This window comes from Hoplias malabaricus, chromosome 11, assembly GCF_029633855.1.
Source record: "Hoplias malabaricus isolate fHopMal1 chromosome 11, fHopMal1.hap1, whole genome shotgun sequence".
NCBI lineage: Eukaryota > Metazoa > Chordata > Actinopteri > Characiformes > Erythrinidae > Hoplias > Hoplias malabaricus.
In genome coordinates this window covers 9,305,161-9,374,367 of record NC_089810.1, presented here as the reverse complement: position 1 = coordinate 9,374,367, position 69,207 = coordinate 9,305,161, and the positions used below count along the sequence as shown (strand labels likewise).

General features: G+C 43.3%; 3 protein-coding genes across 10 annotated transcripts in view; all 3 read right to left on the bottom strand.

The window, feature by feature from the left end:
• Positions 1-927: 927 nt before the first annotated feature.
• On the bottom strand, positions 928-10,014 carry morf4l1 (mortality factor 4 like 1). The gene is made up of 12 exons (XM_066684866.1): positions 9,852-10,014; positions 8,684-8,730; positions 7,527-7,594; positions 7,327-7,413; positions 7,128-7,208; positions 6,983-7,008; positions 6,608-6,696; positions 6,391-6,492; positions 6,123-6,211; positions 5,210-5,382; positions 3,646-3,730; positions 928-1,555 (listed from the first exon to the last, which is right to left on the bottom strand). The coding sequence occupies exons 1-12, from the start codon at positions 9,889-9,891 to the stop codon at positions 1,471-1,473; spliced, it is 972 nt and encodes a 323-aa protein (XP_066540963.1). The 5' UTR covers positions 9,892-10,014; the 3' UTR covers positions 928-1,470.
• Positions 10,015-16,967: 6,953 nt separating this feature from the next.
• On the bottom strand, positions 16,968-50,459 carry pias1b (protein inhibitor of activated STAT, 1b). Of its 3 annotated transcripts, none has more exons than XM_066685002.1 (14): positions 50,127-50,459; positions 36,464-36,911; positions 34,498-34,582; positions 34,065-34,112; positions 33,663-33,753; positions 31,860-31,994; positions 31,632-31,737; positions 30,717-30,790; positions 30,112-30,272; positions 29,667-29,797; positions 29,100-29,283; positions 28,821-28,960; positions 28,608-28,648; positions 16,968-21,027 (listed from the first exon to the last, which is right to left on the bottom strand). In XM_066685002.1, the coding sequence occupies exons 1-14, from the start codon at positions 50,148-50,150 to the stop codon at positions 20,704-20,706; spliced, it is 1,992 nt and encodes a 663-aa protein (XP_066541099.1). In that variant the 5' UTR covers positions 50,151-50,459; the 3' UTR covers positions 16,968-20,703. The 3 variants fall into 3 exon arrangements, with proteins under 3 accessions (XP_066541099.1, XP_066541098.1, XP_066541100.1); XM_066685001.1 differs by lacking the exon at positions 50,127-50,459 and adding an exon at positions 40,755-40,809; XM_066685003.1 differs by lacking the exon at positions 50,127-50,459 and adding an exon at positions 39,495-39,566.
• Positions 50,460-57,870: 7,411 nt separating this feature from the next.
• skor1b (SKI family transcriptional corepressor 1b) overlaps positions 57,871-69,207 on the bottom strand; it is a 12,763-nt gene continuing 1,426 nt past the window's right edge. The window contains exons 1-8 of one of the 6 annotated variants that reach the window (XM_066685063.1): positions 67,212-67,318; positions 62,917-64,665; positions 61,406-61,499; positions 60,946-61,050; positions 60,745-60,816; positions 60,217-60,290; positions 59,919-60,006; positions 57,871-58,579 (exon numbers count right to left, since the gene is read on the bottom strand). In XM_066685063.1, coding sequence (XP_066541160.1) covers positions 58,482-58,579; positions 59,919-60,006; positions 60,217-60,290; positions 60,745-60,816; positions 60,946-61,050; positions 61,406-61,499; positions 62,917-64,650 — 2,265 coding nt within the window. In that variant the 5' untranslated portion in view covers positions 64,651-64,665; positions 67,212-67,318 and the 3' untranslated portion in view covers positions 57,871-58,481. Of the gene's footprint in view, positions 58,580-59,918; positions 60,007-60,215; positions 60,291-60,744; positions 60,817-60,945; positions 61,051-61,405; positions 61,500-62,916; positions 64,666-66,935; positions 67,050-67,211; positions 67,319-69,207 lie in introns of those variants that run through there. The other 5 variants (XM_066685064.1, XM_066685066.1, XM_066685062.1 and 2 more) reach the window with 5 other exon arrangements.

The following is a 69,207-nucleotide window of genomic DNA, read 5'->3' as shown; positions in this document are numbered from 1 at the left end:
GCAGCTATGCCGAAACGTAAATGTATGTTCTCGGATTAATTCCCATGTTTTGTGTAGCAAATAAAGGTGTAAAGGACCTAAAAGCCACACATATGTTCAGCTAAACATACAACGGTTCTGGTCACCCTATTATAACCAGTGTAAGAGTAAATGTAGTACAGCTTCAAAACAATTCGGTGGCAGAACTGAAAATGGAATAGATTTTGGAGAATAATCTGGAAAACCTCAGAAAGAAAGAAAAAAAACAAGAACTTTGTTCCTTGATTAGATTCCTGAAGGATAAAGCCTGGTGTTGTGTTACGTGTGATGGTTTCTGAAGCACTTTGCTGTATGCCTATTTTTATTAAACTGAGTAGGTGCACAAATACCAGGATAATGTTTCCATGGCTACACTGCCTTCTCTTCTTTCACTGAATTCATTCACGTCTCCCTGTGTATTACATTAACTCGAGTTGTAAAACACACCATGGCCTTTACCGTGCTTATCTGTTTAAAATCTCCAGGAACAATAGTCTTCAGCGCTGGTAAACGACTTCAATTTAACTGTATAAGAATTTCATAAAACACACAGAAACATGGTTAAAAGTGGTTCACAATTTATAATAAACAAATAAAATAATGAACGAATAAATACATACACCAGCCTTCCTACCTAAAGTCACAGTGTGGTTTCTAAGCCTGGAGTGGCAACAACAGAGGCTTCTTTCACCCCATTAAATCTCAGTGAAGCATCACAATGATTTTTAAGCTGTGATTTTAAGGTAAAAATACTACCTAGTGTTCCTTTAAACAGAGCAAAAAAAGTTCAAAAATGAGTGTTGAGTAAAAAAGTTTCTGCTCCTCACTACGGTGCACTCAGGATGGGGTGAACAGTGGCTCGCTATCAGTTAAGGCATCTGGCTGCTTTGAACACTGCTGTACTGTTTGATCCTTGTGGTATTTTGACTAAAGCATCTCCACGATGTTTAATTAATACCCTGACCTTGGTGTTCTTGTGGAAAAGAGGGTATAATGTCTCTCCTTTAATAAGGATAGGAATAAAACCTCACCGTGGTAATTAAATGTTTAGAGATATCATACACTTCATTAAAAAAGACACTGATCTCTTTGAAAAGGACAATTTATTAACAAACATATAAAACAAAAGAAATGAAAAGTTGGCAGTATTTTACTTTGATAATTTGCATTTATCAAAGTTGCTGTTTATCGGTTTTATTTGAACCAAAACGTATTCCATCAACATGGGGACAGTTATGTGCACATTTCCAATGACACACAGTACCCGGTTAGTACAATGGAACGTTACCAAGTCTTCATTCATATTTTAGTCAGCCAGATCTACTCAGGGGCATCCTCGTGTTCCTCAAAGGATTTTTAAAAGAAGCTAAATTAAAAAAAAAAAAAAAAAAAAAATCAAATCTGAAATGAAACACCAGAAACCCTGTTCCTCGCTGGCCTTGCCCTCGGAGCTCACACAGCCTTGCGGTGGTACTCTGGGGGGGCAACTTCATAGTCGCTGGCGTTAAAAAGAGACGATGAATTCTTCACCAAATACCTGCATCAGACACATCACAGTCAAACTGCATTCTGTACATTTCCATGAACAGTTATTAGTCACAGATTTACCAAGCTTCCTGCATAATTAACCCTTCAGATGTAAACAAGCCGTTCACAGTGGATTGGTGTGAATCAGTGCTTCTTAGAGAAACCTGTCAAGTTACAAACCCAAAGGGTCCTCAGCTGTGAGAGCAGAACAGGACAGAACCATACATCTGAAGCATTTAAAGGAACCGTGAAAAGTAAACCACCCTATGGGTAAGGGTCTCTGAGCTAGCCGAGGGTCAGGTGGTGGCGGGATGAGCAAGTGCCACATATTGTTGTGTAATATATTCTCCACCAGCAGGACACCTTTTAAATTCTGTGATGAAGCATGGTTTACAGGTTGATTTTACTGTGCATTCCATACAAAGCACTTTCACTGTATTATAAAAGGATTATTTTATATTCTCAAATGACCGTTTATTAAAAACTTAACAGGAAATGTAAACATTAAATGATTCCAAAAGTCAGTGATTATCCATTGGCCAGGAGTGTGAATATTTCATTCATAGAGTTTAATAGTTCTGTGATCCATATTTGGGCAGCTCCCTACCGACAGGAACAACATACAACTGATATACAGTGGAACCTCTACTTACGAACTTGATCCGTTCCGTGACCCGGTTCGTAAGTGAAAAAGTTTGTTTCTCAAGTCAATTTTCCCCATTTAAAATAATGGAAAAGCAATTAATGCGTTCCAGCCCCCACCCCGAAAGTCACCCTTTTTGCACTGATATATGTTTACAACACTCTCAAATTAGTACAAAAATACATGTAGCGTTACTAAAAATAAAAAAGAAATACAGTGGTAACAGTAATAAAAAAAAAGAAGTGGCTACACATCGCTACCTTGAAGACGTGACGACTGGCGGGAGGAGTAATACAGGCACTGGCTGTATGACGGGAGGTGGAGGGTGGGTGGAATAACAGTGAGTAGGCGGTGAATGTGGGGAGACGAAGCGTAGATACGGCTTAACTTAGCACGAATTTCGATGTCTGTTATTTAATCTAATGCTAAATTGCTAAAGCTACAATTTGCTAATCTTAAAAGCTCACTCAAGTCTGGGGGTGCTGGGAGACTCGCCGATTGGGGTCAGTGGTCATTTCCAGCCGCCGGCTCGGAGGAGGCTCGGTTCGTTTCTAGAGTCGTGGTTCGTTGGTGGAGGCAAAAAAAATTCAAATGCCCGGTTCGTATCTTGGAAAGTTTGTTAGTAGAGGCGTTCGTTAGTAGAGGTTCCCCTGTATATGTATTGAGAAAAGAGATTGTCTTATTTTTTTAATTTAAAAAATGCTCAATATTAATTTCCACCAATTGTATAGTCTCATAAATGAGTGACAGAACTGGCTTTAAAAATGTAACTTTTTTGTTATTACCCAGTGTTTTTAAGAAACAAATCTATTTCCCATGCCATAAACATCTCAAACTAAAACAAAAATGCTTTGGATGAACAAACACAAACTATTCTTTACTGTTGTCATTCATTATTCCCTCCCAGCGGTTTAAAATAATGAGGAATGCCCAGAGAGGTTGATGTAAAAGTGGCATGAATCTGGCTGCCGCAAATGGGACATGGATCAGATTTCAGGACCGTGAAAAGGACCCAAATCCAAACTGGAAACGTCAGATTCCACAGCTGTGTCTCATATGAAGAACCATACAACCATATTATACCGAACCAAGCTATTCACTTTAATCAGTGCACTATATAACTTTTTATACTGTTGAATCATTTATTTGACTGAATAAAACTGTAACTGTTCTAAATACTCAGTAAAAACTGAAGTATCATTTTTGTAGCTTTGAGCCTCTCCTTTTAAAAATCCAGTAGTTAGTGATGGTACAAAAACAGCAGTGGGGATCTTTGGGGATCCAGCTGTGCTCTGTGCTCTTGATCCAATATCAACCTTCATTCTCACTCGTCTCAAACAGCAGTCTAACCCAAGAATGCGTTCAAAGCCAAACCTCTGGTTAATCTCATTGTGAAATAAGGCCAAACTGCAGTTTCCTAATGCCTCGGTTAAATGTAAATATCAAGACGTACTTACTTTAAGAAATCTTGCAGGTAGCTAAGCAGCAGAGCCAGACTCTTCTCATCCAGCGGTGTGTATGCCAGCATGGCTCCAATTCTCACTGCGATGAATAGCATACAACATGAAGCAGATGAGTTACAAATGCCAACACAGGAAAGTGCACAGAAAGACCACAGCGTGATCCATTTCCTCTGGATACCGTTCACAGCAGCAGTGACAGGAACCAGACGTCCAAAGCAATTAGTGCTTTTAAAAGCTACAATCACAGAAATATTCAATAGTAAACGGTTTTGTACATGTTGTGTTTGGCAGGGACAGCTTTGAAGGTTTAGTCTGAACACTGCACTGTTTTAGGGGTTGTTTTTTTTGACACAGGGAAGGTGAATTCTGAGAAGGTTGGGGAGGAATTCTTTGCTTCGGTGTTGGACGTAGAAACCACACCCCCCCATGAATCAACAGCTATGAAAGAGAGGGCGGTACTAGGGATGCAGAGGTGAAATTTAGGGCATGTTCCTTGGCCCACGCTTAACTCTTAAAATGACAAAGTTCCATGCAGTGTGTTCTAAGATTAAACAAGTCCATAACAATGTTTCTTCCAGAACTTCCACTATTTTACTCTTACCAAGAGTCCATATAAAAGCCAGAATACACACGTATGTCCTCTGGCTGCTTTACATGATAAACAAAACTGCTATTATTTATCAGTGTAAATATTTCAACCCCTGGTTCCAACTACCGTCTATGTTTCTCTTTAATGAACCATTTCACAAACTAATGATTGATGCAGAATTCTGGAATTTAAAATGTGGAAAGCGCCCCCTCCAGGGTGTGTTCCCGCCTTGTGCCCAATGATTCCAGGTAGGCTCTGGACCCACCGTGACCCTGAATTGGATAAGCGCTTACAGATAATGGATGGATTGATGGAAAATGTGGAAAGCATGTCTTTAGAGACTCTTGAAACCCAACCCACAGTCTTCCACTTTGTCGCTATAAGAAACCCCTAAATATAATCATCTGTGATTTAACACATGCCAAAGAAATTATAGGTTGATGATGCAGTTCATAAGAGAATTAGTATCCAAATGGACTGGGAGTGAATCATGCTTTTTAAAAGTGAACAGTCTCAAGAGCCTGTAGCTGAGATATTTTCACAGATTCAGTAGTTGGACGTGTGGTTAAGATTCGTTTCTGTTCTAATGTGAAACGACCACCTGTCTACCAATGGCCTTTCCTGATCTGTAAAAGCCGATTTGCAGGGTCTTAACTCTGTGTGTGGCTTCCACTGCTTATCATGAGGACAGAACCTCAGCAGAGTCAGCGTTTTTACTGTTATGTAGACATGGCAACAACCCTGCATCCTCACTCAGGGTTTTATTTAAGGGAAGCACGTGCACACCTCCGGTCTCCATGGCCAAGGCATTAAGATTCCATTAACGTTTATTGAGTTCCATGTATGACAAGGTTGAGTTGATGTTGATGTATTCACCCTGACCACAGTGACCATAAACCAAGCTTGAAAGCACAGATTTGAACATGTACTTTTCCACAGCATTGTAAGAGCATGACTGTCGTTTCATACCAAAAAGCCTCAGCAGGTGTGGCGCCCCATAGATCTGAGACATCGAGACGTCCTGATGGTTGTTCAGGATCTCTGCATACTGTGGCCTCTCAAACTTGTAGAGGAGCTGCGTGCCGAGCATAACATTGAAGTACTCACGGATTCCAGCGACCACTTCGTTCACAGCGTACTCCCTTTTGGACAAAACGAAACACAAGATTGAGCCCTTCATCCCAAAGGAGATTAGTCCAAGGAAAAAGCTCAAAACATTCACAAGTGCTACGTGCAATAAAGGAATATCGGAAGAAGTAATTGTAAAAACGAGTCGTGTTTCCATCCACTACACTTTTGTGAATAAACTGCAGATGACGTCGGCATCGAAACGAGGGAGAGATCTGTGGGTTTTTGCTTTGATCTGCAATAAAACCACCTCGATCTAATGTTTATTTGTGGGGCGTGTGTGTCTGTATTTCTGTAGTAGAGCTTGTTCCTAAAGTGGGAGTTTTGCCCAGTACTACTCTGTGCACATGCACTTAGAGAAGCAGCTCAGGTGGGCACTGGTGTGAAAACGGTGTGAGCCTAAAGCACAAAGAGGACAGACGAGGAAGGAGAGCAGGGGGAGGGGAGTCTGTTAAAAGGTCAGTCTGGGACTCCGGCGGTGTCTGAACCCGCTGAAACATCATCATTCATTCGAAAAACCCTTTTCCTTCGTTCTTTTGCGCATTTGTGCTCCACCCTGTCCGAGCGTAAATCTCTTTTCGCTGTATTTTTTGCCAATTTTGGACCTTTTCCATTCAGTTTTTTGGGCATTTTCTTAATTCACCAAAACATCCAGTGGATAGAAAAACCCCTCTACTCACTCTGATACTTTATTTCCAGTGGATTTCTTTTGTTTTCTAACCTTGGTATTCTTTCAGATTATAAACGTACGTACTTGTTATCAGAGGTGCCTCTTGATTTCTTGTAATTTGCATATTCCTCCATGATAACGTCAACACTCTTTTTTGCAGGTAGGTGGAAAAGCTGCAACGTTAAACAACACATTAACACAGTCACAAATTCAATCTAGCTATTCCTCTTCCATGTCACATCAGTTACTAGGCAATAAAAACGTGAACGGTAAAAGCAAAGCAATTCTGGGCTAAATTTAATTCTGTTTCTATTTACAGTTAGTTTTAAGAGCAGCTTTTTCGAGGGCTCACCTGCTTCTGTCTGGTAATTAGGTCCCAGTCATCTACAAGCCATGGTTTTAACTCCTCAGGAATCTTCACCTTTACTTCCACCCGATTAATAAATGTCTCCTCCTGCAAGATTTAAAGACAGAACACAATTTCTGTTTTTTTTATTCCAGAGGAAATGGAATAACCAACAACCACAAGTGTTTATGCACTTCTTCAGTCACAGTAGTAATAAACATACACTCTCCACAGTTGGGTCGACGCGGGCCCTCTTCTTGCGTGGGGGATGAGGCATTTCTCCTGTGCTGGTCCCCTCCCCAGCCCCTGGTGCTAGAGAAGAACCATAAGATTCAAACACAACTTCCTTGCAGTATAAGAGGATGTAAGAATGTCATAACCAATAAATAGGATCATTGGTTCAGTTCATTCACTCAGCAATGCTTTCCAATGGAGATTATGTGCTGCATCAGTAATTAGTGCACCTTAATGTAGCTGGATACCAAGGAGTGTCTGGGTGCTTTGGACATGCAGCAGTGTGTATCATCAATCAACTGATTTCCATGCATTGCGTCGCATGTTTGAATGTAAGTGGCTACATAAAAGTATTTGCACTTACTCTTTTGTTTGTTCTTTTTTGTTTTCCTGGAAATGAGAAAAAAAAAGCTCAGGTCATAATCTTGCAACGAAAAATATAGAAAACAGAGTTCAGTCAGATTTGACATGTGCTGCATTTTGTTAATGTACAATCAAGGTGAACTCACACATCAACGTTTTTTTGCTGCACAGCAGCTATTTTCTTGCTTGGTGCTACTCCCCTCATCCTTCCCTCAACATAATGGTCTCTGTTGAGCGCAAAAAAACAGTCGTATAATTATACACACAAACTGTGCTTTTTATTCACAAACTAAACAGATGATTATATGAAGTAATCTGCACATTATAGTGGATATGAGGACTTACTGATTTGCCTTCTGAAGCTCTTTCTGTTTCTGCAGGTTACTGTCCACATATTTGAGCACACGGCTTTCAGGAACCCATTCGTCCCAGCTACAAACAGGACATGCAGCATTGGTGAAGCATAATAACCCACATAAACAATAAAAGCAGTTCTTAAAGCTCCGAACTGATACTGAAACCGCAGAGTGAACAGGAACACTCACTTCTTATTCCATCCACTGTAATGAATGAAGTATTTCACTTGTTTGTCCTTGATATTGATTTTTACACACTGTAAAGAGAGAGGGTGTAAACAGGTAAATGATCAGTAAACAGCACACCTCAATCGACCAAGAGAAATCTCTTTCCTGAAGAAACAGCTGATGTTTAAAGACTGGTTATTTGGGCATTAGTTACAGAGGGGGTATATCTGTTATATTATTGAACACTGCAAGGCTCTAGGTGTGGGGTCCACCACACCTAGACGGTTAGGGAACTGGGCTTGTAGCCGGAAGATTGCTGGTTTGATCCCCAGAGCCGGCAAGTCATTACAGAAGTGCCCTTGAGCAAGGCACCTAAGCTTCCCAGGCGCCGTGGCTAAGGCTGCCCTCCGCTCCGGGCGTGTGCTCACTGCCCTCTAGTGTTCATTAGTGTGTGTAAATGTGTGTTTCACTGCAGGGGTTGGGTTAAATGCGGAGAACAGATCTCTGTGTGCAAGCACAGTGGCCAAAAAAGTGATTCTAATTCTTATCCACCATCTTTGTGTGTCTTGTCCTTTTTTGTTACAACACTCCTGTGTGGTATAAGAATGTTAAGATTTTAACTTAGCAGAAGAGGTCACAGTGATTTTGCAGTTCGCGTCGCCTCACAAAATGGTTGTGGCTAATGTCGGGGACGGAAATCGGTGATGTAAACTGTCCTCCATTTTGGTTCAGCATATTCACAGAGGAACAGGACTAGCATAGCAGCAAGAGTTCTAAATGCTGGCATATGTCATGTTTGACATCTTGCTAACAAACCAGCTAAGGTGCTATCGCAACTTCTAAAATCACTTGAAGAAAAGATAATTACCATCTAATCCCTCCTCCCGACTGACTGTGTCCCAAAATAGCTCTCGTTTGTGTTGTAATTTTTAATCCAAACCAAATCAGTTGTATAATGTCTCCTGTTTTGAAACGGTAACAGTCAGTGCTTCCTCCATGTTGGCTCGCGTCATAGGAAACACAGCCAGAGCAGCAGCACTATTGGTCACCACACCTGAACTCGACGTGAAATTCACATGCAAATTTTATTCGCCCAGAAGTCGTCTTTGCAAAATTGGCCTACCGCTGCGAATCTCATAGAAATGAATAGAATTTCGCAAGATAAAGATCATAGTTACCTTAGCTTCGTATAACAATGGCCCATGAAAACACAGCACTCGTTCACCTGAAATAAAGCACATTTTTGAAAAAGACATCTCAACATCAGCCAGCTTAGCACTTCTACCCATGTCAACCCTTGTAGGCATGTACTTGTGTGTTGTTGAGGCTAGAAGAGGAACGATGTGTGAAACACGGGGTCAAAGCCATGGCTGAGCATTTCTGCTTTGAAGCTGCAGTTTCAGACAGGGTTTCTGACATCATAAACCTAAAGAACCAGCCCTGTCCATGCAGTGTGGGGCTTTCGAGCTGCAGAAAGGTAGCGCTAGAGGTAGGGGATCATTTGAAATCCATACTGAATTAAGGCAGAAGGGTGGCATTAAACCCAAGTCACTTCCACATCTGTAATTCTGAACAGAGTTGAGTTTAAGGGGTTTAACCAAAGAAAACATTCAGTGTGCACAGATGTTAGTAGTCCATCTCCACACAAACACACACCTGTGCTGTTCACCTGGAGCACCAAAAAACAGCTCTGTAATTTGACCAGACTGGTTCCTAAGATTTACTACGTCAGAAACCCTGGTGGTTTAAACCTGCTTGTTTGAGACTGCACTGGGATAGCTGCATTTTCAAAATGGAAAGGCTCAACCGTGGTGTTGACTGCTTGTACCACACATGATACGTCATCTAGTAAATAAACAACACCACACAGACGTGATGACGACAGCCAGGGCACACACTAGCGTCTCAACAGCGAGGGACTACAGCACAGACCTCCACAAATCAGTCAAGACAGAGAACAGTGAACTGCATACCGCACAAAAATAACGTCAGATATATCTGTGCACTTCTGCGCATTTAAGGTGGAAAGGAAAATTAAAATAAATCCACCTTAAGCCTCAGGTCTCCAGCTCTTTGCGGTGCAGCTGGGGGACTGGCTAACGCTAGCCAGGTCGTATCCGCAGTCAAGCTCAACGTTTTATATGTAATTTACAATGAAATGTCGTTGTATAACATATGTTCAGGTGGCTCTGTGAATATTTAAGCCGAGAGCAGGGGATAACCCTGTTTCTGAGCGGCCGGCTGTGTGTCTTTATCTGCGCCGAGCGCCATTGTGAGTCTCCTCCAATAACACCGCAGCCCAGAGCCGTTCATACTCCGCCTCCCGCCGCTCGCCCCCGCTCTTACCTTCTTGAAATTTAGGTTTAGGGTCCTGTTTAGGCGCCATTCACAGATTAAACAATAAAAACAGCCGGAAAATCAAATCCAGGCATCGCCAGCTCCGAGGTCGTTCACACACAGTGAAGGCGCTGCGCTGCGGCTCGGTGTTGACGCGCTAGTTTAGCGCCATGGTCACGTGACCTCGCGGAAAGGACGAGAGAGCAGCGCGCAGCAGGAAAGACAGAAGCTCCACCGCCGTGGCTCCCTCAGCGTGGCTCTCCTCTCCTGGCCTAACTCACACACTTATAGAAAGATAAATATAATGATCGAATTAAACTTTTAAAGCACTAGACAGAAATAAGAATTTTAAATCATAATGAAAAAAAGGAAAACTTATAAATCAAATAAAAGTTTATTTCTCATGCTGTCAAATAAATAAATAAATAAATAAATAAATCCTAGCCTTTAGGGCAGGACGGTGGTGCAGCAGGTAGGTGTCGCAGTCACACAGCTCCAGGGACCTGGAGGTTGTGGGTTCGATTCCTGCTCCGGGTGACTGTCTGTGAGGAGTGTGGTGTGTTCTCTCTGTGTCTGCGTGGGTTTCCTCCGGGTGACTGTCTGTGAGGAGTTGGTGTGTTCTCCCTGTGTCTGTGTGGGTTTCCTCCGGGTGCTCCGGTTTTCTCCCACAGTCCAAAAACACACGTTGGTAGGTGGATTGGCGACTCAAAGGTGTCTGAATGTGTGAGTGTGTGTGTGTTGCCCTGTGAAGGACTGGCGCCCCCTCCAGGGTGTATTCCCGCCTTACGCCCAATGATTCCAGGTAGGCTCTGGACCCACCGTGACCCTGAACTGGATAAGGGTTACAGATAATGAATGAATGAATGAAACCTAGCTTTTGTCAATTTTTAGTTTAGTACATTTGTTAATTTCAACACAGCAGCTGTATGACATTGGAATATGGACAATTGGAAATGCTCCAAAATTACTTAATTATTATCATTTTTTTACATTCACTTTCATTGAAATTTACATTTTTTTCATTCTCCTGTAAAGTTACTATTTTAGAGATACATTTTTTGCTTTAGACAACTAGCAGTGACATGCCTCTATAGCTGTTAAATTCTATTAAAAATAAGAATCAATATAATCAAATTAATATGAGTAAATTTGTAAGACATTTAAAAAAAACTTTTTTTACATTAACACTATCTCTACACTCTTTAAAAAAGTATGGTTCTACAAAGGGTCTTTAGTAAATAAATGGTTCTATTTACAAACCGGATTCCAAAAAAGTTGGGGCACTAAACAAATTGTGAATAAAAACTGAATACAATGATGTGGAGATGACAAATGTCAATATTTTATTCATAATAGAACATAGATGACAGATCAAAAGTTTAATCTGAGTAAATGTAACATTTTAAAGGAAAAATATGTTGATTCATAATTTCAGTGTCAACAAATCACAAAAAAGTTGGGACAAGTAGCAATAAGTGGCTGGAAAAAGGAAATTGAGCATATAACAAAAGCTGGAAGACCAATTAACACTAATTAGGTCAATTAACAACATGATTGGGTACAAAAAGAGCTTCTCAGAGTGTCAGTGTCCCTCTGAAGCTAAGATGGTTGCGCAGAAAGATAGTGCAGCGATACCAGAATGGTGTTACCCAGCGTAAAATAGCAAAGACTTTTAGTTATCATCATCAACCGTGCACAACATCATCAAAAAATTCAGAGAATCTGGAACAATTGCTGTGCGTAAGGGTCAAGGCCGTAAAACTCTACTGGATGCTCGTGATCTCCAGGCCCTTAAACGTCACTGCACCTCAAACAGGAATGCCACTGTCAAGGAAATAACAGAATGGACTCAGGAACACTTCCAGAAAGCATTGTCAGTGAACACAACCCACCGTGCTGTCCACCGTTGCCAGCTGAAACTCTACAGTGCAAAGAGGAAGCCATTTCTAAGCAAGCTCCACAAGCTCAGACGTTTGCACTGGGCCAGGGGTCTTTTAAAATGGAGTGTGGCAAAATGGAAGACTGATCTGTGGTCAGATGAGTCACGATTTGAAGTTCTTTATGGAACACTGGGACGCCATGTCATCCGGACCAGAGAGGACAAGGATAACCTAAGTTGTTATCAATGCTCCTTTCAGAAGCCTGCATCACTGATGGTATGGGGTTGCATGAGTGCTTGTGGCATGGGCAGCTTGCATGTCTGGAAAGGCACCATTAATGCAGAGAACTATGTTCAGGTTCTAGAACAACATATGCTCCCATCTAGACGTCATCTCTTTCAGGGAAGACCCTGCATTTTTCAACAAGATAATGCCAGACCACATTCTGCAGCAATCACAACATCACGGCTACGTAGGAGAAGGATCCGGGGACTGAAATGGCAGCCTGCAGTCCAGACCTTTCACCTACAGAGAACATTCGGCGCATCATAAAGAGGAAGGTGCGACAAAGAAGGCCCAAGACGATTGAACAGTTAGAGGCCTGTATTAGACATGAATGAGAGAGCATTCCTATTTCTAAACTTGAGAAACTGGTCTCCTCTGTCCCCAGACGTCTGTTGAGTGTTGTAAGAAGAACGGGGGGATGCCACACAGTGGTAAAAAATGGCCTTGTCCCAACTTTTTTGGGATTTGTTGACACCATGAAATTTTGAAACAACATATTTTTCCCCTAAAATGATACATTCTCTCAGTTTAAACTTTTGATCTGTGATTTGTGTTCTATTCTGAATAAAATATTAGATGTTGGCACCTCATTGCATTCAGTCTTTATTCACAATTAGTTTAGTGTCCCAACTTTTTTGGAATCCGGTTTGTAGAACCCTGAACACTTGAGGAGCCTTTTGCATGATTAAAGGGCTCTTTTCATGATGAAGGGGTTCTTTAAAGTACAATTGTGTGGTTTCGCTTCACTGTGTTGTGCTGGTATAAGTGGATCAGAGACAGGAGTGTTGCTGGAGTTTAATTGCATAGTTAATCTCTCTTCACCTTGTTCTACCTTGTTCAGAACATTTAATTCAGCGTTGACGTGGTGCTTGTACGAGTGGGTCAGACACAGCGGTGCTCGACTTTTTAAACCCTTCAGTGTCACTGCTGGACTGAGAATAGTCCACCAACTGAAAATATCCAGCCAACAACATCCTGTGTCCACTGATGAAGGACAAGAGTACAATCAAAACACACTGTGCAGTGACAGATGAGTCTCTGACTTCTGGGATCTACAGTGGACAGTGGGTGGACACAGGGTTTAAAAACTCAAGAAGCACTGCTGTTTCTGATCCACTTGTTCTAGCACAACACACCACAATCTGTCAGTGTCACTGCAGCCAAATCATACCTGCTCTGTGGTGGTCCTGACCATTGAAAACAGGGTGAAAGGGGGCTGACAATGTATGCAGAGCAACAGAAGGACTACAGTATGTAATTGTAGAACTACCAAATACTCATGTATGGTTAGTGGAGCTGAGAGAATGAATAATGAAAGTAGAAACAAGGAGGTGATCATAATGTTTTGGCTGATCAGAGTATATACAGAAACATTTTATGGTTCTATACTTACAAATCATGATACTCCAGTTGATTTGGCTGCTGATTAGACAGTAGTAGTTGTTAGTTATAATGTATTGATTTGTGGTATGGTAACTGATGTTCTGCATGCCCCCCACAGGTAAATAATCACTAGTATTTCCCTCATAGCACATTAACACACATGATCCATTCATTCATTCATTATCTGTAACCCTTATCCAGTTCAGGGTCGCGGTGGGTCCAGAGCCTACCTGGAATCATTGAGCGCAAGGTGGGAATACACCCTGGAGGGGGCGCCAGTTCTTCACAGGGCAACACACACACATACGGACACATTTGAGTCGCCAATCCACCTATCAACGTGTGTTTTTGGACTGTGGGAGAAAACCGGAGCACTCGGAGTAAACCCACGCAGACACAGGGAGAACACACCACACTCCTCACAGACAGTCACCCGGAGGAAACCTATGCAGACACAGGGAGAACACACCACACTCCTCACAGACAGTCACCCGGAGGAAACCTATGCAGACACAGGGAGAACACACCACACTCCTCACAGACAGTCACCAGGAGGAAACCCACACAGACACAGGGAGAACACACCACACTCCTCACAGACAGTCACCCGGAGGAAACCTATGCAGACACAGGGAGAACACACCACACTCCTCACAGACAGTCACCAGGAGGAAACCCACACAGACACAGGGAGAACACACCACACTCCTCACAGACAGTCACCCGGAGCGTGAATCGAACCCTTGTTCGTTACCTGCTGTGCCACTGTGCCACATGATCCATGAGGAAGACAAAAAATCATTCAGCCAGAACAGACAGGTAATCATTGCAGGTCACTGAAGCAAAGGTGTTAAAGGGAATGTCTGTGATTGTGGGGTAACCCAGTCCTCTCTGGTTGTTTACATTCAGAAGCTGTGTCTTTTAAGTTGGAACAGTGTGTTTGAACATAGTTGAAGTTTGAACTTGTCGGTAAGTTAAACTTTTATTCACTGTTTGAATTATCACAGAAACTCATTTGTAATTTGAGTTGTTTAGTTTTGTAGCACTGTCAGTAGTGAAGTCATTCATCTCCAAAGTTTGGAAACATTTCCACCTTAAAGGATCAGAAACAGCTAAAATATGTTAATATTGCCCACCTATGGAGCAGAAATAGAGCGATATTCTCATCTCAGTTTGTGCTCTTCAACATTTGGAGTTCTCACCATTGTCTAAAAAACTCCAAGGGCCTCTGCCATGAGCAAAGTCTAGCACAAATGACTGAGATGGTTTTTTTTTTTTTTTTACTCATTTACAGACACTGGGGCTTTGTAAACACAGACCGGTTTTGAGCATGCAAACAGACTGGAAAGCTGCAAATGGTAAGGAAGCATCTTCTGAGTTTTATAAAACCAGTTTTTAGACGCTTTTAAGGCTTCAACTGTGATTACAGATTACAAAAAGCGAGTGTAGCATCTTCACACATTTCCTCCTCGGTAAAGACTGTATCGACTGGGTCGGGAGCACAGCTGGGTCTAGACCGCTCTACACGCAGAAATTCAGAGTGGGGATAATTGTCACATGGTGTAGAGCTCATTCAAAAGTACGTGCATCTATTTGTTGAGGGTTTTTTACGATAATATTTTATTAATTAGACAATTTAAAAATGATTTGTTAGTGATCTAAATCCTTAATACTAGTCGATTTTTCATACCATTACCATGCAATGAGAAAAAGGGCAGAATAATTTTATTTACAATTATACGTCACACAAAAACGTTTTAAAGGAACACTACGTAATATTTTACCTTAAAATTACAGCCTCAAAATTATTGTCATGCTTCACAGAGTTGAAATAGGGAGAATAGAGCCTGTTGTTACAACTCTGGGCTCAGCACTGCAGAAAATGCACTATGTAACTTTTGGAGGAAGGAAAATTGGAATGAATTGTACACAAATAATTTTTTTTCTGGAAAAGTTACAGCAGTTTTTTAGCAGTTGTTTAACTTAAGGCCTTTGCCCAAATGTATTTTAAATGAAAATGTATTTTGTTCAAATTAAACTATTATTTACATTTTTATTTTAAAAATCATTGAAAGTATTATGGCGGCACAGCAGGTGGTGTCACAGTCACACAGCTCCAGGGGCCTGGAGGTTTGTGGGTTCGATTCCTGCTCCGGGTGACTGTCTGTGAGGAGTGTGGTGTGTTCTCCCTGTGTCTGCGTGGGTTTCCTCCAGTTGACTGTCTGTGAGGAGTGTGGTGTGTTCTCCCTGTGTCTGCGTGGGTTTCCTCCGGGTGACTGTCTATGAGGATTGTGGTGTGTTCTCTCTGTGTCTGCGTGGGTTTCCTCCGGGTGACTGTCTGTGAGGAGTGTGGTGTGTTCTCTCTGTGTCTGCGTGGGTTTCCTCCGGGTGACTGTCTGTGAGGAGTGTGGTATGTTCTCCCTGTGTCTGCGTGGGTTTCCTCCGGGTGACTGTCTGTGAGGAGTGTGGTGTGTTCTCCCTGTGTCCGCATGGGTTTCCTCCGGGTGACTGTCTGAGAAGATTGTGGTGTGTTCTCCCTGTGTCCTCGTGGGTTTCCTCCGGGTGACTGTCTGTGAGGAGTGTGGTGTGTTCTCTCTGTGTCTGCGTGGGTTTCCTCCGGGTGACTGTCTGTGAGGAGTGTGGTATGTTCTCCCTGCGCCTGCGTGGGTTTCCTCCGGGTGACTGTCTGTGAGGAGTGTGGTGTGTTCTCCCTGTGTCTGTGTGGGTTTCCTTCGGGTGACTGTCTGTGAGGAGTGTGGTGTGTTCTCCCTGTGTCTGTGTGGGTTTCCTCCGGGTGCTCAGGTTTCCTCCCACAGTTCAAAAACACACGTTGGTAGGTGGACTAGTGACTCAAAAGTGTCCGTAGGTGTGAGTTAATGTGTGTGTGTGTTGCCCTGTGAAGGACTGGCGCCCCCTCCAGGGTGTATCCCCGCCTTGCACCCAATGATTCTAGGTAGGCTCTGGACCCACAGCAACCCTGAACTGGATAAGGGTTACAGATAATGAATGAATGAATAAAAGTAGTATTAATTAAATTTAAATAGCGTTCTGGTGTTGACCCGCATGATCACACTGCAGATATTGTCAGTGCCTTGAGGTCCTGCGTTGAAGCATCGACTGTAGAGAAGAATGACCCTATATACAGCCCATGGGCTGGAGCCTTGCCCTGGGTCACTGTCTGTGATGAGTTTGATAATATTCTGACCGATATATTGTGCTTGAACTTTATTTGATATAAAATAAATTCCAGTTTTTATTACAGAGAAGACCTAGATCTTTAAGGCTTTAGTTCTGAGTGTGAATGTAGAGGACCAGAGCTGCACTTATTTGTGGTGGTGGTTGTGTACAGAGCATCAATTTGGCCAGAGGTGATTGAGCGAGGGTGATTACGCGTAGGCTCCGGACCCACACTGTGACGCCGAGGATGAATGGGTCACAGAAGATTGATGAATGAATAATGAATGAACTCGAGGTTTTTGTTTGAGGAACACTCAGTCTGCCACTTACGCCCACGGACCTGAGAAAACACGCGCCACCAACACGGAGAGAACAACAACAGGAATGGTTAATAGTTGTATTTGTTTTATTACAGCTAAACCGCTCTCTACATAAACAAGTAACATTCATTAGGTAAACAATGTATTCCAAAGCAAATAATAAATAATTTATTTGATATTTTGTACAAACCAATAGTGGCTTGATATACATAATGATTTCTCTCATAAATGTACCATAAAATAATATGAGAATTTAAGGCAGAGAGAACTCATGCTCGCCAGTCGTACTGGAACGTCTAAAAAAATGGGTCGACTCCCTTGTCTAGTGGTATGACTGTTTCCAATCTGAAAACGGTGAGAGAAATGTTAACTGAGGGGCCAATTACCGTGTGTACTGTAAAAGATAAGAGCTCACAGAAGCTCTGTGTGCTTTGCGATCCTCCCGGGGGCACGAGGGGAATAATTAAATAAGTTGCAGGGCCGTTAGTTGAGGCTGGATACTGAGCTACTCGTCGTCATGGCTTAAATTCAGTGTAATCTCATCTTGCGGATGTTTGAGATCAGTTCCTGGTCCCTCAGTGCATGTGTGTGAGGATTGTAATCAGGCTCAGAACCTATAAACCATCTGTGAATGTGTATGTAACACAGCCAGTGTCTGGACCTCAGTGACAATGAGTATCTGATTTTACAAGGGGTTTATGAAGAATGCCACAATGGAGGCAGAGTAGATCCACACTCAGCTGGCATTCACTCTAAGTGTTTAATTGCAAAAAAAAAAAAAACCTGACATAGCATGACATTCAGGAGATGGAATTAATGCCTCAAGCTTCTGGTACAGCACAAAGATCAATGTGAGACAATGAGACACAGACAAATAAAAAGATATTTGTTACAATGCAAAGCAAGTGACAAGAGCTCCTTAAATAATTAATAAAGATATATAAATGTTCAATGACAGGACAGCAAAGCGTAATTGTCAAACAAATGATAAAAATATAATAATATATAGATAAAATAAATAAACTCAGTTTTATACAAATGGGGTGGGGTCGGCGGGTCAGCAAAAAAAAAAAAAAAAAAAAGACCTGGGTGTGAGCTCATCTGCAAAAACAACTGAAATAGAAAGTAAAAGGATAGTTTCTGAATCGGCAATTCAAGGTTTTCTTTGGGGTTCATGGCTTTTCCTTCGTCTCTGCATCTGCAGGCTGTTGGAAAGCAGAACCCCCAACAGGGGGAGCTACATTTCTCCCTGTACAGATGGCCCCTGTGAAGTTATTATACTATATTTACACTATAGTTTGCGATCGTATATTCATGATAGTGATAGTGAATTAGTTGGCATTTCATTAGTTACGTTCAGACATGCTCATGTAAATAACACACATTCACTAAGACATCATGGGTCTTAGTAATGCAACAACTTCACAATTCTTATTTGGTGCTGCAGCACATAGAGCGTTTTTTGTGATGTTTATTTATTTGAGCTTGGGTGCTTTCATTTTAACATATTTGTTTGTGCTCACTTTTCTCCCCGATTATAGAAACCGACAGCGAGACCTCCCCCCACACAGTGCTATTAGCATCAAGCAGATTTTTTAAAAGCTACTTCAAATAACATGCTGGAGAAGAATGTAAACCTCCCACATCCATCACATAAGCCGACAGACACCTGTGCTATCAGGAGATATGAGGAGGAGAGAGGGCATCCTACCCACCCATGGAGCGAAGTCAACTGTGCTCTATACAGCCATTTTCACATATGCACTAAGTAAAAACTCTGGGGAGTCAGGTCCAGAGATATCCTTTGTCCTTTCACACATGTAGTGCGCAGCTGGAAATTTTCTGCATGCTTTAGTCGAGGGGCGGTGCCTGCGCAGTGTGTGGAGGAGATATAGCAAATTCTCCTGGACGACTGGCACTATTCACACATGCGCTCACTCATATTATCCAGAGGAGTATTACGGCACTAGCAGGTGCTATGTAATAAAATGTAATAAAATCGGGGTAAAGTCTGGTACAAGCTTAACAAATGTTTGCATTCACACATACAGCTCCTCCAGGTGAACGACTGGGTTACCGTGCCTGTGTGAAAGGGGCTTAGGACTCCTCGCCCTGGAAGGCTGCGGTAATATCAGTGACCTCCTGAAGATAGGGCCAATGCTTAGACTGTTGAACCACAGCATGTGTGGTTTGTGTCGTTATTTGGGAACTATTGGATATATAGAAAGAATAGGCTTGGACCAGCCTATCATCAGTGAATAATTACATGATACTTAACTGACAATTGTTCTGAGAAGGATGGGTAGTGAAGTTTTTTTCAGATGTCCCAAATTTACATATATATCTCGCATATGTAAATGTTAAATCAGGATTTGGATTCTCGAGATCTGGGCTACAGTCCAATCAGACTGTATTCAGGGGGAAGAAAACCGAAACAGTCAAAACAAACTATCCCTTTAAATACAGATGATTATCACAGCCCCAAAAATAAACACGAGAAAATGAGAACGTGAGGAGAACAGGGGAAAAAAAATAATAAATAAAAAAACTCTCACCTGTTAAATCAACATTTTGGAAGAGACATCAGGTGATGAATTAAATGCCTGCTGAACCACTTTCTCGTCACCAAGACAGGGTGGATATTTTTTTGCATGTGTTTACATTTCTGACCACAAGGGTGCGTTTCAAGTCGAATATGCCCTGGATACACTGACAGCTGAGACAAAAACATGACCATTGCAGACTGCACTGCAGAACAAAGGGTGACAGTGTAAAGGAAGTGGTCCTGATGATGTTCTGGAGCATTGAAGGCCAATGATAAGCATCGTCAGCAGCTATGAATGTTTAATAAGAGTGCTCAGGCTAAAATCAATCACTCAGTGCTTGGCTTCTAAAACATAGCTCATGAGGTGACGCACTAATTACAGTCTATTCCAGAGTCCTTTAAGGTCATAAGGTGGGTAGGACACCATGGCCTCCATTAGCCACCTGTTATAACCTTAAACACTCTTATTACACTCAATTACACTCATAATTTAAATCCTAAATGCATTTTAACAAAGAACCCTTCGCTTTTAATTTCGCTCAATTATCTTCTGTATCCAGTTAATGACTTGGAGTCCAATTTCATCTCAAAAGACATGATTCCATCACATTTGACGTTCTCTTCCTTCTGAAAAGATTACGGAGAGCTAGATGGACTAAGAAGAAGAAGACTGCTGGTTCTGTTCTGAACGTGCCTCATGGCTAGATCCTGTAATGGCATAAGGAACTGCTTTCTTTATACAGCATACAACCTACATAAATTAAAAGCCTCATAAATTATCTGCACAAGAAAGTGTCATTAAATAACATACTGACCCCTCAAAAGATCAGAAACGACGTCTGAGGCCAGAGTCTTATGGTAAGACGAGGAAAAACTGACCAAGGTGAATCGGATTCCGTGAAATAAGTGTTTGTGGTGAAACGAAATAGCAAAAAGAGTATAAAAGGTACAGAATAAGATAGTCAAGGGACGACACACGGAGCAGTGAAAAAACATCTTCAGTATCCACACAAAAAAATATCAACTGAAGTCACTCACTGGGCAGGCAGCGTCCTGTTGTTTATATACAAAAGTAAAACTGAAAATAGATATTTCTTCTCTGTACAGCAATTTTTTTTCATCTTCTCTTCTTTGTACAAAAGTCTTTGTTCTCTTCCCACCCCTTCACTCTGCCACAATTGTATCTAAATCCTCTTTGAGTGCGTCAAACCTCTCTCCTCTCCCGCGGATGGTGCTGGGGGCCGGTCTTAAGGTGCAGCGCACTCGTGTGGTCAGTCCAGCGAGATGACGTCAGGGATGGAGCCGTATATGACGGAGGCAGCGGCGTCCGAGCGCGAGCGGGACACGCTGCTGTGAGCGTGGGCTTCTCGCAGGCTACTGGACGACACCAAGCTGCTGCTGCTACCGCTGCTGCTCCCTCCGCTGCCGTTGGCCGCCGCCAGCGAACCGCTGACCGGTGTTACCGATGGCTCCAGGTACAGCTGTGAGGAGTTGTAGGGCATGAAGCGATTCAGGAGCAGCTCATGGTCTTCTGAAGCTGACGCTGAGGCAGATGCTGCTGCTGCTGCTGCTGCTGCCATCACCATGTTGTAATGCTGGGGAGAGGAAACCAAGTGTGAAGCTGAGCTACAGTGCAGCACAGGACTAGACATGAAATGGTTGCTGGTTTCACAGTAAACTTCCTGAGCGTATTACCGTTATCATGTGATTACTGCACTTTGAAAAACCTGCATAAGTCACAGCATCAACCAAAGTTAGGAACAGTCTCCCAATGCCTACAGCACGCAATCTGGGTTTGTTTTGTGTCAGAGGAAATATGACGCCGTGACAGAGCCACAGTCTCGCCTCCCTGTGCTGATTTCACTCCCTGAGGACACTCAAAACAAGGGGAGGTAAAATCAGCACAGGGAGGTGAGACACCACATCTGCATTCCTGAAAAGTGAGGTGTACGCTAAAGGTCTAGTGATGCTGATACTCCTGTAAACACATTCGCGGTTGAAGAAAGGTGCTGGTTGATTCATTTAGTCTCGTTTTTTAACGTCCAATAATCAATTTGAGGCTTAATTACAAACTCGCAGTCTGTTCCCCCTTAAAGGCTAAACAACAGCGATATGAAAGTGTCAAACAAATAAATACAGTGGAAGACATGTTATTTCTTACTAATTCAAGGAATAAGGTTTAAAAGACCGTTGGTTCCCCCCCCCCCCCCAACGGTGTTGGGAAACTCTAATAGGCGTCTTGCCTGTGACGTAGATGGTGGACAACAACTCTAGAAGCTGCACTTAATTTAATGCAAAATGACGAAAAGGTGTGTTGTTTTTGGCTGCAATCATTCAATGTACAGTGGGACATCTGTGCACAAATGGCCCAAAGATCCCAAAATATCCAGAAAATGGACTAAATTTGTCCACTTTAAACGGGCACTTTGGAAAGGACCATCCGCTCACTCCGTTCTTTTTCTAACTTCGCTCGGTGTTTCACTATGGGAATCGCCTTGGGCGTGACCAACTACGGAAGCTCCAATTGCATCACGTCTGTCCATGACAGACAGGTCGACTCGTAATGAGGCTCCGCCTCTGCCCATAAGCCACAGTCGGCCTCCCTGAAAAGGTTATTCGCGCTTTCTTCCCGTGAAGGACTACAAGCTCCCTCAGCGCTCTAGGCAAGGCTGTGCTCGCTAAACAGTTCTTAGACGGGCCGTCATTGGAATCCGTCGCCGAACGCGACCGCAGCTTAGCATTAGAAGTGCTGAATAAGTCCCTTCATCAAGAAGTGCATTTTTCGCTGTTTATTCAGCTACAGAGAAGGGTGAACGCGTCAAGGTGAGCTCTTCTCTGGTCAACTCGGTAGCTTTCGTATTAAATTACTGGAGCTACTATCGTGCTATCCCTACTTAGCATTAGCTTGCCAAAGTAGGATCACCGTAGCTTGAGGTTAAACGCGTTAAGGCGGGCCTTCTTTGTCATCTTGGTCAACGGGCTAGTTAGCTGGCCCCTAGATATCTCTAAGAAATTAGCTAACGTGTCACGACGAGCTATATTTCTTTTATCAGACCTTGTTGACGTTAATTAAACTTAAGTCCCTACTTAAGTTCTCTCCCCTCTCAACCACTATGTCTTCGGTTTCGACCCCCGCCAAAGGGAAGCAACCGGACGTTAAAGAGGCTGCATCCCGCCCGTGTCCAGCGTCATGCGGAGCCACCATCTCGGGCAGGGACCCTCACCCACTGTGCATTGTGTGTATGGGCAATAAACACGCCCAAGCGTCACTGGCGGACCCGCAAACATGCACTCACTGTGCTTTGATGCCACAGAAAGTAAGAGAAAGGAGGTTGAGAGTGGCTGTAGCGAACGAAAAGGACCCCTATCTGTCTGGGGCGATACCCAAAGCTACAGCCAGCGACCATCAGCCGCGAGCCTCCATGAGCTGGGCGGACGTGATGGAAGCTGAATCCCCCGAAATGCCTTCCCTTTTTGAGGATGTTCTCACTCAAGTGGAAGGGGAGCCGGGGGGCGAGGACTCGGAGGGCGATGCCAACTCTGATCTCCTCGATGTGGGCGACATGGAGGAGGATGACTCCACCTTCCCGGCCCAACAGCCCAGACCACTCAGTGCATCCGACACTGGCTCTCAGGTTGACAACAACCTGTATGAGGTGTGTAAACGGGCTGCTGCTAAACTGGCCATACCTTGGCCAGCAGCATTGAACGAAGCAGGAGCAGAAAGAGACCTTTATGATGGGAAAAGGCTCCCTCCAGCGCAACCCTCAATTAGACAGCTTCTGCCTGCGGTCCCTGCCTGCATGAAGGAGATGGCTCGCTGCTGGTCCAGCCCTTTCAAAAGCAAGTTCCCCACAAAGGGATGCTCTAAGCTGGAAATTCATGGGATGGCGGAGCTGGGGCTGACCGGACCCCCGACAGTAGAGCCTTCAGTGGCCTACCACCTCCATCCTAACCGCCGCATCATCTCAGCCTCCTCTAACATTTCTCTACCCAGTAAAACGGATCGCCTCACAGCATCCATCTTTCAACGGGTGTACAAATTTGCTGCCCAGTCAGTGTGCTCTCTGAACGCTGTCACACTTCTGTCAGCGTATCAGGCAGAAATTCTGGAGGAAATGGGGCGACAGTTGGATTCAGGGGCACCAAATCCCGTTCTCTGGGATGAAATTTGTGTTGTAAATGACCTGCTTCTTCGCTCCTCCCGTGGGGCAGTGCAGGGCTGCGGACGTGTCATGGGCCTGGCCGTGTCAGGAGAGAGAGCTCTTTGGCTAAACTTGTCAGGCCTTAGTGACAGCCAAAAGGCAGAGATCATGGATGCGACTTTCGACCCCACCAAGGGTCTTTTCGGACCAGCTCTGGAGAAAATGAGAGAAACCAGCACTCTCAGAAAGCAAGAAGATGAGGCGTTTCATCTGTGTTTGCCACGCAAGCAGGTGCCTCGCCCCCCTCCTTCGGCTCAGCAAGGCTTTGCAGCCACGGCTGTAAGAGCTAGGTATGGGGGGGGGGGAAGCTCAGAGGCCAAACACGGGGGCTCAACAGGTCAGTCAGCGACCTAGAACAGTTAACCCCGGGCCGTGGGGAAAACAGTCCTTTGCAGCGGTAGCAGCTAAGAACCGTCCGCCTCCCCACCCCACAGTAGAAAAGAAGAAGCGGACTGCCTGACACCCCGTCAGCTTCCTCCCTTAAACTCTCCTTCTCCCACCAAACGGAGAAAAGTGGAGAAGAGCTGCAGCCCCAGTTTTCTGTGTTCAGAGGGCTCCCCAGTTATGAAACTTCTAGGAACCCCTATCCCACCCTCTTTTCCAGTTCCAGAGAAAGAGGAGTTACAGGGGCTCGGTTTTCAATGTTCCGTGTGTCACCAAGCACTCAGTTTGACGGACATAAAAATAAAAAAGACACTATCGCAGCCAGGCGTAAAGCCGAGGGCGATGTGCTCCCCATGTTTCAAAATAAAAACAAAACAAAGTTCTCTCTGTCCACGGCCACTAGAAGGGGCTCACGCCCCTTCTTTGAGCGGAGACGCCTGTCTCCACGGGAGATCGACGTCATCAATCCGCGACAGAGGCTCTTTTGCAGCTCGGGCAGCCCAGTGGCACGCATTCGCTACTCATCCATGGGTCCAGTCCACAGTGTCTCGCGGGTACAGACTACAGTTCTCTATGAAACCGCCAAAATTCAACGGTGTGTTGGTCTCTTTGGCCAGCGAGGATTCAGCTCTCATCCTAAGGGAAGAGATTATATCCCTATTAAACAAAAAAGCTATCAAAGTGATTTCAGAAAAGGAAAGTCAGCAGGGTTTTTACTCCCGCTACTTTGTCGTTCCAAAGAAAGAGGGCGCAGCACCCCGCCCTATCTTGGATCTCCGTGTGTTAAACAGACATCTACGCAAATACACGTTCAGGATGTTAACACACAAAGTGCTATGTCAGTCGATTCGTCAGCACGATTGGTTTTTGACAATCGATCTGTCAGATGCTTATTTTCACATATCTCAGGTTTGCATTCGAAGGCAAGGCCTACGAATATCAAACGGTCCCGTTCGGGCTGTCTTTGGCATCACGGGTATTCAGCAAATGTGTGGAAGCAGCACTTGCCCCGTTAAGAAACAAAGGGATCAGGATTTTTTCTTATATAGACGATTACCTCGTTTGCTCCCGCACGAGGGATCAAGCGCTCAGAGTTTCCAATACAGTGTTGAGTCACTTAGAGAATCTGGGGTTCAAAATAAACCTGACCAAGAGTCGTCTAGAGCCCTCACAGTGCACAGATTACTTAGGCCTGACTATAAACTCCCTCACCTATCGAGTTCGGCTGTCGGAGAGGAGAGTAACGTCATTCGAACAATGTCTTTCCCGTTTTCGATTGGGGAAGGTGGTCTCGTTACGGCTTTGCCTACGCATGCTGGGACTCATGGCTTCAGTTGTTTCAGTGGTGCAGTGGGGACTTCTCATGATGAGAGATTTTCAACGGTGGGTAGCGTCACTGCGGTTATGCACCCGCAGTCATCTCTACCGTCCTGTCAAAGTGACAGCAGCTTGTGTGACGGCTCTCCGGCATTGGAGAAACTCCGTTGTCTTAACAACGGGGATTCCCCTTGGGGGCGTGTCCGCGAGGATAACCCTAACGACGGATGCGTCTTTGCTAGGCTGGGGAGCAACTCTAATGGGCAGAGCTGTGAATGGGCTGTGGCCCCCCCAGCTCAGTCTGGCTCACATAAATTATCTAGAGCTTCTCGCAGTGGTCTTGGCACTGAGACACTTCGAGAATTTTCTCCAAGGTCAGCATGTTTTGGTGAAAACGGACAACTCTACTGTGGTAGCTTATATAAACCGCCAGGGTGGGACACGCTCACTACAGCTACACAAGCTGGCTCGGAGGCTTCTCCTGTGGAGCAGCACCCGGTTTTTGTCCATTCGCGCGACACATGTACCGGGGATACTGAACAGAGGGGCGGATCTTCTGTCAAAGGGAAATCCTCTGTACGGAGATTGGAGGCTTCACCCGCAAGTGGTGACTCAGTTGTGGCAGAGATACGGACAGGCAGCCGTAGATCTCTTCGCCTCGCAGGAAAACGCACAATGTCTTCTGTATTTTTCCCTGTGGGACGAAAATGCACCTCTGGGTGTGGATGCTCTAGCCCACCCATGGCCAAACGTCCTTCTTTACGCGTTTCCTCCCTTAAGCTTAATTTCTCCCACACTGACGCGAGTGAGGGAACAGGGCCTGTCTCTTATTCTAATAGCTCCACACTGGCCGTCGAAGCACTGGGTGGCGGAGATCGTTCAAATGCTTGCGGGCCAGCCTTGGCCGCTCCCATTGAGGAGGGACCTACTGTCACAGGCGAACGGGGAAATATATCATCCCCACCCAGACAAGATGGCTCTTTGGGCCTGGCCCGTGAGAGGTGGAATCTGAATGCGATAGGTCTGCCACCTGCTGTCATTGATACAATTCAAAGCGCCCGGGCTATTTCTACGCGCACATTATATGAGCATAAATGGCGAGTTTTTGAAAATTGGTGTGTACTAAGAAATGTCACTCCTTTTCAGTGCTCGGTGTCAGAGCTTCTCTGTTTTTTACAAGAGTTGTTGGATAAAGGGAAAGCCTTTTCAACAATTAAGGTATATTTAGCAGCCATTTCAGCTTGTCATGTGGGTTTTGGGGATAAGCCTGCAGGACAGCACGCTCTGGTCTCTCGGTTTATGAAAGGGGCACGTCGTAAACGGCCTGTCTGCAGACCTTTGGTTCCGCCGTGGGACTTGTCCTTGGTACTTGATGGACTCTGTTGTCACCCTTTTGAACCTTTAGAGGGAGTGGGGCTGAAGTTTCTTTCCATTAAAACAGCTTTGCTCCTGGCACTGACCACAGCAAAGCGAGTTGGTGAATTACAGGCATTAACCATCCGCCCTTCATGTTTGCAGTTTGACCCAGGCTACACTAAGGTGCACCTGCGTCCTAATCCTGTATTCGTGCCAAAAGTGATAGGCTCGGCTTACAGATGCCCGACAGTAGAACTGGCGGCTTTTCACCCCCCACCTTTTAACACTGTGGAGGATCAGAAACTTAACTGCTTGTGCCCTGTAAGGGCCTTGCGTCAGTATATAGATAGAACAGCTGGTTTTAGGAGACATGATCAGTTATTTGTATCATGGGCCACTCCTCATAAAGGAAAACCCTTGTCTCGTCAACGGTTGTCACATTGGATTATAGAGGCTATAGCAGTGGCATATAGATGTAAGGGCTCACAACCACCAGAGGGTCTACGAGCCCATTCCACGAGAGGTATGGCAACATCCTGGGCATTGTTTAAGGGTGTGTCAGTACTGGACTTATGCACAGCTGTGAGCTGGGCCTCAGGGAACACGTTTGCACGGTTCTACCGGCTAGATGTTTCAGGACCATCTTTAGCACATGCAGTACTGGAGGCTGGTATGTCTGATCCATTCTGATGGGACATTTATTCAGAACCTTCTTTCTATTTTCTGGAGAGTGCAGTCCGGGAGTAGTCTATATCTCCCATAGTGAAACACCGAGCGAAGTTAGAAAAAGAACGTTGGGTTACTTGACGTAATCCCTGGTTCTTTGATAACAGAGTGAGGTGTTTCACCAACTTTTCCCTCCCTGCACTGGGACGGGAAGAAATCTCTCTGGAATAACCTTTTCAGGGAGGCCGACTGTGGCTAAGGGGCAGAGGCGGAGCCTCATTACGAGTCGACCTGTCTGTCATGGACAGACGTGATGCAATTGGAGCTTCCGTAGTTGGTCACGCCCAAGGCGATTCCCATAGTGAAACACCTCACTCTGTTATCAAAGAACCAGGGATTACGTCAAGTAACCCAACGTTATCTGTAGCTCATTTCACTGGCGCTTTTCCAACAATATGGGCATGTAAGGACACCAACGAAAGGTGTTCAAGAGCCTCTGTAACATGGAGGTAAACAGGGTAAGGACACTCACTTCGCCTGTTTTAGTTGGTGTTAGTTAACGTTAGCTTGACTCGCTAAACTCGGTGGCTCAGATTATACTCGGCTACGTAGCTGCATTACGGAGGTTTATAGTGTCGGATGAATTCGAGTTCGACTTCGATCACATTTACAAGAATAACGGTACCTCTACATTTGAGTTTAGCTTATTACTAGGCTATTGTCATGAATAATGTTGGTTATTTAGCTAGATACTGTCATAACAGTCAGTCATAACGGTGTTTAAATGGTGCTATAATTATATTTGACTGCTGCTCCCACCACCCTCACCATAAAGTTTTGTAACATTGACACCCACATTCATTTCTACCTTTGTTTGTTACATTCAAATGCATTTTCTCTGTGTTCTCGAAGTTAGGGACCTAAACTTTGCTATGCAGCCAATATTTACCCAAAAACAACAAAATTGAGGTTTATATATTTATAATTACTGATTACTGATTAAACAAAACTTAATACAAATGATTTCCATTTTAATCTCGCATGATTACATTTATAGCTTTAGATAAGGCAAACAGAAAGGGTTCATTTAGGTCTATTTTTGTTTAAAATTTATTTAAATGTGTGTATGAAAGAAGGGGGAAATGAATACAAGGTTTTGTACAGAGTACAGCGTATAGCGTAGCAGGAACAGAATATGATATAGAGCCCTTAGCCCGACCTAAAAGCTAGTCAAATTCAGAGCTTACCGGATGATTTTCCCCTTGTAGAAATGAAAAGAAATTCAGATCTGTGGAACAAAAAAATAACGAAATAAATAACAGTAAAATATCTTTAACAAATATTCCAGAAAAAAAAAACGTAAATGTTGAAAAATTTGAAGCACTCCTTACTGCCATTTTCACCCATTTTTTCCCCCCCATGTACGCATGCTCTGCTCAGGAGGTGGTTTAGGCCCCTACCTGACATGTCATTGTGTGAGTGGTAATAGTGGCGATAGTCCTGAATGAGAGGAGGGGGAGGGGGGAGGTAGTTCGTCTCCACTGTTGGCATGCTGGGAGCTCGCGTCACCGGTGATGCCTGATGATGAAGATTCAACACCCTGCGCGAAGACAATAAATAAAGCCGTTAAAACTAAACAACCGTTCTCAACGTAAATAAACACGGTTTCTCAACCAATGACTGACGCTTAAGCTTCTTGAGAAGCCACTGAGAGTGAACGTGTGGTAATGTACACTCACCCTTTGCTGACTGGGGGTGAAGTGGGCGAGAGAGACGGACAGGCTCGTTTGGGGGGAGGCTCTTCATCATTATCGTCGTCTGAAGAGCTGTCCAGAGTCAGGTCGATCACCTCCACTTTTTTACTGTTACTACTGCTATTGGACGAGCTGTTTCTGTGGTCGGACACCACAGCTCGACACGAACCTGAAACCAAGCAAACCACAAAGGAATATTCGACATACACACGAGGAATCATCCAAAGAATGGATCACTGAATCACTGAAGTACTTCCTGTTTGATCAGGATCCTAGAATAAAAGACACTGTATTTTGTAGGATCTAATAATACCTTTCAACTTAACAGTCCTTAGATTATCCCCATCACTTTACATATTTTCTTTTCTTTGGCAAGAACCCCCTTAAGTGAATTTCGTAGCTTTGAAGAGCAGTTATTATGACAATGTGTATATAAAGTATATAACTGACTCTAAGCAGAACTCCATAATAGAAACACATTGTGTTCCTTGACCACAGGAACAATAATCTCCAACTCCTCTAGAGGAAATGAAAGTCCGTGTCTATGTTTACCCTCCAGGCCGTTTGAGGAGGCGGACACCTCCTGCACCACCTTCTTAGATCTCATAGGAGCCCAGCTGCCGTCCTCCTTAAACTGAATCTCATCACAGTCTACACAACTGCTCAGTATCTCCATAAACAACCTGCACGCAGAAACACAATCACCCTTCTTCACTATTACGTTATTTACAATGACTTTAGACATAATCAATACACAGACTTTAACTGAGGTGAACAAATACATAAATATATTACAAAAATGAAGTATTAAGACATACATATTTTATAAATAAAATGTCTTCATAAACCTAGAATTTTGAGTCAGCAACGAAGAAATGTTTAATAATTATCACAGAACAGTCTCTAGATTCGAGCTGAACTCAGAAACCCTTCCCAGATGAGATGTAGAGGCATACACAACTCCAATAAAACAGGGGAGGGATGATGGAGCACTAACCCGTCAATGATGAGGTGCTCATATGGGGCCTTCTTGTCACAGACTGGACACACCCAAGTGGGCTTTTTCTCATTCATTTGTATATAGAGTGTAGCATCAAAGCACTGAAGGTGTGAGCAGGTCAGTGCTCTACAAGGAATCATCAGTCTCATCTTCCCCAGCTGCCATTAACACACACACACACACACACACACACAGATTCTCAAATAAGTGAAACACAGCATGCCTGCATTTACATAATCTAATTTACATGTTTACTAATGTTTAAGAGGTGGTCTATACAGTCAGGGATCTTGCACAACCAGCTGAATGTGAGCCATGTAAACACTGCTGGCACAAAAACACTGTTTCAGCCCTGAGGCACCAGAAGGGGCACAGAGAGGATGAGGAGGAAATGAGGTTATTGTAGCTCAGAAGGCACAGGAAAACTCTAACGATCACATCATTTTAGCCTTGAACTAAATACTAACAGGTGATTACGTTATATTTTATGACAGTCATCTATTCACACGTGTATTATTTGATGTCCTTAAGACTGAAAACAAAACACCCGCACTTATGCCTGTATATGACAGATTAAACACGAAGGGTAAACAAAGACATACCGGACAGAGCAAGGAGACCCTCAGACTAGTTGTGGCGATCTCACTGTCAGGGTCAGCAGTCAACTTCTCTTTAACTGTGGAGGTGAAAGAATTAACAAAAAAAACAAAGACAAAACTAAATCCAGATGAATCATGTGGGTGCTAAAGCACATTTGTGGTACGTACAGTCTCAAAACGTATGTTTAATTAACACAAGTTATTTGACAAGGTTCCAGCTGCACAATGAGAACGTCTAATAACATTCAGTGCTAAGCCAAGTTTAGTTACTCAGGCTATGATTAATCCTTGTGCGCATCCACATGAAAGCATACTTGAGCACAGTGCTGGGGTGTGGATCCAGCTGTAATAAACTGTTAAGACATTTGGAGCTTGGGACCCAATTGATAACAAAAACAATACAATGAGGACAAATGAAAAAGCTACATAATTAATACAATGCCTTAAGGGACTCGCATGCTCAAGGTTAAACGTGAACTCTTCTGTCCGTATCTGCATTCTTTCTGTCCATGTTTGTGCACATTTTCAGAAAGCTTACAGATGCGGAGGAAAATAAGCAGTACCACTGGAAATCGTGGGGGCAGTGTAGCCACTAATTCAAACTGTGAGGCGCACTGGGTTCCAGTTCTTGATGTGTGGGGACCACCTGGCAAAGCAAGTTATGGAAGACCTCCAAAAGAACTAGAAATGATGTTCACCTGCAATTTCTGTCATTGATGATAGTCCCCTCACAGATCACTACCTCATCCAATGTCACCATGTAACAGCCATTTCAGCGTAAAAGGATGCACAGAAGTATTTGGGCAATGACAGTTACATCGTCTGAAACCCGCATACTTAATGTTCATACATAGACAGCATAAATAGCCATTTGACTACACGCATTCCACATGACAGGAGGTCCAGTGTTAAACTCACTGAGTGCTCTGGAGTGGTCTGGGTTTCTGATGCCTTTTGATCTTAGTCTTTGTAGCAAAACTGTGGAGGACTGCTGCCGGACAAGGTACACAGCCATGGAATAACTCTAAACAAAACACGGAAAACACAGCATGTGTTATATACATTTAATGGAATATGGACCGCTACATAAATGTCTCTACAGTGCTGTGAAGGTGCTGGTTTACAGCACTCAAAGTAATTTCTTACCCTTCCAATTTCTGACGTCCAAGACACAACAATAGTGTTGGGGACTGTTGTGGACAACCGGACAAGGGAGGTAATGTTGATGGGCCTGCTTGGTCGCTTTGGCTCCACTCCATTTTTAGTTGGAGGAAGATAGCCCTGTGGGTCGATAGAAAAAGCTCATTTCGTGTGTAAAACAAAAAGATGGATGAAGGTGCAGCAGTTAGGTGTCGCAGTCACACAGCTCCAGGGACCTGGAGGTTGTGGGTTCGATTCCCGCTCTGGGTGACTGTCTGTGAGGAGTGTGGTGTGTTCTCCCCGTGTCTACGTGGGTTTCCTCCGGGTGACTGTCTGTGAGGAGTGTGGTGTGTTCTCCCCCCTGTGGGTTTCCTCCAGGTGACTGTCTGTGAGGAGTGTGGTGTGTTCTCCTCCCTGTGTCCGTGTGGGTTTCCTCCGGGTGACTGTCTGTGAGGTGTGGTGTGTGTTCTCCCTGTGTCTTCGTGGGTTTCCTCCGGGTGACTGTCTGTGAGGAGTTTGGTGTGTTCTCCGTGTCTGTGTGGGTTTCCTCCGGGTGACTGTCTGTGAGGAGTGTGGTGTGTTCTCCCTGTGTCTGTGTAGGTTTTGTCCCGGTGACTGTCTGTGAGGAATGTGGTGTGTTCTCCCTGTGTCCGCGTGGGTTTCCTCCAGGTGCTCTGGTTTCCTCCCACAGTCCAAAAACACACGTTTGCGAAGGTAACATTTTTACGTAGGTAAATTGGCGACTCAAAAGTGTCTGTAGGTGTGAGTGTGTGAGTGAATGTGTGTGTGTCTGTGAAGGACTGGCGCCCCCTCCAGGGTGTATTCCCGCCTTGCACCCAATGATTCAAGCTAGACTCTGGACCCACCGTGACCCTGAACTGGATAAGGGTTACGGATAATAAATGAATGAAATGACTGAATGAATATCTAGTTAAAAATGACACCTGTCAAGGGTTGAAAAATATTAACTAAGAAGTAAACAGTCAGGTCTGGAAGTTGATGTGTTGGAAGCAGCAAAACGTCAAGTATAAAAACCTAAAGTTAACGGTAACACAAACGTCTGTAACATTTGTCCAAGACATTACTCAGACTTCATCCTGTTAGGGCCCTAATACAAACTCCAGGTAATGTCTAAGTGAGCGCATGGGTGAACAGAGCCACTAATGTACCGGAGGTTCTTGCTGTGTCTCCTGCACACGCTGCACAAGCATTTCCGCATGCCTTAGGCACGGGGCACTTTTCCAGCTGCAAGAATGCATCTGACACAGGAAATCTCCAGCTGTGTGCTACATGTGTGAAAAAACAACAACACTGGAGTATGTCCAGACGTGATTCTCTGCACTTTTATATGAATGAATATATGAATATGCCTTAAGCATAAAAGTTTTTATATACAGTCCTCAGAACCTGACGTTTGCCCGTTTCTCTTGTGTCCAACAGATTAACTTTAACTGACTGTTCATTTGCTGCCTAATATATCCCAGGCTTTAACAGGTGCCACCGTATCCAAATAATCAATTATATTTTCTTCACTTGTGAGTGGTTTAATCTTGTGGCTGACTGGTGTACACACACAGATACTGTTGAAATCTATTTATAATTTTTTAAATAGTCATATGCAACAATTGTGCTATAGGATTACCATTTAGTGACTATTCTATACACCCCCGAGCCACACAGTATTCAATCTGCTACACAGGACAGAGGTATAGATTTAAACATTGAGGGTACAGCGCATTAAAAGGATCAGACAGGAAGAGTTTGACATTTCTATTGTGCACATCAGCAACTAAATATTCTCAGACTCACAGGGAGGTTACAGGGCTTCCCATTCACTTTTACACAAAGGTTGGATGGGAAATGATCTTCCTGAGGACAACTTGTCTCTGATAGGCAAAACCTGAAAGGAGAGAGAGAGAAAAAAAAGAGGAGGCAGGGACTGTGTGAAACCCAAACAGAGACAGTACTGGAATGCAGGATGAACCTAAACATTTAGGAAAGGTTAAAATGCCATTTGGGCTTTACACAAGCTTTGGCATTTAACTATAGCACTCATACTCTTCCTAATATAATCACCTAATGATGTAAATTATGAAGGCTTTCATATAAGAATGTGTAATTTTTCACTATCAGACTAAATTATTAATAGATCCTTCATTCCAAGGCTGTGTTGTGAGCTTCCACTGTGAAGGAAGCGTGCTCTTGTCATACCTTAGCTGAACTTGTACTGAGAAGTCACATTTGGTCCCAGAGATGTCCCTGTGAAAACACATGGGGGGGGGGAGAGAGAGAGAGAGAGAGAAAACAAGAGAGAGTAGAGAGAGAGAGAGAGAGAGAGAGAGAGAGAGAGGCAGAAAACAAGAGACAGAGAGTAGAGAGGGAGAGTGAGAAGTAGCATACCAAACATTCTGAAAGATAGCTTGGGCATGTTTGAAACTCCAGATCATTGTAGGAGTGATCAACAGTTACAACTACAATTTGCTCTCCTACGCATGTTCAGTCCAACCACATTATATGGTCAGTACATGAAGCTACTGCTTGAAACAGGTGATCCCTGCTCATCTTCACATTGCTTTGGGCTAGAAAGGGATCATGGTAATAAATCCCACTAACCAAGATACTGTCAATCAAGTCCTGCACTTACATTGAGCTGCTGATCTGCTGGACTTGCTGAGGTGTCAATGCAAACGCAAAGCATGTTTCCTGAAACCTCTGACTGTTGTCTGAGGCTGAGAGAAGAGAGACAAGGGGACAAATAAACATACACAATGAGAAAAGATTAATTGGTGGACAGCCACAGATAAAACACAGGCAAAGATAAACTAGAGGATACAAGGGAGGGGTCGTTGTCTTTTATTCCTGTGGTAAGAACGTCATTTTGTGTTGTAGAGAAGGTGGTAGTCTACAAGCTGAAACATTTCTAAATATAAAGCTTTTAACCTTAATCTAATTTTGAACCATTTGATCACAACAAAGTGGCAATAAACAACACAAGGACTGTCAGTATTCAACATCCTGGCCACCGTTCTGCACAAGGCAGAGTATTTAAAGCAGTATGTTAATGAACACTGCATCTAATGCAAGAACAACAGACGCTAATATCAAAATACTTCTCTAACACCAAACACATGAGCCCCTATCTGCCTCTACTCTATAAGCTCATGTACTACTCATGTTCATAGTTGAACTGTACAACAGGTCCAAAAATAACCCCCAGTTACGCAATCCAATCTTCTTAAAGGAAAGGCTTCAGGAGTGAGAGAGGGAGATAAGAGCTGCTGTAGCTACCATCGTAACCAAAGGCTCATCACTTCAGAGCTTATCACACAGGATGTGTCAGGCAGCCCAGGAAAGACTAACACAATCTAGAGAGAGAAGAGTTTACACTCTGCTAATGACTCAAAATGTACAGACCAAATATATTTCATTCATTCATTCATTGTCTGTAAACGCTTATCCAGTTCAGAGTCACAGTGGGTCCAAAGCCCATCTGGAACCACTGGCCACAAGGTGGGAACACACCCTGGAGTGGGCGCCAGTCCCCTGCAGGGCAAGACACACACTCACACCTAGGGACACTTTTGAGTCGCCAATCCACCTACCAACGTGTGTTTCTGGACTGTGGGAGGAAACCCACGCAGACACAGGGAGAACACACCACACTCCTCACAGACAGTCACCCGGAGGAAACCCATGCAGACACAGGGAGAACACACCACACTCCTCACAGACAGTCACCCAGAGGAAACCCACGCAGACACAGGGAGAACACACCACACTCCTCACAGACAGTCACCCGGAGGAAACCCATGCAGACACAGGGAGAACACACCACACTCCTCACAGACAGTCACCCGGAGGAAACATGTAGACACAGGGAGAACACACTACACTCCTCACCATGCCGCCCTAAATCTATTTCATTTTAGGATTTAAAAAAAACAAACCCCATCAGTATTACAAACCTGGTCTGTGGCTTAACCTCTGTCCACAACAAGACAATATTAATCAATATGTTGAGAGAACAATCAAAAGAATTCGCAATTTCCAATTCGTGGCCTAACACACAGCTTATTTTCAACCTGTTTTCTAAGCAATGTGCTCCAGTAGTCCTGAGGGATCACACCAGACGGGCTAGCATTCACCCCAGGCCTAAGACCCTGCTGCTGGTTAACTCTGTGTCCCACATTGGACCACAACACTGCCCTCTTCAAACTCACTCAAATACTTACATTTTACTGTTTCTGGCTTTCAACAGAGCAACTTCAAAATGTGACAGGTATATCTCAACTCTCAGTAGGCGCCAACTTCATCACTGTTATTCACCTGTCAATGATTTTAATCTTGTGGATGATCTACGTACGTACATCATAAGGCACAACAAAAACAGCTTGTTTAATTCTGAGGGGTAAAGAGAGGTTGTCAACTGGTCTCTCTTTCAACACATCCTTTCAATACATATTGTCCCTTTACATTTAGCTGCATTACTATAAATAGCCGCACTGGACTTGGTCCAATCTGATAAGCTATAAATCACTTCAAGAGCACCTTGCTGTAGGTGTCACAGAACGAAGAGAAGGATCTAGGCCCAAGCAGAGAATATCACTCACCCAAGCTGGTGGGCTTAATCAACTCATCCAGCACGTCATAGAAAGGCAGCCTCTGTAGCTTGACATCTGGGTGGACAGGATGCAGGGCAGAAGGTAGGTGTGGAAGGCCCAGCTCGTGTTTGGGCCCCAGAAGAGATACAGGCAGCAGAGGCGAGGCAGCGCCGTGACTGTCGAACCCCAGCTGGGCCAGGCTCGCAGGTAAGCCTCCAGGACCTCCGCCTGTCGTGGAGTGGACCCCTGGAATGGAGAGGTCTGTCGGTGACACCATCTTGGTGGGGAAGCGGCGGCGGTAGAGCTCCTTAATCTTCATCTGCACGGCAGGGCTGCAGCCAGCCTTCAACAAGTGGAGCGCTTTGGTCAAGAGTTCGTGCTTTCTCCCGTGCTTGTTGCGCCCTGCGTATCCCAGGAGTACTTGTAGCTCTGAGACACGCAGGCTCATCACCATTTGCTGGACAGTCCAAACAGAGAAGAAACAGAGGAGGAAATTCATTATTTTGAGAAATTGCGGATGCTCATTAAAAATGCATGAATACAACAATTCAGAGCAGTGTTTATGTGGTGTAAGGGATTTAAAAAATCTGTTCTCAACACAACAAAGACCAGATGAAGCCCTTCAAGCTTTTGATTCAGAGAAATTCTAAGGCACAAACAAAACCAAGATTGCCGTGACCACAAATACCTCGAGTCACACTAATAACTATGCAGAACTCAGCAAGAAAACACACCGTTTCTTTCCTTAAAGGAAACGAAAATAAATGTTAAAACTGGTTTGAGTGAGAGGTGTTTTCTTATCAGAAGAATCCACTGACTCCCAGTGAAAAAGACACCTCCTACACTGCTGCCTCGCTGGCCTCTGATGTAGACTTGTTTAGTCATGGCTTGGGCTCCACCCTCATACCAACAGATGTTCGTGTGCGATGGGCAACAGATAAGATCATCACACTGAGCTTAAAATTCATATTTGAAATGCAATAAGATTTACCACAAAAATGACTAATGCTTTTCAGTTCTTAGATACTTTCAAACTAAACGATATGGTACCAAACATTTGGTTTCTATTAAAACTAAGGCTCAGTGGAGTGGGGGGAGATGGTGAGATGTTGGGGGAGGGGATGATTAAGCTTTGACTGAGCTTTCATAACAAAAGCAGCAAAGCTCCACTCCAGAGAAAATAAAGAGAACAGCAGCTCACATTTCTTCATCTTTATGACCAGAGACTCCTCACCAGTTTATTGCTTAGTGCCAACTGGACTGTCCATACAAACAGAGACACAAACAAACACTTTATTAATCCCATCCCCTACCCCCGGCACAAACTGTGTGCACTGGTGCCGTCGGTGAGGGGAGAATCTGAATGTTTCTCCTCAAGGCAAAGGAGGCCAATGCCCAAAGAAACGATCCCCAAAGTCAAAGAGGACAAGAAAGAGTTTCCAGCGCCTGTTTGGAGCTTAAATCACTTACATAATTATTTGAATCTGAATTTTGTATATTTGATATAAATGAGGGAGTATATGAATGAGTTTTTTTATTTTATTGATATTTATTAGGTATTTGATAAACATGAAGTTGTGAAGTATTCAGATTACAAAAATAAGCAGAAATACAGGTCCAGTCGCCTCATTAAAAATATTGGGAAAACTTCTCACCCTCTGGTGTTGTGGCTTTAATAATCTGGAGATTTGGTGTAAAGTTAACTTTAAAAAGAGATGCTGTGCAAACAAAATCATCTAAAGGCAGTAACGATCAGAATTCGTCCAGTTAAACACTGCAATTTTACTGTCTGTGAGGAGTGTGGTGTGTTCTCCCTGTGTCTGTGTGGGTTTCCTCCGGGTGACTGTCTGTGAGGAGTGTGGTGTGTTCTCCCTGTGTCTGTGTGGGTTTCCTCCGGGTGACTGTCTGTGAGGAGTGTGGTGTGTTCTCCCTGTGTCTGTGTGGGTTTCCTCCGGGTGACTGTCTGTGAGGAGTGTGGTGTGTTCTCCCTGTGTCTGTGTGGGTTTCCTCCGGGTGACTGTCTGTGAGGAGTGTGGTGTGTTCTCCCTGTGTCTGCGTGGGTTTCCTCCGGGTGACTGTCTGTGAGGAGTGTGGTGTGTTCTCCCTGTGTCTGCGTGGGTTTCCTCCGGGTGACTGTCTGTAAGGAGTATGGTGTGTTCTCCCTGTGTCTGCGTGGGTTTCCTCCGGGTGACTGTCTGTGAGGAGTGTGGTGTGTTCTCCCTGTGTCTGCGTGGGTTTCCTCCGGGTGCTCCGGTTTCCTCCCACAGTCCAAAAACACACGTTGGTAGGTGGATTGGTGACCCAAAAAGTGTCCGTAGGTGTGAGTGAATGTGTGTGTGAGTCTGTGTTGCCCTGTGAAGGACTGGCGCCCCCTCCAGGGTGTGTTCCTGCCTTGTGCCCAATGATTCCAGGTAGGCTCTGAACCCACCGCGACCCTGAACTGGATAAGGGTTACAGACAATGAATGAATGAATGAACAATTTAAAGTTAACTAACAGCTTTATAAATATAATAAAAAAATATACATCTTTTTTAAATATCAGATATTTCAAAACGTATTAAAAATCTGATAAATATAATTAAAATAGATATTTTAAAAGTACAGACTGAAGTCATTTTCAGTGATTTAGCTGCATACTTTTCAAAATAAGAGTCCAGTGAAGTTGTTCACGTCAAGAACAGCTTCCTCCGTCTTTAACCAGATCTGAAAGAAGTGCACAGGCTTAGTCTTTAGAAGACTGTGCTTTTACGAAGAATAAAACAGTGACTACTGTTCAGGTCTCAGAGGTCATCTTTAGTGACCAGGACAAGTCCATTCTGTCCGCACTAACTAATCCGTAACCTATCTGCAGTTTGGCCAGGAAGCATCCAGACATAATTACTGATTTGATCAGAAGGCCCTGACACTGTTAGTCAGAAGAAAAGAAAATGCCCATGTCTGTATCAGAATCAACCAAACTGGAAATCTATGCAAAAATAACCACTGTAAACTCTTATACCAAGTGTTGAGGGTGGAGTTATTTCCCCCCTTTGCCTTTACCTTTTTTGAGAATGATGAAGATCCAACTCACACACTATCACTGTGCATGCTCCTGCATCCGCTTCACAAGGCCATCTAAAAATTACCAGAAGAAAGAGTTTAGCTATAATTATTTTACTCTCTGTAAGCACTCTTGCTTCCAGGAATATCACTGTTGATGTGTCCTACTACTGTTACTACCTCTCCTAAGCAAAATAAATAACACTTCTGGTGATTTTAGATGGCTCCTGCAGAGAAGGCAGAAGAATGCACAGTAATGGTGCAGAAGTGGAATTAATGTATTAGTCCTTCTTAAGGTTAAATAAAAGAACATAATCATACAGTCACAGAAAACTTGTACTAAACTGTTGTCTATAATCTGGCCTTTAAAAGTGCAGTTAATATTTGGGCAAATTACAAATGTCATGGGTGGCTGCATGTCCATGAGTGGGCGGTATAACAGTAATACCACAGTAATACCATATACCGCAGTATTTAAAAATGTGGACGGTTTCTCAAAATGAAAAGTGTGTGGTGTGTCAAATTTCTGTTCTGCATCTTTAATTACAAGGCCAGAGTCCATTCAGGTGCATTTAAGAGAGTCACAGGGAGGGGGCACTGTGGAAACTCATTGACAGCTGGTGTAACACACTGAAAATAGGTGGAGAGGGAAAAAATAAATAAATAAATAAATAAATAAATATATAAAAAAAACCCAGTAGCCCACCGCAGTTGTAAGTTTAGCACTGAGTTTGGGTTAAAAGAGAAGATTGAAGCTGAACACAGGCAAAATATCCAGAGGAACCTTCACTTGACTTGTGCTCACTGGTATGAGGCTGTGTCTTGTAAATACGTGTGATCTGAACTGGAGTTCGCTGAGTAAAAAAAAAAAAATAATAATAATAATAATAATAATAATCTGCTGTGGTGCGCTAAAACACAAGTGCCTGTTAGCTGGCCAGCGGTGCTTCTAAACAGCGTTTCCCTTATTCAGCAAAAATAAATAAATAATTGAATAAAGATTCAGCAAATCTGCCCTCAGCAGCGAGTACGTTAAATGAGTACAGTTCAACATCTGCTTTACATCAACAATAAAATCAGTACAGAAAAATCAACTTTACTGTTTTACTTTAGGAATTGAGGTACATTTTGTGTTAGAGGTTTGATTGAGTCTAACGTGCTGCTCAGAGAACGAAGAGACAGGGGAGGGGACTTTATGCACTTTCAATTCCTGAAGCAGTGGTCAAAATATCCTTTTTCCATCTACGTCCTATTGCTCACCTTTGTCCCCTGCTTTGTATTAAGGATGCTGAAACTCTGGTCCATGCATTTATCTCCTCCCGTTTAGACTACTTTAATTCTCTCTTCATTGGCCTTCCTTCTAAGACCATACACTCCCTTCAGTACGTTCAGAACTCTGCTGCTAGAGTTCTCTCCTACTCAAAAAAAAACAGCTCATATCACCCCTGCTCTTCATAAGCTCCACTGGCTGCCCTCTCGATTTGTATTCAGTTTAAAGTTCTCCTGCTCGCATACAAAGCACTTTTGGACCCCTACTGTCCTACAAGATCACTGAGAGCGCTCTTTTTTTCCAGTACCCAAATTCAAATTAGTTACCGCTGGTGGTAGAGTATTCAGTGTGAGGGCACCCAAGCTCTGGAACTCATTACCACAAAGTCTTCGTCTCTGCTCTTCATTTTCTGCCTTTAAATCCCAGCTAAAAACCTACCTCTTCGATCAGTACTTCTGCACTTTGCAGGTATAAGTTTGTTCTGCTTTCCTTTTTTTTTCCCCTCTCCTCTTTTGTGTAAAGCAACCTTGTGTATTAGAAAGGCGCTATATAAACAACTATTATTACTAGAGTAAGCAACTAAATGTTCACTAATGTGTGCCACAAAACACATACATCGCAGTGACACCAACAAGGTTGAGATAAGCATCTGATTTGCCAGCTCACAAATATCATATAGGATCATATAGTGTGTCCAAACCTGTCCCGTGTAATAACAGATACAGCACATAAGCCCCTTTCACACATGCACACAACCCATAAATGTTCCAGTTTACCCAGGAAAGCTCTACGTCTGAATCCAAACACCTGCAACATTTGTCTCAGACTTTACCCACTAGCCCCCCGCAAGTAGCGCATGGGGGAACAGAGCCTGCTGCACAGGTGCTACTCCTCATTTCCTCCTGCGAAAATGCGCCTGACACAGAAACACTCCCGTTGTTCACTGCCTGTGTGAAAGGACTACTCCCGGACGTCTCCTGACCCGATACTCCAGAGTTTCTCTGGAGTTCATATGAGAAAGTGGCTCTATAGTAATACAGCCATGAACCACACAATTCACAACCTGTACATTGCCCTTTATACACCGTAAGACATACATCTACTTAATTTTCATACTGCCAACTTGTTTCTCATAGGATCCTGCATGCAATAAATCTGATCAGACATCAGCTCTAAACTCTGAAAGACCTGCTCTGTCTTGTTATATTCCCTGCTCAAACACAATTACCAAACCCAATAACTAACAGATGAGTAAAAACAGATGTGTTTGAGCAGGAAAATCACCATCAACTTTGCTGACTCTGGCCCTCTAGAAGAACAGCTGCAGAGTTTAATCAGTGTTGAATTATTTGTTGAAATAAGTCCAGTCCAAAGACAAATATTCGGTGGCACTGTCTATGTCCTTGCCTCATATACATTGTCCCTGGGTCTTGTAACTATTTTAAAATGAAATATTCTTGTACTCAGAGGAGCTGAAACTATAAAAACGCCAAATGTGACGTAGCAAACGTGCAAATCTAAAACGCAGACCTGAATTCAAAACCATAAGGACAGTGGGACAACATCTCTAACAACGATCAACATCTTCCACAGCATTCTTCTATAAATTACTGAATGCATGCAGTCATGTTTTCTGTACTTAGAACAGCGATATGAGCAACAGGAACATTCCAGCTGCATGGTTTAAGCCTCCTGAAACTAATTAACTTCAATCACAACCTCCTATCATCATGTTATATAACGTGCCAATGGCAGTTATTAGATGTGGTATATTCTCTGTGTTAGATCAGTTCGTTGCCAGTAGGTCTCAAGAAAATAACCAAGATAACGTTTTGTTTTTATCAGAAATTACACTTTGCTCATTCATGATGATACCATTAGAAAAGAATCCCAGTCATTATCTTGGACTCACACTGCTTTGGGCAGGCAGCACACTGGCATTGGCTCATTACTACTGCCACCAAGCTCAGACTTGTACAGGAAATCACTTTCACATCTGGTCAGATTTTCAGGCTAAACTGACTCAACTAAATATTCTGCTCTGACGTGGAGCAAGTAAATAGATCATGTGTGTGACAATTCACTATTTATGTGGTGATCTATAAAACGTTGACGTTAAATATGCGTAGTGAACGAGAGACTCCATCCCCTGCAAACGTCAGTCCGCTGGTATAAGGGGATAGCCACAGTGAACACTCAGTTTTATTATATAAATATATTATCAATCATTGGCAAATGTTAAAACCATATCTTTGGATAGGTTTTAGTATGTTTTAAGTTCTAGAGAGAAAATCACTGTTTTTATTGATTGGAAAACAGATGAATAGGTTCCTCCTGTCGATTCAGTGATTTCAGGGTGTGTTTATCCTTGACAACTTTGGTTCAATTAAAACAAGCCCTGCTGCTATTGCTCCGTTAGTGTGGTTCATTGGAGCAATGGCCAATTTATGCTTCTGTGTTGACTTAACACAGAGCCTATGCGGTTGTGATCATTTAGACTTGTTTCACTCTGCAATTACACCACCACAACATTAGCGCTGAATCTCAAACATCTTCCTCTACCCTACGTAGTGCACAATATAGTGGTGTAGATGTATTAGATTTAGAAATGTTTAAAGTGTCATATTTAAGAAGTAGGCCACTATGGGACACAATAGTTTACACGAGGTGACAGGAAACAACAACAACAGGCATGTGGTCTCGTTGCAGGGTTTTTTTTTCCAGAGTCTGTAATTTTCCTTTGTTCAACATTTTTGTGCATCTGTGACATCCAAACCAATGTGTGAGGAAATCTCTAACCATGAATATGCTGCTGTTCTGACTTTTTGACACCTCTTGCTGTGTTTCCAGTTAGCACAAACACCTCCATGTATACATACCTCCACAAGTGCATTAAGACCAGCATGGTGCAATGATCTGATGACTGGCTCGCAAAATATACATCACTTTGGTTTTTTATTTATTTTAATTTAAAGCTAAGCAAACCAGGATTAAAAAAGTATCAACGTATGATTTGCCGTTTGGTCCAGACAAAGGGAATAGAGTTACAAGTATAAACACACCCTTAGTCAGCCATGAGCTTCTGTGTGGTCAGGTAAACAGAACAGTGCAACAGGAGCACGTTCCTATAAGTTTGTTCAGCTGTCCCAAACCATTGGGGTAGATGATGGGGCTACATGTGGAGAAAGCATAGGCTTCATCCATCCTTCCAAAATAACTACCATGTAATTGTGGAGAGCATGACTGGGAGAAGCAGGGCAAAAGCTAAAGCCTTGGATACACTACATGACTTTTAAAGTCAGGACATATTATAAACAGACTGTAACTCACTACACAATATTTTTGGCCGATTTTTACAGAGAGTAGAAAAATGTCAGGCACACACTACATGACTGTGGATAAAATACTACACGGCCCCAAACTCCCGAACTACAGGACTTGCGTTGCCTATAAGACACACAAACATGTACATAGAACAAGTCGTTGTAGTTATTGTTTGCACTGCTATTTGTGTAGCTCTAAACGAAGAAAAAAAAAGTTGGATTGCGGATGGGAAGACATGGTCAAGGCCATGAGGGAGCTGGAGATAAGTAAAATAGCACATACTTGAGGCTGCGTTCTACCTTAAATGGTTCAGAAACATTTAGCTCCTCAGTGCAGCGTGATTTACAGTGAACTGGAACATTAGAATAAAGCAACTGTGTGTTCTGTGGCCCACTGTTGTTTCTCTTACAGGTAACACTGGATATTTGGGGATATCGCTATCTATTACAATGTAACGTCTTGTACTTTTCCATGGTTTTTACAGTTTAATCCATCCTCCGCTGTAGAGCTAAACTGCACGCAACTGTGTTTACGTTTTTTGCTCTGTCCTCATTGGCTGTTGATGAATTTACACTATGTGATTACATCCAAAGTTGGGTCGAATAAAAATCAAACGTCTGGGGCCCCTCGCACTCTACACAGCTTTCCTTCCAACTGACAACTATCACAGACTCGGTCCGGCTGGAAACCAGGGATATATAAAAAATAAATAAATAAATAAATAAATAAAAAATCAGGTTAAAAGTTGTGTGGTGAAACCCTATCTTGAGGTAGATTAGGTAGAATGTGATTTTAAGCCATGCAGACTAGACAGACCTCCAAAGGGATCCATTGTATTTTTACCTTGGTTATCTATATCCATTCTAAATCTAAACTGTCAACTGCTCCATCGTGCTAGACGCTAAAATGTACAAGAAAAACCAAAGCAGGCAGTGTGGATAAGTCTAGTCAAACGTTCTACAATGAGCTGGTACCGAAACCGTTCTTACGCTCGCTGTGGCAGTATAAATTAATTTAGGATACAGAGTTTAGGTTTTAATTTCTCAGTTATGTCATCTTCATTGAGTATAGACGTGTCACTGTGGGATTAAAAATTGTGCTATGTCATACGTCGCATTTAATCTCCAGGACGTATATTAGTTACGTTATTTTATTCTACACAGGTCTACAATGAAATACTGCAAATATTGACCTCCCTTTCTGAAGAACGTAATGTGCCTTTAGGGAACAAAACCACACTAACACCACTGTTTTACCTTTAAAAGATATATTTACGCTGTTTGTACCTTTAGTGACCAGTAATGCACCTCTACCGTAACTTTTTTTTCTGAGAGCGTGGTGATAAACGGTATCCTTTATTATGGAGGGCGTAGGAGTGTCGGCTGAATTTATGTGCATTCAGCATTCTGGTAAATGTGTACACACAGCCTCTCCATTCTTTTCTGTCACTATAGGGCAAAGGGATTTTAAATTTGGATGATAATTACAGTGTTGTAAGCAACAGGCTTGAGCCTGATGTGATGAACTTAAAGGATATAGCCCACACAGAAAATGTATCATAAAAATATATATCTTGATATTTAAATACTCCAATTGTTCACAAGTCAATCCAAAGCATGAATGAATGAGCAAAGAAGCAAGGAATGCCAAAATGTTCCTGTAAAGAGTGTGTGCCGTCTTGTACCCCGCTGAAAGGATTTCAGTTCACTGAATCAGGCTGAAAGAGACAGAAATATACTTTGACGCAGCATATGCATATTTGTGAGTGGCATCGCCATGCACACATTCTTCTTTTAAAGGCATCTATAAATTGTGCTGATAGTGGCAATTAGTTGCAGTTGTTGTCGTCAAACATGCATTCTTGACTAGCAAGCAAGGAAGCGCGAGTGAAAACCAATGGCATCTGCAAAGCCAGGCTCAACAAATCAAACTGTTCACTCAATAGATCATTTCAAAATGAAAATACGCACCAGTCTTGCCCCAGAGCTCAGTCTTGGAGTTTACATTTATTTACATTTTCTTTGAAGAGTATTCAGGTGTTTAATGAAGTGAATTAGAAAGGGGAAGAGGTATTTATGACTGGAACAGACAACGCTGATTATTCAATTAATGATAAAATATGTAGATGAGAATTAAAGCATTAAGGCTATAATTAATTCTGATTATCATGAACGTAATGTGGTTTGAAAAATATTTTTATGTTCTTACAGCAACAAATCATTCATTCATTGTCTGTAACCACTTATCCACGGGTCACGGTCAGCAACAAATCAACATCAATAAAATAATAATGAGTGAGAGCAGCAATGTGCAAAGCACAAAAATAAAAAATCTAACATGGTGTCATGGAAAAACACTACAGCCCTGGATGACTTCCATAACCGGATTTTTTTCCCCCAGTACTTTAAGCAGGGTTTAAAACAAACCTCCTGTACTCACTAATCCTTAAGCCTAGTCTAGCTGTAAATACTAAAATGCAGAATTTTGAATTAAGGCTAACTGGAGTTATTTTACGGCCATTTTTTGTAAAAAGAGGCAAAAGTCCTTATTATTACAAGAACAATGTAGAAATTCAATCACAGTGCTTCAGAGAAGTGCAGACAAAGAACAGAAGTGGATAAATATACAAAACACTACAAGCAGAATGGTGTGTACACACAAGAAACATCTACCTAGCAATCTATTTTTAGGCTGTTTTTGAACTTGTTCATACCATTCCTGATTTTGTAACCTACTCTTTTGGTTTCATTTTGCGTGGTCATTTTAAAAAGGCACTGCTCTCTGTCACACAGAAACAGAAAGAGAGAGACAGAAGTGAAGAAGCACCAATCTGGAGGATGTCATATGTCATAAGGAAACTTCCCCACCATGAGAACAACAAACAACATTAAGATATGCACTTTAAAACACCTAAAACACAAATGTTTTGGTTTTAAAACATAAAATTAAAGCAAATCCCATGATATAAATCTCTTATTTTAGCAGCACTGTCAGATAAAAGGGTGTTACTAGCTTATTATTAAGCTCAAAACTGGAGGAGAGAGGGAAAAAGAGAGTGTTTAATGTATCCCTTGCTCCACCATTTAATGATGATCTTAATTCTACACAGCCTTTGGAAAACCCAGCCCAGACCAGCTGAAACCAGTTTAACATCAAGCCCTTTTCTTTACTATAATACCATGCATACCTTTCTTATTTCCCTCCAATGTACAGCACACACAGAGTTAAAGCTTAACACAGGAAATACAAGACTATAAATGTGTGAAGATTGGGATAATGTTTAAACAGCATGTGGTAATAAGACAAGTAGATATATGAACACACACTCGTGTGAAACGTGCAGGTGTATGAATGCACAAATCAATACATGAAAAATGAATTCTCACTGCATATGAACTTAAGCCCCTGTCAGTATTCTTCAGCCACATGAACCAACCATATATCATTTACTTCTGAGGCTGCCGTTAGCTTCTTATTCACAGTGGTAGACACAGGTTAATATTTTTTGAACCACCGAGGACAAGGAAAAATTTAACTAGTGCTAGAATTTCACTCTAGTTCAGTATCTCCAGTATCTTTTGCTCTGAAAGGCTCCTGTGGTCACAGTTACATTAACTCTGTGCAGGATCAGGCTTTCACTGTAATGTTGTCTCGTCCGAAGAGACTCAAATACGGAGTTATATTGTTATCCGATGTTTTAATCTATTTTATGAGCACAATGTGAGAGATTAAATCGCCTTTGAAATCACTCCAGGGTTTAATTTTTCTGTTTGGTTTACCCATTCAATCATGCCCTAAAACAGAACTAGGGATGTCCTGATCAAGTTTTTTTTTTTTGTCCTTTATCTGAGTAATGTAATACTGATCTAATCATGCAGTGTGAAAGGTGCAGCAACAAAGTAATAAACACAATATGAAACACCAATAACCATGTGTGTAATATCAGCTATTTTGAAAACATCCATCCACATAAAACCACAGAAAGAGGAGTATTAACAGTCTCCACCCTGGAGTACGAGTTCCAAAAGCCTTGTGTTCAGGGACTTTAAACATTTTTGGTGCAAATGGCCGGCCAAAGCAGAGACAACAGATCCCATTTGGAACAAGCAAAAACAAACTACGCGCATTGGTCAATGACAATCAGTACTTTTAGTTAAAACCCATCACCTCAATAGATTCAGGTTTATATCCATATTTCCATTTTTAGCTGGAAGCAAGGAAACAAGCAGATAGAACCTCGCTGAAATGCTTCTGTGAAAGTGTTTTCTATAATAAAGTCTAAAATTGTAATCACGCATCCTTCTAAAAGTAAACATCGCTTTAGATACAACTGGTCATTATCACAATTTTGTATCAAATGTAGAACTAGACAGTCACTGAACAATAATATAAATAAATTAAATTAAATTTCAGACATGGAAAGTACTAGAGGGAGAATAATTGTTATTTAGTTGTGGTTGTTGTTGTTGTTACGTACATAGCGCAGCGTTTGGTTGTGTTTGACTGGTCTAACTCTGTTACACAGAAGCTAAATGTTCCCATTTAAAATTTAAAACATTGTTATTTTATAAAATGGAGGCTATAAGTAAGATACATTCAACTCTTGTGAGCTGAAAATTGCACTCTTTCACACTGTGCTTTGGATATAAATAGAATGAATCATTTAGCCCTAAACAACATGCTTTTTCAGTCCATTTCGTGTTATATTTTAGTATCTGAAGATCACTTAAAGTGATCCTATACATGCAGTCGACCATTCTGTTGAATTGTCCTTTCACAAAATATTACACGATACTGAACACACAACAGAATTTACAATAAAATGGCAGAAGCAAATTCAACATTTGAGGAGATCTCTCGCGGACACTTCAGCTCAACTCTGAGACTTGTTGATCTTTAGTGAACACGGACTTAAATGTGCTCAGATCCTGACAGAGATCCAGCAAAATTAACTAAACAGTGTTACACCCGTAGCTCAGCCAGGACACATTAACGAGGCCCACATGGTAAAGAATGGGCCGACTGGGTTCAAGATGGGCATGGTCTCAGGGTGGTTTGGTATATTGGCTAGTAGTGGGACCTCAGTGGGCTGTGTATACTTAATGTGCTCACTATACATCATCCCCATAGTGGGTCGTGTAAACCCCAGACAGACCCTATGTTTGACCCACCCTGGTGCCATCACTGACAATGAAAGAGCATCCATACGTTCAGCCAACAATTATCCCATGGAGAAAACTTGCTGGAAGCCAGTTGGGCTCCTCACATGAGCCCCTAATGAGTACGTCGGCTGGGTTGATGTATTAAACACGCAAGTCCGATCAAAACTAGAGATAAACATCATCAATGCTTGTTTGACTGTAGTTGTTTTGAAAGTAGCTTAGAACTAGCTCTGCTCAGACTGTCGGGCTTTATGCAAATACCAAGCTGAAGTTGGCTTTCTGTTCGCCACCTTTATTCGAATTCTCGGGTCCACCTTAAAAAGTCCAGACGCCTGAAGAGAACCGCTCTTGCGCTATTTAATGTGGAACTAAAATGAAAAACAAGAAACGAGTGAACAAGAAGCGAACTTGGTCATGTAGACCGTGCTAGCCGGCGGCTAACGTTAGCAACGCGAGCAAAGCCAACCCAAACCAAGCCAACGGCAGTCCGCTGCGAAGTCGAGTCTTATTACTAACACAGAGCCACCAAACCCCGCCATAACACACATCCGATTCTTATTAAATTCACACCGCCGTTGGAGCCAAGAGCCGAGCCTCAGAGGTTTCTAAAAACCTGATTTAAAAGTAAAGAGGAAGCTAGGTCCAGGTCCGTTAGCTTAAGCTCGTTAGCCACCGCTACTCCAGCTGAACACAAACATCACAACAATAACAGTGTCCCCCCTGAGACAGAGCTCACAGCGGAGCACTCCGCTCCACAGACACCCGACCCGACCCCACACCCGGACAAACACCACCTCCCCCCGACCCCGCTCCGGGCATCGGCGGATATTTACACCTAGAAACGGCGTCAATAGTGATTTTATGGCTACGCTTTACCTTCAATTCCGCACTCTCCGCCATCTTGTTAGTGTGGCGCAGGCGTGCTGGACCCTCGACGCCTTTCTGCTAACGACCCTCTCCGTCTCCGACATTCAAAATTAGCGCCTGCATCTCCGAACAAGTCCTCTGGGTTTAACACTCGTTCACGCAGGCCCGTTCAAACAACACACTTCATTTAAAGTCCCCCTCCGGTGGTGGATTAAACCACTATAAACACATCTCTGTTCAGGAGACTTATATATTTCATAAGTTATTTAACAACAACAAAAAAAAAACTATTCCCCTGACGCCTAGAAAAGGGCTTAGATGTAACTCTCCACCTTTATTCAGAATGCGAAATAATGAATATCTCCACCCACTCCTCTACCACACGACTGCAGCTGGTAAGCCCTGCCCCACAAATTGACCGGATTGGTTCCTTAGGTTCCTTATGCTGTCACAAACCTCGGCTATCTGAATTTGTTCATATGAGGCTCTCCGTGTATTTTTAATGTTGTATTGTTTTTTTTAAAGGCCTTATAATCCACAAATACACCAACATTAAGCAAATAATATGACATTAGTTTAGCTGTGAAGAGTGTAGTGTGTTCTCACTGTGTCTGTATGGGTTTCTTTCGGGTGCTTCAGTTTCCTCCCACAGTCTAAGCACATGTTGGTAGGTGGATTGTTTATTCAGAAGTGTCCACATGTGTGAGTGATGACCTGTGATGGACTGTCACCCTGTCCAGGGTGTGCTCCATCTTTGGGGCAGTGATTCTGTAAGCTCCAGTACCTCTGAATAAGTTACAATGCATGTGTTCATTAATTGGCTGTATTATGCTTGTAAACTGAACTAAGCAAACAGTTAGGATGAGATTATTGCTCTTGGTCAGAGTAATTTAAACCCTCTTCAGAATGGTTTAGTATATTTCACACTTGATTCAACAAATCAGTTCATTATTGGTTTTTAATAAACATGGACAATCTTTCTTAATGTTGTCAAACCTGAAAAGGAAGGGACCTTGCAAGGTATAAGGCCACCTCTCTGAGCTGGTGTACCGAGTACATATTTGGCAACAAACTGTTGTGGCCCATGTACCGTCCCTGGGAAGGAGAAATGGCTGCCTCAGGAGCATAGTCAGATTGAACCACTGGACGCACAGAACAGACTGCATCACCACCTGTGACTCTGGGATGATCAGAAGACTTTGTGCTTGGTGTTCACAGGGATGGATGATACTTACAGGATGGGGGAAGCTCTGGGGTGAGCCACAGCTCCGTTTTATTGTCGGGGAGTTCAGGTTGAGTGGCCATGTAGACCAGCATGAACAGCACCACAGTTAAAGGGATTAATTGTTGTTGTATTGTTGTGTAGTTTGGGATTTGATTGTTTTTAGTTTTTGTGTGTGTGTGTGCGCAACAGGAGTTCCTCTGCCTCAAAATAAACTGAAAATCTGCCCGTCTACACTGCGTCCACAGCTTAAACAGAACTGCAGAGCATGAGGTGTGTGGCTGTGCAGCAGTTGGAGGCTCAATAACTTCATCAAGCAGCAACATCCAGCAGTACTCGGTACCTAATGAGCCAGTAGTGTGAGAGAGTGGTCGAACCCTGTAAAGTTGACCAGCTAGACATTTGAATGATTTCTGTCGGAGCTCAAATCATTGCTTTTCTACGTTGACTGACACAAACACTGTCCTTCCGGAAGTGTGTGTGTTTGTGTGTGTGTACCAGGAGAAAGCCAAATCACGTTATGTGACCAATACCTGTTTACACACTTGTATTGTGGAAACCAAAGCTTATTTACACATGCACATTGTGGGGACCAAAATCTGTTTACGCACACATACAATGTGGGGATTTATCTTCCTTGTGGTTACACCTGGTCCCCACTTCACAAATCATTTTAATGTAACGTAAAGACATGTTGAAAGGTTAGTGTAAGCTTAGGGTAATAGTAGTTTTCATTAAGGCTAGGGTTATGTCTTTATAAAATTAATGGACGTCTTTAAGCACGTGTGTAACTCACAATGGTTCTGGAGGCAGTGCTGCCTCGTAATTATCTGGTAATTTGTTATCAGCCAAAAGGCAGGACGAATGTGATTGGTCAAAATGGACTCGGCAGAGATTTTCAAATACTAGACCCTCATGTTTATCTGCTCTAATGGCCAGAAATGTCTCGAAGTATACATGTGCAATATCATTATTTATTTATTTATTTACTGTATACTTGGTTAGAGAATTTCAGAATTTGTTGGCTGCAAATAAACTCAGTATTTTGTTTTACATGAATGCGGGATAATGTATCCCGCTGCCTCAGAAGAGGGGGTGGGGACTCTCGCGAGAACTTACATTTACGTTTCGGCATAGCTGCTCGAGATGAGGGTAGGTACATGAGCTTTGCCTGACGTAAACAAGGACTACTGACGTGCAGACTGACCAATTAAATGTTTACAGAGAAGGTTATCGACCAATAACGGTAGCTCTACAGTCAGACCGTCCAATCAGAAGATTTTAGGCGACTTCACCACGCCCCCTTCTCTCTCAAGCGAACCAATCGGAGTAGGGGAGGGCGGGACTAGTTTGTGAATGAAACTTCTCGAAGTTCTATGTAAACTCTAGAAAAACAAAATCCCGGACGTTTGTGAAATTCCGCCCGGACATATTTTAAGTCTAAAAAAGAGGAGATGTCCGGGTAAAAGAGGACGTCTGGTCACCCATTGCAAACTTAAGGGCAACATCCACGATAGTGGGGAAATATGTGGAAGTTTTAAGCTCCGTGTTATTTAGAGGGGGGAAAAACAACAGTTGTTTGTATGTGGATGAAGCTTGACGTTTCTGTAAATTTTTATTCAATGTTTGAATTACCACCGAAACCCATTTGGTAATCGAGTTGTTTAGTTTTGTAGCATTTTCGGTAATGCAGTTGGAGCCAAGAGCCGAGCCTCAGAGGTTTCTAGAAGCCTGATTACAAAGTAAAGAGGAAGCTAGGTCCAGGTCCGTTAGCTTAAGCTCGTTAGCCACCGCTGCTCCAGCTGATTTAGTTGTTTAGTTTTGTAGCTAGCATTTTTGGTAATGCAGTTAATGCATTTCCACGTAAAGTGACCTGAAACGGCAAAGATAAGTCAATTTTATCCACCTTTGGAGCAGGAAAAGAGTAATCCTTATTTTAATTCATACCCTTTTTTATGTTTGGAGTCCTCTTCATTGTCTAAAATAATACTCCAGATGCCTCTGCCACATTTATTTCTTCCAAATGCCATTTCTGACAGAGCAGGTAAACCATGAGGGTCTAAGCAGAGCTTTACTGATCTGTGGAGTGATATTTGAAAAGCACCCAATCAGTTTTAACCAATCACATTCATCCACACCTGTTGGCTGGTAGCCAATAAAGTTCCTTCTGCCTCTAAGGCAGCACTGCCTCCAGAACTATTCTGTACGGTGCGTTTGAACATGTGCTCTATATATTGGTCCCAGAATACACACAAAATCCATTTCAGAATTGTCCTGTTATTGACTCCGCTGGTCTGTTGTTGCACGTACAGCAACTGCTGTATGAAATGGGATGCTCTGCGTCTGTACTAAGGTCACCATACCTAATGCAGAGCAGGGGATAGTGGAGTGTAACCCACCCACCAGCATTGTGCTATACATCACAGATGTGACTTAACTCCTAAGCTCTCATGGAATACAGTCAAATTCTCACAAAAATGTAAAAATTAGACATTACTAGTGCAAAGAGGGCCACAATCCCTGGGGTATACCCAGAAGAAGTATTGGAGGAGCAGGTCTACAAGCTCTTGGTTACATAGTGCAGGCTTTGATGTGTAAAATCACTTTAAAGTCAGACTGGTTTTAAGGGCCACCAGTTGAAGAGTACGGATGGGCTGCAGAGCGTCAGAAATAACTGGGGCGGCACATTTTTTAAAATAACATCATTGACTCTTAGCTTCATATGGTTAATTATCTGGGTCAACAGTCCGTCCTCATTAGGAGCAGGTGTAGGTTTGGACCGCTGTGATGACATGTGTAGTCATGATGGACCTTGACCTCTTTGTAGGATTTTAATAGCTCTTTCCTCTACTTCCATGCACCAAGAATCTGATACAGATGAGCAGTGTGCCTGAGCTAATGGATATACTGGATATAACTGCAGTCAGACTATATTTCTCTTTTATACAAAATGGTCTCTTTTCATAAGAAAAAAAACACTCTTGACTTTCAGTGTCGGTAAATGTAAAAAATATTATTTTAAAAGTGATTTTGCATCATTTCTGATCCATGACTCAAATTTTTACAGGAATTTGTCTGTAACTTGTAAATAAAATATTCAATAAATGCCACCTCAGTGGTTGACCCTCCAGTTATTACTTTAACAAAGTAATATTACTGTCTAACACCATATCATTTCAAGGTAATAGTCAGTAATTAATTTACAGTGTATGATTAGAAGGACACACTTTGCTCAGTCTCCTTCCTCTCAGTTTCACTCTGTTTTTTTCTGTGATGTAGATTTACTCATTAATGGAACTCTGTAAGTCAGGAAATATGTTAACATTCCTTTTTATTAACAACATGTAGCGAAGAGATTAGTTCAGGGCGCCTTTTCATTTTCAGTATCTGTTCTGAAAAAAAAAAACGACGTCCAGTAGATGGCGCAATAGACCAAGGATTGTAACCAGACTTATTACTCAGACCCACTGACAGCCTCTAGTGGCAAGTTTGGGAACAGCTAATCTCACTTTCTTTCATTTCCCATCAAATTAACCATTTATTAAATGTTTAAAACGGGCAAAAGAAAAAATAAATCTACATTTGTTTAGAAATCTCAGAGCCATTTGTATTGTTAGATGTAGACCATAAGCCATGCTGTACTAAAAGGGGGCATGTTCTCCCCTGGACGGGATGGTGGCGCCACAGGTTCGAGTCCCACTCCGGGTGACTGTCTGTGAGGAGTGTGGTGTGTTCTCCCTGTGTCTGCGTGGGGTTTCCTCCACGTGAATGTCTGTGAGGAGTGTGGTGTGTTCTCCCTGTGTCTGTGTGGGTTTCCTCCGGGTGACTGTCTGTGAGGAGTGTGGTGTGTTCTCCCTGTGTCTGTGTGGGTTTCCTCCGGGTGACTGTCTGTGAGGAGTGTGGTGTGTTCTCCCTGTGTCTGTGTGGGTTTCCTCCGGCTGACTGTCTGTTAGGAGTGTGGTGTGTTCTCCCTGTGTCTGTGTGGGTTTCCTCCGGGTGACTGTCTGTGAGGAGTGTGGTGTGTTCTCCCTGTGTCTGTGTGGGTTTCCTCCGGCTGACTGTCTGTTAGGAGTGTGGTGTGTTCTCCCTGTGTCTGCGTGGGTTTCCTCCGGGTGACTGACTGTGAGGAGTTTGGTGTGTTCTCCCTGTGTCTGTGTGGGTTTCCTCCGGGTGACTGTCTGTGAGGAGTGTGGTGTGTTCTCCCTGTGTCTGTGTGGGTTTCCTCCGGGTGACTGTCTGTGAGGAGTGTGGTGCGTTCTCCCTGTGTCTGTATGGGTTTCCTCCGGGTGACTGTCTGTGAGGAGTGTGGTGTGTTCTCCCTGTGTCTGTGTGGGTTTCCTCCGGGTGACTGTCTGTGAGGAGTGTGGTGTGTTCTCCCTGTGTCCGCATGGGTTTCCTCTGGATGCTCCGTTTTCCTACCACAGTCAAAAAACACACGTTGGTAGGTGGATTGGCAACTCAGATATCCGTAAGTGTGAGTGTGTGAATGAATGTGTGTGTCACCCTGTGAAGTACTGGCGCGCCCTCCAGGGTGTGTTCCCGCCATGTACCAAGTGATTCTGGGAAGGCTCCGGACCCACCGCGACCCTGAACTGTATAAGCGGTTACAGACAATGAATGAATGAATGAATGTTCTCCCCTTTTTCACAAGTGAACACATTTCAGGGGCCTTAATGAACCGTCTGTGACATGCATTGGTCAAAAAGCTCAGTTCAGTGGTAGATCCCAGGAGTGAAAAGAGAGAAACAGAAGATGAGGAGGTGGATCAGTTCTAAATTCTTTGTACTTCTAGTAGAGGGCTGTGCAAAATAAGAATGACCGTTTTGTCGCATGTTTACTAAATTAGGAAGCCCACAGGATATGACTTGGTGCTCTAGTTCCACAGGTTTAGACTCTAGATCTCCATATTAATGTTCACTGGCACTGAACCGCTGTTTAATTTCATAAGGTTATGGCAGAAGTGAAAAAGCCATTTTTCAAAGACGGCTGTGTGTTGCAGGACGTTTAATGTTTGAACCGAGGAACCGAGGTGGCTTTGCAGGCTTCTGCAGTTCAGTGTTCATTTCTTTATTCACTTCTGAGTTAATGGTTTCATCGGTGAACACAAGCTCATTGTCTCCTCTGTGAGAAAGTCACAGATGTTTCCACCTCTGTATTTAAAGGAACACTATGTAAAATTCCACCTTCAATATCATTACAATACTCCACTGACATTATTCCCAGGGACATTTACCAGGTTTTACTTGTTTCCACAGTTTCGGAAGTTCAGTTATTGTAGTTGGTTGTGTTTTCTATGCAACTAATCACAAACACATTTAATATGTTTATGAGCAAGAGAACGGTCCAATGGGAATGTCCCTCAGCTCTTTGGAACTAAACTGAGAATTCCCACTTTGTGGAATACCTCCCCAGGCCTGGTTTTAGGCCACAACTACAATAACTGAATTCTGAAGTGTGGAAAATATACCAGGTTATAAAAAGAAGTTTTCAGTGCCTGTATTCCCAAACAAATTCAATAACGTTGAGGTGTGGGCTCTGGGGTGATCAGTCCTTTGTTCTGAGAATACCAGCAGCTTCTTTGTTGGATTTGCACTAATGCTTTTTATTTTATTTTATTTTTTTCAGTGAAGCTTTCTCCATATTTCCAGGTCCATTCAGACACAGAATGTTGAGTTGTCTTCTCCCAGTGGACGGCGGCTGGACCGAAGCACCTGGGATTATTTTAAACCTTAAGTAAGTGTAGAGCTTGATATTTTCCTGTCTCTCAAAGATGGAATCATCAAATGCAGGCGTTACGTGGTTGTTACAGCTCCAACTTTTGCTGTATCTTGTTTTTACAGATTTTGTGAACTCCATATTAATTTTTTAATATTATATTTCAACCAGTGTTTCCAATTTCTGTTCATACCTTTTCATTTTGCAAATGGAATGTCTTTAATGTCATCAGCAGTGTTTCTTTAAGAGAGAAAGCCTTGTGCTTAAAGGCAGTTATGACTGGAGTTTGAAGGAATGAATGAGTGAATGAATAAATGACTGGACTGCGCTAAACGTACCAGGACTCAGAATATGAACGCTGAAAGCTAACAAAACCACATGACTCCTCTTCAGGTGCAGCCCACTCCTGTAGTAGACAGTCATAAATACAGACGACATTAAAGACAGTTACTTACCTCTGAATAAGAAAGATGGAAGTCAGTGGTGTGACACGGTGCGGTGTTTCACTTCAGTGCGTTCACACACTCAGATGAACACGGCGGACCTGATATGACCATGCCTCTGGGCAGCGTTTCTCCTGAGAGCGCTGAAAAGCACTGCTCGCTTTTTCCCCATGATCTGGGCCACGGAGTATGACGTGCTTATTATCATATTATGAAAAAAGTGTTAGTGCAGTCCAATGAAGGACAACCCACATGCGCTAAATTAGCATTCAGATTGAAATTCTGATGTCTGCGGAGCATTGTTCTCTGTTAATACACAGAGTACTTAAAATGTTTGTCTGTTTGTGCTGCGGGACTTGGTAAAGAGCCCCCCTCTGTAACACACGCGGTGAATAGTAATAACACGGTGGTCATTGTTATTAGAAAGGTCACCATAGTGTAGCCCTCTCAAACCAGATCATTTAATACACATTTCCACCATCTGGGATGCCTGTTTAAAGTGCTTTACATCAATAATTTACACAGTTTACAGATGAGAACAAACAACATTCATGAGCATCATGGAGTAAATTAAACTGTACAGTACAGTAATCAATGATCAGAGCTTCTAAATTAAACAAGTGCCCTAATATTCCACCAACAGAAAGGGTATCACAGGAGATGAAATATAGTACAGAATATAATGCATTGCACAAAGCCACCTAATACAAGTATATCGGTCATTTCTAAAACCAATGGAACATGTCGAAGGTCTTTAATGATGAGCTGTGTTGTTTTTTTTTTTAAATATAAATTATACAGTACGTACAATAAGCCTCTTTTATTTAGTAATAATTACAGTTGGAGAGCTAGCATACTACCAAACACGCTTGCTTGTTCCAAGTCTATACATGAACGGCTGGGTTGCCTGGAGAACCCGGTTTTCACTGGTGTAGCAATGTCCCCGGCCAGAGCGGTCGTGTTGTGAGCGAGGACCTGAAGGCATCACGGCGGTAGCAGAGGAGGCTTGAACGTGCAGGTCCCCGTGCAGTGACGAGGGGTCAGCATCTTGCACGAGAAATGGTGGAGTGCGTCGTGAGCTTCTGGGAAAAAAGTGGATGGATCGCTTAAAACACAGCTTGGAAAAGGCTGCAGACAATGTGTGAGGATCAGAGCAGAGGGCGTCAAACGGAATAGAGGTCACGGAGGAGACAAAGGTGATGTAGTGACTAAGAACGGCAGCACAGACACGCCACGTTTACTACACTACACACAGAGATATGGTGCAGAGTCAGCAAAACATTCTTAACATCTGCCTTCTACTCTACAGTGAAACAGCATTGTTCAAGCAGCTCCTTAAAGAGCCCGTCCAGGCCTTCGTTACCGTTTGCCCTTGCTAGTATCATTGATTACCTTTTAACTTCTGTTGAATAACATAACGAGCCTTTCTTTCCTGGTCCAGCTCGCTGCACAATGTGTCTGAGCAGGAGAGACAAAGCATGACTCAGATATGAAAGGCCAATTATCCTCCCTCATCTACTCATCTCCAGATCCACTCACTCAGACTCATTCAAGTCGTCCGCTGACATTCAGACATCAACTCAAAAGCAAACAAAACAGCTCACGGCTCATTTGTCGGCGGGAGACGGCTCAGGTAGGACACGGGCCTCACTGTGAAACCAGGTGATTTACCAACTGGAGAATGGCAAAAACCTCATGATGCACTTCTAAGGGAATTATATGACTGTGATTCTTTATACTGAGGATGTTCAGAACAGAAGCGTCGAGTGTGTTCTTTACTGGAACTACACTGTATATATTTATTGTATTTCCTGATTTTTACAGAATACTTCACGGCAACGGGCAACACATTATTTTAAGATGATGTACTTATCCCCTACGTTGCTCTGTACACGCTACAGCAGCCGGATCAGGGTCGAAGTGGGATTTATATTTGAATGGATCTAACTTGTTTAATCATAATAAACCACAGTGGATATGGCAAATATTTAATTAAATATAATTACTTTGGCCTTTGTTTAATATTCAACACATTTCTAATTTGATTTTACGTTGATTCACTGTGTTTTTAGAGAATAACAATTAAAAAAATCTTAAAAATGGCATGAATTTATTTTTCTAATGTAATCTAAAGTAAAGTTTACATCGGGTCATTTTTAGGAGCATTTCTTATGGTCCACTCCTAATGAAACTTTCACAAAGGGTCAGTGAAATGTTCTGGGTTTAAATGACAGAGAACAATAGAAATTGGAAGAAAATGGACATACATTACTTTGGAATTTCTCAAATATTAGATTGTACACAATGAGGAATGAATTAGCGGCTGAATGTATAGTGCACTATTATTAATTTAAACGTGGTAAAAGTGAGTTTGAGTGAAAGATGTGTGCGGTAAAAGGTGTTGGCAAATGAAGAGCTCACCTCGAACAATCTGCAGCTGCTGCACCATCTCCTCTCTGTACGACAGCTCCCGTTTCATTTGGTCTTGAAAATTGTCTAGAAAGCCACCAGCAGAATTAATAATAAAGTTAGTAATGCAGTATGGACAAACGGCACTTCATAATAAGAGTGGAATCTGAGGAGACTTTTATTGTGGTCAGTGGTGGAAGAGCGTGCACAGTGTGAATGAGGACAGGGGCGATAACGAGTAAACAGGTAAAATGGAAGGGTCACTGGTAAACAGAGAGCTGTGTGTTATACAGACCCACACTGCACTACCTTTGAGGCTCTGAAACTCCCGCTCCAACTTCTTCCTCAGCTCCATCTGCTCCACTAACTGCTTCTGGAGTTCTTCTGTAAGATAAGAACGAGCCTCTGTGATTCATGTGACAGAACATGTTTGATCCTACACTGAGGCGTGGGAAATAACATGGTGTCTCTTAAATATGCATTTATTCATCTGTGCATTTTGACAAATAAAATGAGCATTTATAATATTAATAAATATATTGATAATTATTATCATTGTTAATTATCAATAACAACAAAAATAATAAATATACCACATGAATAAAGTATGAATAATAAAAATATATTTGTATATATAATTAGGTATTTAATAATAAAAACTAATCTAATAACCATAATTATAAAGAATTTATAGCATAATATAGTATTTATTATAATGGGCTCATTCAGCTTCATCTCAGGTCCATTGTATTTTTTTTATTTATAATAGAACTGTTGCTGTACGTCATTATTTACGGAAACTCTTATTTTGAATTTCAGGGTTATTATGGTGTCTTACCTTTTGCCATGTGCTCTATGTTTTTTTCTATCAGCGCTCCTCGGCCTGCTTCACTGCGCAACGCCTCCATCTCTGAGCACACACACACACACACACACACACGCAGAGAGAGAGAGAGAGAGATTTAGAGAGTCTTAGAAAATATTTATAATGTCCGCATCTCGATCATCTCTCTCTGTGTGTGTGTGTGTATATAAATACCGTCGCCGGTGTCTCTGAGCCGTGTTTCACACGCGCCGATGCTGTGAGTCCTGGGCTCCATCTCCTCCACAGTTGAGGACGGCTCCTCCTCGTGCGCCTCTTTCCCTGAACACAACCGGAAGACAGGAGCGGTCAGTCTGCGGTCAGTCGGCTCGGGGGTGCTGGGGGTTGTCAGGGGGAGCTTTTGAAGCTGTGGCCTAGCTAACCTTCCGGGGCTGTTCAGAGGTCTCTGTCCCACAGTGAGTACAACACTTTGAAACACAGCCAACACCCAGACTCGGAAAACAATAATATAAATACTACTATTATTATTATTAGTAGTAGTAGTAGTAGAGGCCTATCACCTGGAGCTAGGCCTGGAGTCCGCTCTTCTCCCCCCGACTGACAGACCACCCGCTGCCCCACAGCACCTCTCTACAAAAGCAGGTTTTTTTCACCCCAGACCGGACAAGACACCTACCTTTAGCCTCGCGCTGCTCGCGCTCGTACAGAGCCGCTGACCCGCAGCACGCGCCGCTCATCTGCTGCTCGCCGCGTGCATCGTGCGCGTACACCTGCAGAACGAAAATCGTGCGTCAGTGCCCTCGCGCTCCGGCCTCGGAAACAGAGAGCGACAATCACGAGCTCTCAGGAAAAACGTGACCTGATTACAACCAATTAGCCCCCCCCCCCCCACTACTCCTGTCCCTGCCCCTCTGCCCGCACTGATCTGCCCCATTACCGTCACAACACAGCAGCAGAACACATTCGGCCTTCAGACACAGGAGATCCGTCTAGATCTTTTACATCCTGTTTCTGATTGGTGGCTTCTTTCTAAATACAGACAACACCCACTATATATAAATAAATACATATAAATATATAAAAAATAAGCCACTAATTACCTTCAGATCTGTGTATATTCATATGGTCCCTGTCCAATCAAAAACACGTATCTCCATTTTTGTTCTTAAACTCATGAAGACAATTTCATGAAGAATGGACCAATAGAAATGCTCTAAAATTACGGGAAATAAAATATTTTACATTGAATTTCAGAGAGATTTAAGAAGGTTTTAACCTTCTCGTGTAAAGTTGCTATTTTGGGAGATATATGTTTTTGATTGGACATCAACGATATGTATTAAGTGTGTGTGTGTGTGAGAGAGAGAGAGAGAGAGAGAGTGAACCAGGAATATATCATACTGCTGGGACCTAAACGCATTCTTGGGAACATGTCTTGGTGTTCCCCACTATGTGAATCAGTGTGTGTGTGTGTGTGTGTGTGTTTATGTGTGTGTGTGTGTGTGTGTGTGTGTGTTTATGTTTGGGTTAAGGCTGGGGTTAGGGTTAAACTAGTTTTACTTGTGGAAAATAATGCTATTAATGTTAATAATAGTACATTTCCACATAGTGAATGGAAGTGTATGTAATTGCCCCCCACTGGGGCTGGGGACTGGAAGATTGCAGGTTCGCAGAAAAACTGGGGGCAGGGTGGAGTGTAGGAACAGCACTTTCACCACCATCAACATCCACGGAAGGAGTGCAGCTGAGCATGGCACCTAACCCCAACTGCCAGGCGCTGTGCATGGCTTCCTGCTACTTTGTGTGTGTGTGTGTGTGTGTGTGTTCATAGCCACGGATGAGTTAAATGCAGAGACTTGTTTTCTCCAGGGGATTTATACAGTAACATTTCTTCAACTAATGCTTAAAATTACAATAACCATAAACCATTTATCATTAACAGACTGCTGTTACTCCTGAAGGCCTATAGTATCCCAGTCTGTGGTTGTGATATGTTTATAAACCCGCTGCACTTCCAGATCTAACCCAGGTTTCAATTTGAAGTCTTCTGACACAGTTCAGAGTGACAGCCAGCCATGTTACCTCCTCGTCAAGAAGCAGAGGAGGCAAGTGTAAGACTACAATGCAATGTGAGACTCATTTTCCCATCATGCTCTGTTGTGCAGGTGGTGGTCACCCTGTACTCACCTGAAACCGTGCCGAGGCTTTACTGCTCTCCAGCAGTGCTTTGCTCTGTTTCCCAGTCTCACAGGAGCGCGCCTCGCTCGAGTCAGTCGTGTGCGGGTCACTTCTTGTGCCCACGTGGCCGGTCTCTTCTTCGTGACCCTTGGCCCCGTCGTTCCGCCCCACGGTCAGACTCGGAGGGCTGTGCTGGTCGTCCACTGAAAGCTGAAGGCACTCCTCGTCCTCTTGCACTTTGTTGGACTCCACGTCTACATCTGGGTCGTCCACGCTGTCCACGTCTGGGGACACGGACCTGTAACTGGAGCTTTCGCTCAGGAAGTCAGGGGACAGGTAGCCGGCCCTGCCCCCGGGATACGGGCCCCGGTTGCCGTAGAGCTTGGCTATGGTCTCCGCGTCCTTGACCACAGGCCGGAATGCTGACACGTAGCTCATTCGTCTCTGGACGGCTCCCATGCCTTCCACCGACTGTCTGCTGTCATCGCCAGACTTGTCCTCCTCGCTGCGGCTGGAGCAGCGCTCGCCATCCAGCGGGGCATCTTTTGGGGTGTTAGCTCTCCGCTCGCTTGGCTCGGGCGGCTCTAGCTCGCTCTGTCGGATGCACAGGGGGTCGGACGGGGGTTTGGGCTGTGGGTGGTGGTACGGTGGCACCGTGGGCCAAAACACAGGGAAGGAAGGGTAAGCGCTGTCTTTAGAGCCGGGCCAGAAGACAGCGCCAGGCAGACCCGCTTTGCCCTGATCCCCTGGCAAGACCGAGGAGTCGTCCTTCTTCTGGCACAGCCCGAAGGCGGGGAAGCCGTACGGATGCGGAAAGAGGGGTGGCGGGATCTTCTGCAGCATCCCGAAGCCCTTGCTGGGCACAGGGATGACGGGGTAGCTGCGGACTCCTGCGGTCACTGTTACCCCAGCCCTGTCCTCCTCGCCCGGGCAGCGAAGGGGTTTGTGAGGCACCTCCGACGGGCTGCTGTGCACCCCACTCCCCGCGTGAACTTTGAGAGGTGGCGGCCTGCTATCGGAGCCCGTCGGCAGCGTCCTCTTTCGGCTGCCACCGTTGAACATGGCCTTGACGTCCTCCCAGGCGTGCATGACGTCATCGCTGCTGCCCTTGTCGGTCAGCTTGAGGTGGCGGCGCCACGAGTTGAAGTTGGCGGCGTCAGGCTGCGTGTACTTGGCGTCGGGCGTGCGGTGCGAGTGGAAGATGAACTTGTTGGGCGAGAAATACATGCTGCAGAAGGAGCACTTGATGCACTTGGCGCGCGAGCTGTTGTATCGCGCCGGGATGAAGTTGCCGCGGCTGCCCCAGGCGCACTCGTGCGACACGTCGAAGGCGAAGTTCTCGGGCAGCTTGGGCGGGTGGTGCTCGCCCAGGAACGACTTGCACAGGCGCTCGGCCTCGCGCTTGGTGATCATGCCGCAGCGGCGCGACGAGATGGGCATGGCGCCCGCGCGCCGCAGGATCTCCAGCTGCACGGGCGTGCACTGCACGCACGTGATGCCCAGGGCCACGCGCCGGTTGTGGATCTCGTTGTAGCTGTAGCTCTTGAGCAGCGTGTTGGAGATCTGCGCCAGGCACAGGCGCTCCTGGCCGTCGATAACTAGCGACACGATGGGGATGCCGTACAGCGAAGTCTCGCTCACCTGGTTCGGCTTCAGGGACGCGCACGGCTGCAGCTCTTGCTTGGAGCTCGGAGAACAGGAGGAATCGGTGCCCGCGGACAGCTGGCTCGGGATAGATTCCATTCCTGGGAAACGAATCTGGAGCACAACACAAGCCACTTAACAAAGCACCACAGAAGCGCACACACACACTGTTCATGTGCACACACACTAACAGCCACAGCCATGGTGCGTTTGTGTCCCTTCACTTTGTCCCTTCAACTGTCCCCAGGACTGAGCTGTTATTATTAACACACCACAGTATTATTAACACACCACTCTGGCTCTGATTTATATTGGATCTATACACACACCTGGGGTGTAAACCCAACACTCAGGGTATTAAGGTGCACTCTTTGATAAGCTAACATTTCAAAACAGAAAAACAAAACAAAAAGTTAACACTGGCTACAAATACAACACGTGTCACTGTGGCAAAAAAGCATGTTTTTTTTATTTTTTTTTATTTTTTTTTTTGGCATTTTAGATTTTTTATTTTATTTTTTATTTTTTTCTATATAATGAGGCAGAATGTGTTTTATAGGTAGCTGCTGTTTGAAAGGTTAAAACACACTGTCAAATTAAAAGTTAATTACACAAAACCGTACAAATGTATCTTTGAAAGGTATAACGGCTAATGGCTAAATGTCCAGTTATGTTCCTTGTAAAAGTATATCACGTTCTCTTCTCCAGAATGCGAGGTGAATATCTATAGGCTTTTATTAAAGAACCTTACAACACTGAAATACAAAATACAAGTCCTGGGGGGCGTATGGAATCAACGCAACTTTCCCAATCTCCTATTAATATAGTACATTAGCACATGGTATAATGTTCCCTAATTAAAGGTATATGTTACCCATGCTAATCCCCACAGTGTCCGTTCTTTTTGAGAGTGTAGCACCTAAAAATTGTTCTTCACATGTGATGTAGCCTACAGCTTGTAACAATAAAAAGAACACAATTTGGTGCTCCATAAAAGAATATACAATCCACTTTCCATCGGTCTAAAGAAACGTATCTCCATACAAATGCGTCTATTAAAACCTCATGGTGCTATGGAGCTATTTCCTTTAACGAAGACCCCCTATATTTTTGTAAATGTACTAAATATTTTCTTTTCATTTGAATTTTAAAAGTGTAAAAATTGGTTCCAGTGTGAAGAGCCATTTAAATTCCATTTATTTTTAACGAAATGAAGAGTCTTCGAAGGTTTAAAGCAGCTTGACGTGATTCTTCAACAAATAAAAAAAAAAATACTGAACCAACAATATATAGCCAATATAACCAATATATATATATATATATATATATAATTTTATATATATAATTTTTGCCTCAGTTTATAAACATTTTTCTGGCATCTTCGTTTTAAAGGTTTAAGTTTTCGTTCGTTAATTATTTCCATTGAGGCGAGCTAATTTTTTGTAGGGTCTATTACAGTTTTAAACAAAGGGTTAACGCTTTCGTTTTTAAACATAAACAAACAGGCCAACGGTTAAAGTAATTAACGGCCGTTAGAATTGTAACACAGGGTTGAACAGGGCTCATGAAAAACCCAGCAGTAGCTGTCGATAATAAACAGCCGCAGGAATCTGTTTTTTCCTCACGGCCCTGACCAGGACAGTTAAGTTTGTTCTACAACAATATCATAAAAATAACAACGTAATAATTGTCCCCATTTCCATTAATGAATTTATAATCGCCTAAGAGCCGTTCCGCGGGGCAATGGGGGTCTCACCCTTCGTTCCTTCAGAAACAGGAGCGAGGAGGATGAAGATGTTCAGCCCGAGATCACTTCCACAGTCACTTCTAATAAACTCGCGGTGGATCTGATGCCGTGGACGCGCTCGATATTTTTATTTTTCTGCAATTTCAGAAAAACCCACTGTGGGAAACTCTTAAGTGTTTTATTAATGAAGAGGCATAATTGTACCATATTCTATTTTAAACGTATATTAATATAATTATTATATGAGGACGGTATATCTCCAGCTCCAGGGCCACTTTGTTTTTATATTTAAAAGAGTTCTGTTATAAAAGCTCACAAATGTTCAACTTTCCTTCTGAAAAAGAGCCGGTAGTGGAACCGTCGAGGTTCACAGCTGAGCTTCCAGAGCCATGTTTTACATTTAAAGGTAAATAGAGCGGTCTGTAGTTTTGTGAACAATAATGCACCTGTTTCTGAACGTTTTTTTTCTAGTGTTAATTCAACTTCTGCAGCAATAGCAACAACAAATACCACAATAATAATAATAACAATAATAATAATAATGTCAGAGTTATAAAATAAAGGTAACTAAATGTGCAGTGGTGTAACCCGCTAAGCAGCAGAAGGAAAGCAGCCTGAGCTCTGTAAAAGAGCTTACCCGAGCTGTAAGAGGGGCTAAGCCGATTGGAGCGCGATTATCGTGGCTGAGCTTTGCGTCTCCGGCTGAAATCTGCTGAAGTATAACTCAGGTATTTGTGTAAGAGGCGCTCTCGGTCCAAGGCCGGTAAAACAGCCGCTACTTCTCTGCCTCGAAAACCAAGCCAACTTCAGCTGCACACGTCTTCAATTCAAGTACAGCACCTTTAGCCTTCCACTGCTACTAAACTCCCCGGGGCGCAGCGGCGGAGCTGAGCTCGTGCGGCTGATCTCTTACCTGAAATGAAGAGGAGAGCAGCAGTGCGGAGCTGAGGAGAGTCCTGCGCGGAGTGACGGTGTTTCTTCAGCCTGTTATTGTTTATTTGTTTCTCTTGTCCTTGGCGGTCCCGCGGCATGTGAAAGCCCCAGTGTGTGTGTGTGTGTGTGTGTGGGAGAGTATCTAGAGCGCGTGGCTGTTCATCGTGAGCGCTGCTGCGCGGCTCGAGAGCTCTGAACGCGGCGGAGAGCTGCAGCTCCACTAATGTCCGGACACTCCCACTTAGCGCCAGCACATTTACATTAACACCATCCGCCTCCGGGACCAATCACACACACAGACACACACAAACCCGCACACACACACAACGTTGACAGAGGCCTGCGGACGTTTAAAGTTCACCACGTGATCTTTTAACGCGCAAACAGGGATGAAGCCAGACTTGCGCGTAGTTAAGTGTGTGTAAGTGTGTGTGGTGTTTGACTGAAGCCTACAAGTTTAGCTTGTTTACATATGTGTAAATGTGATACAAAATAAGACAAGAAGCCTCCCTCCCCGCCAATAAAAACTGTGGTTTTTATATGTATATTTTTATTCTTTTGGTGGGTGGTGGTGGTGTTGGTGTGTGTGTGTGTGTGTAGGCAGGAGGAACAGAAATTTTGATGTAAAATGGATGTGTACTTATTTTCAAAGCACATAAACAAAATAACATTTTTGTACGTTGTCCTTGATATTATACATTTTTATTATAATTAAACACTACGTAGGCTATGACGACATAATAGTCAAAATATGGTGAAGACTAACGAGTAGACTAAGGGGTAATTAAATCTGGCCAAAATAATAATAATAATAATAATAATAATAATAAACCTTAAAAACTAAAATGATTGAATAAAAAATTAATTAAAAAATTATAAACCGTTTAAAAATATCTTAAAGCCGTCTAAAGGGATTTCTAAAACGTTGTCTACTTTGATCTTAAAGGTGTGCAGCAGAATGTACGTTTTCTAATGATATATTTATTAGAGGCTATTTAATAAGGAAAGCATTAAGGCCGTTTATGCAGTGGCTAACTCGGACTAGCTCCTTGGCAGACCTGACGTCACGGCAGTCGAATTTCGCCGCGCCCAACTACAAACCAACAGAAGGAAATCATTTAAGTAACATATAAAACGGTACAATACTAGTCTTAAATGTAGATAAAACCCTGCGTCATTTTCCCTCCGTGTTCTCCTTTAAACAGAGGCCGGTGTCAGTGACTAATTGAGCTGCACTCTGCTTTAAGGAGATGGAGTTAGTGTCCACTCCGCAGAGGAACAGGTCTCAGACCGGATCTGGACTTTAACGTGTCCGAATGTGAAAGTTGTAAACTAAGCCTGGTGGTCGCGTTGCTGCGCGCGCAGTGCGCGGTTAAACCGGGGCGGCTTACTGCAGTGAGTGAAGTGAATAATGGATGAGTGTTTATAGTGCGATCAGTGTCCAGTGTCTCACTCCAGGAGGATCAGTGTCCACTTCTGAGCGCCCGCACTTTGTCATCTAAAGTTCAGAGAGAGAGCTCCCTGCAGTCAGGGAAAGGACAATGCGCACTTTACGAACGATAACAACAACAACACAAAAGTACGGAGCCCTGCTGGTGTCGTACATTCGTAATAAAACTAATGCGTGCGAACGACTTAATAAGGCGTGGGAACGGAAAAGCCTATTTAATGCATGAGAACAACTTAATACGGCGTGGAAACTAGATCCTATTAAATATTATTACGTTGTTCTCAACCATTAAGTCATCCCCATGCGTTATTAATTCTTTCGCAGGCGTTAGTTTTATTATTAGTATAAAATACATTTAAAAACGCGAGAAAACTGCGTTTAACCAAAACACAGCCTAGGGAATTGTACATGATCGTATTTTCTAGCTCAGTGTCATCAGTCCATACACTCCACTGTCTCAATTTAAATATGAACAAATGTTAAATGAGTCAGAATGGCCTGGAGCGTTTGTGTGCGTGTGTGTGTG

Excerpts from the sequence above, each read along its gene's own strand:
- morf4l1 (XM_066684866.1), bottom strand. The coding sequence starts at position 9,891 with ATGGCGCCTAAACAGGACCCTAAACCTAAATTTCAAGAAG. Across the intron at positions 6,493-6,607 it reads TCGACCCAACTGTGGAGAGT|GAGGAGACATTTATTAATCG; the intron begins GTATGTTTATTA and ends TAAATCTTGCAG. Across the intron at positions 1,556-3,645 it reads TACCTGCAAGATTTCTTAAA|GTATTTGGTGAAGAATTCAT; the intron begins GTAAGTACGTCT and ends TGTCTGATGCAG.
- pias1b (XM_066685001.1), bottom strand. The coding sequence starts at position 40,799 with ATGGACCAGAGTTTCAGCATCCTTAATACAAAGCAGGGGACAAAG. Across the intron at positions 30,791-31,631 it reads AGACCACTCCAGAGCACTCA|TTAAAGAGAAGTTGACTGCT; the intron begins GTGAGTTTAACA and ends TCACCTCCACAG. Across the intron at positions 21,028-28,607 it reads TACAAGGGGAAAATCATCCG|CATTACAACATGGTGATGGC; the intron begins GTAAGCTCTGAA and ends TCCTCTCCCCAG.